General features: G+C 42.1%; 2 protein-coding genes across 2 annotated transcripts; one reads left to right on the top strand and one right to left on the bottom strand.

Annotated features, from left to right (window-relative positions):
* The first annotated feature begins 13,481 nt into the window (after window positions 1-13,481).
* LOC119276808 (ABC transporter G family member 32-like) lies at window positions 13,482-26,178 on the top strand. Its single transcript, XM_037557965.1, has 23 exons — window positions 13,482-13,801; window positions 13,920-14,040; window positions 19,950-20,038; window positions 20,128-20,212; window positions 20,320-20,479; window positions 20,556-20,632; window positions 20,752-20,805; window positions 20,914-21,004; window positions 21,245-21,546; window positions 21,645-21,926; window positions 22,016-22,329; window positions 22,476-22,636; window positions 22,756-22,859; window positions 22,937-23,093; window positions 23,192-23,439; window positions 23,519-23,851; window positions 23,939-24,229; window positions 24,320-24,403; window positions 24,504-24,637; window positions 24,721-24,948; window positions 25,121-25,292; window positions 25,460-25,714; window positions 25,827-26,178. Exons 1-23 carry the CDS (start codon window positions 13,482-13,484, stop codon window positions 26,085-26,087), a joined length of 4,323 nt encoding a protein of 1,440 aa, XP_037413862.1. The 3' UTR covers window positions 26,088-26,178.
* A 2,376-nt stretch (window positions 26,179-28,554) lies between these two features.
* Window positions 28,555-29,561, bottom strand: LOC119281466 (oil body-associated protein 2A-like). The gene is made up of 2 exons (XM_037561979.1): window positions 29,273-29,561; window positions 28,555-29,186 (listed from the first exon to the last, which is right to left on the bottom strand). Exons 1-2 carry the CDS (start codon window positions 29,559-29,561, stop codon window positions 28,729-28,731), a joined length of 747 nt encoding a protein of 248 aa, XP_037417876.1. The 3' UTR covers window positions 28,555-28,728.
* Window positions 29,562-72,089: the final 42,528 nt, after the last annotated feature.

The raw sequence follows: 72,089 nt of genomic DNA, 5'->3' as shown, positions 1-72,089 counted from the left end.
TTTGCAACTTCAGGATCGAGCTAGTGCGCTTGAATTTTTTAGTAGTATGAAAACCACAAATACATGTACCCTCTCCAGGGCTGAGAGGCCATTGTTGAGCTGGTTTAGTTGTTCGTGCATTGTCGAGCCGCGAGTTGTTATTTTCCTTTCTGTATTCTGCCCTTTTGCGGGGAGCATGTAACAAGGATAAATTTCTTTGAACGCCGATAAATGCCACACGTGTGGGTGTTAGGAAGTCCGTTCATACATTTTGTGTGGTGTATAAAAGAAACAGCCAACACATCTACGTGTGGGCAAAACAAGTAATGCTCACACACCTCTTTTTTCCCCTCTCAATCCCTCTCACATGCGTGCGTGTGGACGAAGTTGATAACGCACACACGCACATATGTCAGGCCTCGTACCTCCTGATCCCGCACGTCACGCGTGACAGTCACCGCGCGCCCATAGTTGCCATGGTCCAGACCCTCGTCCATGTTCGTTTAACTGTAGTTGTCATGTCGCTAAACTATGGTTGCCATGTCGGACAACTGCAGTTGCCATGGTTGCTCAACTGCAGTTGCCATGTATTGTCTGGTCTAATATAGTTGCTATGATTTTAAAACTTTAGGAGTTGCCACATACTAACACTAGGCAGTTGAGAGAGTTGCCATGTGCTCACAAGCATGTTAGGACAGTTGCCATGTAAAAAAGAAGAGTTGCCATCTGCTTACGTGCACGTTAGGACAGTTACCATGTACGTGCACGTTAGGGTAGTTGTCATGTACCATGCAAAAACAGATGGCAACTCGGTAAAAGAGAGTTGTCATCTGCTTACGTGCATACTAGGCAGTTGCCGTGTACCCTGCAAAACACATGGCAACTCGGATAAAAAAAAGAGTTGCCACCTTCTTATAAAGCACACTAGGGGCAGTTGCCATGTGCACTGCAAAACACATGGCAACTGGCAGGTTGGATGTGGGAGAGGAGATGGACGTGTGGGCGAGATGGTAAATGCCCACACACTAGCCCTTATGCGTGCGTGCAAAGTGGCGTGTGGGCGAACTGCATCTCGCCCACACACCAGCCCCTCCCGTGTGATGAAACGAACGTGTGGGCGATCGGGTGAACGCCCACACACCAGATCAGTCCTACGTGGCACTAAAAACATGCCAAGATTCGTGCGCATACGAATGGACGCGGATCCACGCGTATGGGCGAGATGCAAACGTCCGCACATATGAGCGTTAACATTTCCAATTTCTTCTCTCTGAAAAGTAACCAGGATAATTAAACAAGCAGAATTCGCCTACCAACCGATGTACCATACGGTTGCCTCGCCGACATGTCTCCAGTCTCCACGTCATCCCAGCTGCCTCCTTCAAGGTTATGGCTTGTCAATGTGTAGTATGTTGGCTTTTAGTCGGGGAGCTCTTATACAGCGCTTTATGCGCCGGTTCAGGCAACTTGCGCTCACTGCCGCGCCTGGTGGTCCGGCACACAAACACGCAGCAGAGAGAAAATGTATTTATAGTGCGAAAACCCCCCAAAAAATGGCTCCCCTGAAGAATGGAGCTCACGCCGTTTAGCTCCACTTCAGGTTGCCTAACCACTAGATCTACTAGGCAGTAGGCACTACAGAATGATTGCAGGGCGATCTGTTTAAGAAACAACTGTAGCCGTGCTTAGATTTTTGAATTATTCAAAAATATTTTAGAAAACGTGATTTTTTTCAGAAATGTGAACAAAATTTGAATGTTCACAGATTTTTTTAAATCATGAATTAGATAAAAGTTCAAGTATTCATAAAAGTTCACTAATTTGAAAAGGTTCATTGATTTTCAAAAAAGTTCATAAATTTGAAAAGGTTCATTGATTTTGGAAAAAGTAAAAAGTTTGAATTTTTTAATTGATTTTGAGAAAAGAAATCGATTTTGGAAACTAGTTCTTCTATTTGAAAAAAAAACTCATTGCTTTTCAAAAAAGTTCATCAATTTTGTACAAAAGTTCACAAATTTGAGAAAAGTCCATTGATTTTGAAAAAAAAATCGTCTGTTTTGAGAAATGGTCATTGATTTTTTTAAAATCATAAATCTGAAAAAAGTTCTTCAATTTTGGAAAAAAATCTTCAATTTTCAAAAACAGTTCATCACTATTGAAAAATTTCACAAATTTTAAAAAAGTTAAATGACTTTGAAAAAAAGTTTATCGACTTTAAAAAGGTTGACGAATTAAGAAAAAATAGAAAAGAAAAATAAAAAGGGAAAAAAGAAAAGAAAAGAAAAGAAATTAAAGAAAAAGGAAAGAAAGAAGAAAATGGAGAAGTATTCACAACACGCGTCATGCCCCGGGTGGGTTACTGCAGTATATTACAAGGATATCCCTGGCTTGACTCACCACACGCGCACGTTTTTCGGTTTGCGATTAAAACCTTAACGGGTGCAACGCGTGCGAAATAGGAAATGCATTTTAGTTGAGCATGTTGGCTGGGAAGGAAACAACTCGTTGGCTGATAGGATCTAGCAATTTAGGCCCATTAGCTTGGATTACACAATAATAATATAAATATCATGTTATCTAAAAAAAGTAATATCATCTCTACATTAAAGGGGAGTTGTTAGGTTTGTCTGAACTCCTCCATCGGTTATTTCCTCCCCACACCCCTCCCCTTTGGTTTCTTTGTTGACTTTTTTGATAATATCAACCGATGCCGCATACAGTAAAAAACCAACATAAATAAAGTAACTTTCAATAATCTAAACTAGATTGTGTTTTCCCAAAACCATGTTGTGCATCAAATCAATCAAATCCTAACTAAATCAAAAAATTATTGTCTTCCCGTACCCATATCCAAATCATCATGGCAAAACAAAGAACACCAGAAGTAAAAAAATACAATCAAGTCTATGGACCATCAAATTATGACTACTAGCACTGCAGGAGCAAAGGCGCACCTCCATCATCCTCCCTCCCTCACTGAAGTCGGGCAAACCTTGTTGTAGTAGACAGTTAAAAAGTCATCGTGCTAAGATCCCATAGGACCAGTGCACCAGAGTAGCAACCATATCGGTAATACAAGCGCCCCATAGAACTAAGAAATATAGAAAACAAAAGAGTAAAGCGAAGGAGTGTCACTCCTTTACTTTACATCACATTCTATCTCAAAACTATTGTAGAGAGTCCTATCTTCAAACCAGTGATTCTAGATTTTAACCAAAGCCAACTACCAATTACTATTCAACTCTCCAACCAAATACTCCCTTCATCCCAAAATAAGTGTCTCAAATTTAGTACGAAATATAAGTGAAGCAAGATGGTTCTTGTTGTTTCTAACATGATTAATGTCATGCTCTAATAAGTATAAGTGAAGGAATACAAAAAATATATAAAGGCAAGGACTATGGATTACTCCCCATGCATATATATCAAGAAAACATGATGATTAATTATGATAAAAAAAAGGAAAAATAAAATAAAAAAGAAAACAAAAAGACGCTCCAAGCATAGCACATATCATGTGAACACATGAAAACATAGGTCCAACCGAGACTAATCGATAATTGTTAATGAAGAAAGGTGGGATGCCTACGGGGTTGCCTTTGGCATTTCCAAGCTCAGATGCATGAGAATTTTTGAAATATTACCTTGCGGTGCGTTGGGCATCCCCAAGCTTAAGCTCTTGTATCTCCTTTATTCTTCACATATCACAGTCTCCCCTAGATCTTAAAAACTTCATTTACATAAAACTTTGCAAGAACTTGTGAGATAGTTTAATGAAAATAAATTCAAACCTGTGGCAAATTAAAAATATATAATCCAAATTTTAATACTAAATGTCTACACATGTCGAACATCTCTATTCCCTAGGAAACATTAAAGGAGCAAACATAAGCAAACAATGCAACTAGAACATCAGTCTGCCAAAGCAGGACAGTGTGTAAAGGGGCAATTTGTTAAAATACTTTGATAAATCCAAAAAAATTATGAAACATTACCATGTAACAGGGAGTATAAATTATTATTTTGTCAAAGTTCATATTTTTACCATGTTCTAATTATCTGTTAATATTCAGGACATAATGGAAAACTTTATGTTTTCAGCACAACAACTCATAAGTTTGCAAACTAAGCATGGTAAAGGCTAAGCTTGACACTTTATTGAAAGCAAAGATATAAAACTTGATTACTATAGTAGCACTAATCATGTATACACACAAAAGGTAAAAATATAAATATTGGGTTGCCTCTCAACAAGCGTGTTTCTTTAATCTCCTTTAACTAGACATGAAGGTTGATTACGTTTTCTCATCTTCACTTTCAGAAATTTCCCCCAGTCAGCAAATTAGCATTTTCTCTTATAAAGCTCTTCTAATCATAACACTTCGAGGTATGAAGTCAAGAACGTTGGTGCTATAACTAGGAACTTCCTTTTTTAGTTCACTAATGATAGGGTGCTCACTAATCATCGTAAGTTCCACTTTTCCGTTGGAGGAAGATGAACTAGATTGAGGAACTTTGGGAACATAAATAAAATTTGGATTTTTATCTTTTATATAACTCTTATTATTTTTTATTGAAGCAAAAGTTGTTCCTAGAGTATCCATCACTTCTTCCAACTTATCTATTCTTGAGGGTTGATGATCTATTTTTGTAGCCTGAAGCTCTTGTTCTAAATTTTTTATTTTCTTTAAAGCCTCACCTTCCAAGGATCCAAGCTTGGTAACAATATTGTGTAACCTTTTGTCAATCTCTTCTAATTTTTGTTTAAATGATGTACTATTTTCTGTGATATCTAATCTCCTCATGAGGCATTCAAGAGTAACTTCGAATTCATCAGTGTTCATTGGTGGAGATCCTACTACACTTTTTATAGCATTAGAGTCATCAAGAGTATTACTACTAACAAATCTACCTCCCATTATATTGCCTAGAAAGTATATATTCCATAGAGTCACACCTATGTAAAAATTCCTAATGAGCACCATAGTAGATTGTTTACGAATAGACCTATTCTGAGAATCACAAATTCTATACTAAGAATCTTTTAAAAAAATTGCCCGGTTTGTTCAATGTGAAGCACTTCCAATTCAGCAGACGTGGTAGCAAGTGAAGAACTAGTCATGGTAACATGCTAAAACAAAAGGTACTACTTGCTGGAATTTAGATGTTTCTGTGTTTTTGAGTATTTTGAAAAGCAAGAAATCAAAATAACTAGCAACAAAAAGTATTTAAGCAATATAGAACACAAAGAAGGAAAGTATATGAGTGTAGGACTTATGATTGTGATCTAAGCTTCCCGGCAACAGCGCCAAAAAAAGGCTTGCTTCCTCTTAACTAGGAAGGTATCCCCCCCCCCTCTCTCCCCTAGTGCAAGGGTTCGTAGCAAGCAGCAATTTCCTGAAGTGACCTCAAGGCTTATCGGACCAACATCAACTTAGTAACACAACCAATGATCAGCACCTGCACACAAGTATACAAAATTGCCTTGCCCCCCAACAGGACTAGTGAGATTGTCAGTCTGACTATCTTGCTAGTTGCAAGGAATTAAAGCACATATGTATGGAAGATTTAATTGCAATGAAAAGTAAAAGCAAGGATTGAAACAAGAGTGTTGATTGAGATTGAAATTTTACGGGAAGAAGATGGACCAGGATTCCGTAGGTTCACTAGTGGTTTTCCCTAAAAGAAAGCATGGTGTGGTAAACAAATTACAATTGAGCGTCAATGAAATTACAATATTTATAACTATGACTGTACATGACATAATCAACATATGAGCATCTGATCCAAATACCTATAGACCATTATACAACTGCATCTATAGCTAATAGTCCACCCAAGACCGCTATCAAACATGCATCTTCTAGTATTAAGTAAAAATAGAGTATTGCAATAAGCATGATGACATGAAGTAGATGGTATGTTGTCTTCACCCTGATTTCAAAGGACAACTACACAACTATCCTTTATCCCTATTGGCAACACAAGACAAGCCTTTTCCACTATATCATTGTGGTAACTTACCTGCAAGGTGGAACCCAACTATCATACACAACTCCCTCTTGGGGACCAAACCTCAAACTTGGGCAAAGATATAAGAATATATCAGAGAGCATATGTGAAAAAGAATTATGCAGCAAAGAAACCAAACAAATCTAAAAAAAGCCTCATGGATAATCTGATTATAAAGTAATATTTCTTCATATCCCAAACAAACCAACAGATTACATCAGATGGATCACAATCATGTAGGGCAGCTCATGTGATCTCTGTATTGAGAAACATGGGAGATAAAACCATCTAGCTATTGTTATGGACCCATAGTCCAAAGGAAACTACTCACACGTGATCATGGTGGCCTTCAAGTTGATCTAGATGGCCATCGTGAAGAATTCCCACTCCGACAGAGCTCCGGAAAAGACCTCGAGATTGGATCGTCATGGAACAGAGGTGTGCGATGGCAGAAAAATTAGGCTTGAAAATTCCCGAAGTTTCAGGTATATGTAGAGGCAAGGGCGTCAAGAAGCAGTATATCAGATAACCAGGGGGCCCACATGGCCCACCACCACATACCCTTGGCTACGTGGAGAGTGCGAGTGGGGATTGTGGGTGCCCCCCTCGCCTATGTGAGTTTCCACCGAAAGCTTCCCGATGCAAAACTTCGTCTGATTTTTTTCTAGATTTTTTTAGCTCGATAAAATTGGTTTTCCTGAAAATCCAAAAACATGCAGAAAACTACAACTCACAATGGGCATTGAATTAATAGTTTAGTCCATAAAAATAATACAAATTGGTGCCAAAACTATGCCAAATGTTTTTTGACCGGTCTGCGTTAACTGTCTCAGTTGGCTAGCGGATGCTCTTCATTTATGTGCCTTTTCTAGCTCATTTTGTATAACCTCGACAACGATGCCTGGCCAATGATGTGCCAGTGATGATGGGTTAGTGCTATGTGGATCTGCAGTACGGAATCCCTTTGATCCAGAACATTTAGCTCCATAAATGCCCAAAAATATTTTGCTGCCACCCATGAAGCATTTTTTTATCCTCGGAAGTCTTCTGGATAGTCTTCAATCAGAATGTGCAAAATTTTGAGATAAGATTTAGAAGCCCAGTTCATCTTCATATCATTGTGGAAGAGTTTGTTATTCTCAGATATAAAATCTTCTTCTGGTTGCTTTTGCATGCGAGGATCAACACAACGAATTTCCTGCACCGGAAGAATTTCCATATACCATCTTATAATTGTGTTATTGGCACCCTAAATTCTGAAAAATCAGCCCTCCGTCTTTTGTGGGACCGTCCTTTTGCATGGATTGCTGGGAATCTATTGTGCCCACTAGAAACAGAGGCATATCAGTTCTTAATGAAATTCTTTTGAGCTTGACATCTTTGTGTAATCTTTTTTGCCCTGGACATCATCATCATGGGTTTGTTGGCATATTTGGATGTAGAGCAATTCTTGGATATTCAATCTTGAACTACCCAGTGTCACCTCCTGGAGATTTCTGCTCAAGAATGACCTCGTGCTCACATCCCACAGAATTAAGAACAAGTATGAAATAGACTTCAAGAACTGGATTGTTGAGCACCTCAGTTAAATATTACATCTAACTTTATGATGTTTCCTAGAACTGGTGTTGGATGAGCCCAAGGGCCCTTTTTGCCTTTTGTTTTTGTATATATTTATTTTAGCGTGTTCTACGGTTCATACATCAGAAAGAAAGAAAACCTCTGATAAGCGGGTAATTAACTCGCATGCATGGCATTGCATGTATGCGTGTGGGAGTTCTAGATGTGGATGAGGTTCCGTGTTTCTTAGGTTGGGTGTATGAGGGTATGAGCTATGATCTGAGGATTGAGATTGAGGGAGTTCCGATGATCCAGGATGCAGACAAAGGCATGGGTACTGATGGTGGGACTGATGGTGGGGATGGCAGGCAAGATGATCTCATGGACCATGATCAGCCTACTAACCAGTATGCTGCTTCTGGAGGGCAGGGTCAGGTGTCTGAGGCCCCAGTGGGCAAGACCTCCACTTCGGCACCCATGGCGGGGCTTCTACGTGATGCACTTGATGTGATTGTGACACCATCTCGGCTTCACAGAGTTGATTTTGAGGATGATGACCTTACTCCTACGACTCCGGGGAGCACGACTCCCGCCCCCGCATCGATGCCCATGGCAGGACTTCACTTTGGGTCCTTTGGTGCTGTCTCAGCACCTGGGCGCCTGTGGGGGGATCGGATGGAGAGAGATGACCCCGTTGAGCAGGAATTACCTCTGTTATCTCCAGTTCGGTTCTCTTTCTCTGAGGGTGATGATGTTTTGGCGGCGCCGGTGTTACCTAGGGGGAGCGACTCGAGGCAGACGGCCTCGGTCCTTCCCTCTTCGGCAGAGTTCATGGAGTCATCAATCGTTGCGTCGGCCTCTCCGGGCATCACACATCGGTGTGCTACTCCTTCACCTCAACGATCGCAGGAGGCGAATGTTGTGGTGGAGGGGTCTGGGCTTTCTTCTTCTCCGACTCCATAGGGGGACACGGCTCCTCCACAGTTGTCGCGGGAGGTGACGACTGTGGAGGCGCCTTCTGTGGGAGCGGCTCAGGATAAGGTGCCGGAGGTGGGCGTTCCGGTGTCACACTCTGGACAGGGGATGGACATCTCTATCCCAGAGGTGGTGGCCTTTGGGGGTATCCCTGATCCGGCGTTGGGAGGGAGGTGGTCCAGCCGGCGTATTCAGGAGCAGTCGGATGCGGATGAGTTTCAGCTCGGGCGCGCCATGAGGATGGCCAAGATCCGCGACACAGAGTCTTCTACAGGTCTGTCTTTAAATACCAATATTTCCGTTTTACATTTTTCTAAAAATGATATTATGCACAGGGCGGATAATTTGGGTATTTTCTTTAGGTGATAACAATCGCGAAGTAGTTACTTCTATCAATGAGCTTCTTGATTTAGAGACAGATAGAGCAATGGTTATGCTTAAAAATTTAGCGGTTGTCAAACCGATGCAAGAAAGTGAGATTAATGAGTTGTGTATGTGTGAGTTGGAGGGTTTATGTGAGGATCTAGTTCCTGCGAACCTTCTACATGAGGAGACCATGGAAGAGGAGGGGCATGCGGCCACTCTGTTATCACCTATAGGTCTCGGCGAGGACACTAGTCATGCGGACTATATGATCCTCCGTCAGGCACCAATGCGTAAACAACAAAAAAGTTGTATGGCCTTTCTGCGGTGCGTCGAAGTGCTAGGCATAAGTTTAAGAAGAAATTTCACGATGATTCATGAGAGGCATTTTTTGGAATAGCAGAGGTCTAAGGGACTTGGCTAAGCGTAGGTTTTTGGCGGATGCCTCTCGGGATTACAAACTTGATTTTATTGTGTTGCTAGAGACTAGTAGGGATAATTTTACTTGGCAATTTCTTGGAACGATCTCAGGTGGTCTTGACTTTGATTGGCATTGTTTGCCACCTCGGGGAAGATCTGGCGGGATCCTCCTCGGTGTCAACTGCGAGTCTCTGGAAGTGCTAGATGTATTCTGCGGGGAATTTGAAGTTAAGTTCCATGTGCGGTCGAAAGCTGACGGGTTCAGGTGGGCTTTAGTGGCTGTGTATGGGGCAGCACAGCCTGAGCTAAAACCGGACTTCCTCGCAGATTTAGTTAGGCTTTGTGGGGATGACAACCTACCTATTCTCGTTGGTGGTGACTTTAACATTATTAGAAGACGAGAAGAGAAAAATAATGACAATTTTGATGGCAGATGGTCCTTCATGTTTAATGCGATTATTGAAAGCCTGGACCTGCGAGAGATTGACCTCACAGGGAGGCAATTTACTTGGGCAAATACTCTTCCAAATCCGACGCATGAAAAACTTGATAGAGTCCTCACAAGTATAGAGTGGGAACAAAAATTCCCTCTAGTGACGGTGCATGCGTTACAGAGGGGAATATCTGATCATACACCCCTTCTTGTGGACTCTGGTGAGGCGGCTCACCAAGGAAACAATAATGTTTTCTCTTTTGAAACTGCGTGGTTCGAGAGAGAGGATTTCCTTGAGTTGATCACAAGGGAATGGGCGGCGGAACATAGGGGAGAGTCAAATATTGATCGGTGGCAGTATAAGATTAGACATCTTAGACAGTTCTTGAGAGTCTGGGCTAAGAATAATAGTGGTGTTTATAGAAAAGAGAAAGAAAGATTGTTAAAGGTTATCAATGACCTTGACATAAAAGCTGAAAGCACTGCGCTGGATATGGATGAGCGAGTGTCTAAAAGAGAAGCTAAGGTTAGTCTGGCAAAGCTTCTTAGAGAAGAGGAATTGAAATGGGCACTTAGAGCGAGAGTGCGCCAGGTTGTTCAAGGTGATAACAACACACAATTTTTCCATATGATTGCCAATGGAAAACATAGGAAAAAGAGAATCATTCAACTTGAACAAGATGAGGGTACGATTGTTAGTCATGAAAATCTAAAAATGTATATTACCAACTATTATAAAAATCTTTTTGGGGCCCCAGCTGAGAATTATGTCGCCCTTGATGGGAGCATGGTGGACGACATTCCTCAACTGAGGGATGAAGAGAACGAAGTGCTCACTGCACCTTTTTCTGAGAAGGAGGTATTTGACGTGATATCCCAAATGGAAAATAACAAGGCACCTGGTCCGGATGGATTCCCAACTGAGTTTTATAAGAAATGTTGGGGTATTATTAAAGGGGACTTGATGCCCATGTTCCAGGATCTGTTTAATGGCCACCTTTAGCTTTTTAAGCTTAACTTTGGTACTATCACGTTGTTACCAAAAAGGCGGAAGTGATTCGCATTGAGCAATTCAGGCCGATATGTTTGCTCAATGTGAGCTTCAAGATTTTCACAAAGGTTGGCACAAACCGTCTGACTCAGATTGCCCATTCTATGGTACAGCCAACCCAGACTGCCTTCATGCCAGGTCGACACATTCTCGAGGGAGTGGTCGTTCTTCATGAGACCTTGCACGAAATTCACTCGAAGAAGCTCGATGGAGTGATCTTCAAAGTGGATTTTGAAAAGGCATACGATAAAGTGAAATGGCCATTCTTACAGCAGGCCTGGCGTATGAAAGGATTCAATGAGGCTTGGAGGAAGCAGGTCGAATCATTTGTACAAGGAGGCAACGTCGGCATCAAAGCAAATGACGATATTGATCAGTACTTCCAGACGCTAAAAGGATAGAGACAGGGAGATCTGATGTCTCCGATCCTCTTTAATGTTGTGGTTGATATGTTGGTTGTTCTTGTTAATAGAGCAAAATAGGACGACCAAGTAGGTGGTCTTATCCCACATCTGGTTGAGGGTGGGGTGTCCATTCTTCAATATGCAGATGATACTATCATTTTCATGGAACATGACCTTGTTAAGGCCAGAAACATGAAGTTAGTGCTTTGCCTTTTCGAACAGCTATCAGGGTTGAAGATTAATTTTAATAAGAGTGAGTTGTTTTGCTTTGGACGCGCCAAAGAAGAACAAGAAGCTTAAGCAGTTGTTTGGGTGTGAACTAGGCACGTTACCCTTCACGTATTTAGGGATTCCGATTCATCACCGCAAGCTCACTAATAAAGAATGGAAATGTATCGAGGATCGGTTTGAAAAGAGGCTGAGTTGCTGGAAGGGCAAACTTTTGTCTTATGGAGAAAGATTGGTGCTTATTTATTCTGTACTCACAAGTATGCCCATGTTCCTCCTCTCTTTCTTTGAAGTCTCGGTTGGGGTACGAAAAAGATTGGATTTTTATCGATCTAGATTCTTTTGGCAAATTGATGAGAACAAAAATAAGAATCGTTTGGCAAAATGGGATGTAATTTATAGACCAAAGGACCAGGGAGGCTTGGGAATTGAAAATTTGGAGGTGAAAAATAGGTGTTTACTTAGCAAATGGCTGTACCGTTTATCGATAGAAAGAGATGGAGTTTGGGCTCAGCTATTGCGTAACAAATATCTCTATGCCAAAACACTAGCCTAGGTTACGGCAAAACCGTCCGACTCACCATTCTGGAAAGGGATTATGAGGACGAAAGTAGCCTTCTTCAGCAGGACTAAATTTATCGCCGGGAATGGACGTGATACTAGATTTTGGGAGGATACTTGGTTAGGAGATTCACCGCTGCCTTGCAGTATACATCCTTATACAACATTGCACAACGGAAAGAGGTTTCCGTTGCTACAGTGTTGGATTCCATTCCTCTTAACATACAGTTTAGGCGGTCTGTTATTGGTGAGCGTTGGGATAGATGATTACATCTTGTGCGTAGGTTAATGGAGGTTAATCTTTCGAATGTACCAAACACTCTGCAATGGAAGCTTTTCAGGTCAGGAGTCTTCTCGGTTAAATCCATGTACACGGATTTCTGCAATGGAAGCTTTCCAGGTCAGGAGTCTTCTCGGTTAAATCCATGTACACGGACTTGATTAACACCGGGACCTGGAAATCCGTGTACATGGATTTAACCGAGAAGACTCCTGACCTGGAAAGCTTCCATTGCAGAGTGTTTGGTACATTCGAAAGATTAACCTCCATTAACCTACGCACAAGATGTAATCATCTATCCCAACGCTCACCAATAACAAACCGCCTAAACTGTACTTTTATCTTCAAGGGCACCTTAACTTTTCAAATATGTATCTTCAATGGAAGCTTTCCTGTGGCATTTCTTTGTTTAGTAAGACCTTTGTTTCTTTTTAAGACTTCTTGTTGGAACCTTCGAAAATTTTATTTTTAATAAATGGCTGTGTGCATCAAGAGATGCAGAGGCCGGGGTACGCCTCCTTTTTGGAAAAAAAAAAGCGGGTAATTAACTTTCGGCTAAGGAGAGGCTCGAGAAGTTGATCTGGCAAGTCTCCTCCGACTTAAAAGTGTTTGTAGCTATGGTATTGGTCTGACCCGACCAGTGGTTTGTAAACTTCCTCGGAAGGAACTCGTGGAAGACATATATCAACTCCCTGCGAGCGACGTCATGCATGGTCGTCCATATATAATTCTGTTTTGGAAGATTCACACATCGTCGATTTTACGGCGGTCGGGCGGTCAGCAGGAAGATGGTAAATGGTTCTCACTCTGGTGCCCTTGCGCGCGTTGTTGTGGCTTCGGACTTGGTAAAATGGAAGGAAAATGATCCTCGAGAAAACAGAGCAGACGGAGTCAGCGGCCAAGTGCGCATCAACTAGCAGCCAGAAATGGATGCATGCATTAGAGGTTAGACGACGGACGCCCGTCCCCATACGTTCTTATGGCGTATGCGCACGGAACCTTCCTCTTGCGCACGCGTCCATGTAAAAATTGAACGCATGCGGAGAACATATACACTTCCGTCGCCTGCGTCCGCGTGTATATATAGCAGCTTCTAAACCCGGTGCAAGATTTAACAAATGCAGCGGCAGATATATATCTCCAGAAAGCTAGCTCAGACAGAAACAGGAGCAGAGTGTGTATCTGTAGTAGAAAAGCAAGAACGGGATAGCCAGTATGTCGAGGGAGATCCATAAGATCGCGAGCCTGCGCCGGGACAGTTGGCGAAGCAGCGATGACGTGTTCTCGCGGTCGTCGTCGCGCTTCCAGGACGAGGAGGACGACGAGGAGGCTCTGCGGTGGGCGGCGCTGGAGCGGCTGCCGACGTACGACCGCGTGCGGCGTGGCATCCTGCAGGCGGAGACAGGCGAGAAGATCGACGTGGACGTCGGCAGGCTCGGCGCCCGCGAGAGCCGCGCGCTCATCGACCGCCTCGTCCGCGCCGCCGACGACGATCACGAGCGCTTCCTCCTCAAGCTCAAGGACCGCATGGACAGGTTCGATCGTTACGCTAATGAGGCTAGTGTTACCATGTCACGAGCTCACACGCGCGGGCATTGTGTCGCGCGCACTACCTATACCTACTTACGTAGTAGCGCGTGTCTGTGTGTGCAGGGTAGGGATAGATTACCCGACCATCGAGGTGCGGTTCGAGAAGCTGGAGGTGGAGGCGGAGGTGCTCGTCGGCAACCGGGCCCTGCCCACGCTCGTCAACTCCGTCAGGAACACGCTGGAGGTAAAAGTCCAACAACTTACACAGTCTCCCTCTCGATCTCGCGCTTGGTGGGTTCCATATACACTGTACTTCTTTCCATGCATCAGCATTTCACTAGAAAAGTCATGGCAAATTTTGAAAAGAAATTGACCATATTGGTACGTGATACGTTCAACATCGCAAGTCCAAACTAAATATTTATATATAGCTAAAAAGAAGCATAAAAGCAAAAGAAAAATACTGAATTTAAATCGTGATCAGTCAACGTTAGATTATGGTACAGCAAATGGCAGGATATTCTGTGTTTTGTTTCTTGATTCATATTAACTGTGGTAGCCTTAGTACAACTTTAGTACAAGTTGTACTAGAGCTGCGACAATTAACATGGATCGAAGGGGTACTAAATTTTGAATTGTGACCAGTTAACTTAGATTATGGTACAACAATCTGGTTCGGTATGGAATGAATTTATAATCTGATGATCGAGTCGATTCCATAATTATAAGTTCATAACCCTAGCGCCCATTCCCATTTTGGGCGGAACAGATCTGTGGCAGGATATTCTGTATTTTGTTTCTTGAGTCGTGGATCGAATCAAGTTCCTGTTGCAAGAATTTGTAGCAATCCATCTATTGATAATAAAATTATAATATATGAGAACAGTAAATCATCCACATCCCTGCCGTATATGAAGATGTAACAGTAAATGTAGAGCGGCTGCAAGTTATAGTTATTGTGACCTTCTTGCTTCAGTGGGTGATATGTTGCTAAAATCACTAAAAGAAAAAAAATTGTGACAATGATGTGGCAATCTTGTGTGTACTGCCTACCAGTGAATGGAAGGTGGTTGCACACTATAGTGCCTTGTGACCATTTGGATTTGGTGGAATGTTTTGTTGCTTAAAAAGTTTAAAAAATATAATTGATGAAGATGATTGTGTACCAGTCTTGCATTTGTTGAAAAAAAAGGGATGACTTACTAGTTATATAGGATTTTCACGATAGTCCAAGTAAAAAAGGTCACAATGCTGGGAGTAAGACGTTTTAGAGCTCGAGCTCCATGAAGCTCTTTCTATGGAATAATAATAATATTTAAAAGTTTTACAAAGTTCTAAAAAAAGTCACACATGCACATGGATATATTCAACATGTGTGTAAAGTTTTGTGGTGAGTCTATTCCACATGTGTTGTGAGCACTAGTGCAGACACACACGCTAAAAAGAGCCCATCACACATGATATTACAAACCGAATGGTAAAACAAATATCCAGCTAAATTCCTATAAATCAAATTAATGACTTAAATATAGCAAATAAACCCTAAAACGGATAAATTTGAGCATGGAGTATGTTAGGGTGTATGTCAAGTGTAGAAAAAGTTTCCAGATCAAATGATAAAACAAATGCCAATTCACCTTCAAACCAAACACATTTCCTCTATAAACCACGATTCTTCTAGGAAGATGGTTCGGTTTCTAAGTAGCATACCTACCAACTTATGTGAAATTATCTCAACTTTTCACCACAACCTATCCAGGTCATATCATCACACCATGCCAAGTTTCATGTTATTTATACTTCATTTACATTATTTAAAATTAAAAACCCAATAAACTCAATGTTTGTCGTCGACTCTTCGCACATAGTAGTTTGAAATTTCTTTACATTTCTTATATATTAAATACAATTATAATTAATACCCTAAATATGATTTTTGAACCATTTTGTGCACTATTGCATGTACTCGTAGTTAAAATTTGAATTATATCCATTAAAGCCTAGAAATCGACTTAATGACTAAAATATAGCAAACAAAGCCTGAAAAATGTCAACTTTTTAACATGGAAAATGATATGGTATATGTTGAGTGTATGAAAAGTTTCAACGTCAGGCAACAAAGCACATGTAAATTCACCTTCAAACCTGACGCATTCGCTATCGAAACCGCGATTCTTCATCCCAAATGGTTCGGTTTCTAAGCAATGTACACACCAACTTTTGTGAAATATTATCAATTTTCTACCACATCCTATTGAGGTCATATCGCGACTCCTTGCCAACTTTCATGTTTTTCAGACTTCGTTTACATGTTTTAGAATTAAAAAACAATAAACTCGGTGTTTCTGGTTGACTCTTGACACAAAAATGTTTGAAATTTCTTTTCATTTATTTTATATGGCATACACAAGTATAATCACTACCTTAAATATTATTTTTCAAACTATTCTATGCACTATTGCATGTACTCATAGTTGAGATTTGGATTTTATCCATTGAATGCCTATAAATCAACTTGATGACTTAAATAAAACAAATGAACCCTGAAAAATACCAAATTTTAACATGGAGGATGCTATGGTGTATGTTGAGTATAAACAAAGTTTCAAGGTCAAGAAATGAAGTAAATGTCAATTCTCCTTCAAAGCTGACTCATTTCCTCTCGAAACCAAAATTCTTCCTCTCATATGGTTCGACTTCTAAGAAGCGTACATCACAACTTTCGTTAAACCTTCTCAATTTTTCCCATGACCTACTGAGGTTATATCAGGACACCATGTCAAGTTTCATGTTTTCAGACTTCATCTGAATTTTTTATAATTAAAAAATCAATAAAACTCAATGTTTATGATTGACTCTTGCCACAAAGATGTTTAAACTTTCTTTTTCATTTCTTGTATATGGCATACAAGTATACTAAATACCCTAAATATGATTTTTCAAACCATTTCTATCCATTTTTGCATGTACTCGTGGTTCAAATTTGAATTATATTCATTAATGCCCAGGAATCAACCTAATGAGTTAAATATAGCAAATGAATCCTGCAAAATGCTAAATTTTCACATGAACGTTGCTATGATGTATGTTGAGTATAGAAAAAAAATCAAGATAAAACGAAGAAGCAAATGTCAATTTGCCTACAAACCTAACAAAATTTCTCTTGAAGCCATGATTCTTCCTCGCAATGGTCTGATTTCTAAGCGGTCTACATGTAAAATTTTGTGACAACTTTCTCAATGTCTACCACCACCTATTGAGGTCATATCATGACACCATTCAAAGTTTCATAGTTTTCATGCTTCATTTACATTTTTTAGAATTAATACCTTGTTCCTCGATAAACTCAATGTTTGTGGTTGACTCTTGCCACTTAGATGTTTGATTTAAAAAAATATTTATAAGGTATAGAAATACTCAATACCCTAATTATGTTTTTCAATTCATTTTTGTGCACTATTTCATGTACTTGTAGTTCATATTTGAATTATATCTATTAAATGCCTAGAAATCGACTTAATGACTTAAATAATAAATGGACCTGAAAAAATAACAAATTTTAATATGGAGGATGCCATAGTGCATGTTGAGCGTAGAAAGGTATCAAAGTCATACAATGAAGCAAATGTCAATTCGCCTTAAAACTCAAAAAGTGGGGTTGTACATTGCTTGAAAAAGAAATATGTGCAAAGCATCATACACGGTTTGCGTTTTTTCTAACTGAGCACGATAGTAGGCTACATCAACACATGTCTTGCTTGTAAAAAGCATGTATAAGACATCACACATGGTTGCGTTTTTACCATGTGCAATGATGGGTTACATCTCATATATTTTAAGACATCACACACGATTGTGTTTTTATGACCATATGTGATGTTGGCTGCATCACACACGTTTCTTTAAAAAATGATGTGCAAGGCATCACACATGGGTGTGTTTTTAAAACCATGTGAAATGATAGGCTACATATCACATATTATTATTTTTTCACAAAAATTGTGTGCAAGGCATCGCACACGGTTGTATTATTATAACCGTGTATGATGTTGGCTACATCACACATCATCTTTTAAATGCGTGTGATATTTCGATACGGCACACGCTTTATTAAAGATGTGTGCGACATGTACATCATAGTTTTGCCTATTGTGTGTGATAGGAGGGCTTACTAGCATCATTGTGTAGGTTTGTTTTCAGTATTTTCAAAAACTTGAAAATAATGTCTAATTACATGAAACCTCGAGCTCCAAAAGAAATTTCCATCTCTATATTTTTAGTATAGTTCTCCACACAATATTTATTTGGCGAGTAAGTGCATATATCTATAGCCCTCGACCAAATGATTCACAAATCTTGCAAACACAAGGTTCCGCTCAAAATAGACCACAAAACTCTTACACCTCAAAAATCAAAGTAAGACAATGTGAACGGACACCCCCCTCCCTCTCGCCTCATCCAGTAGCCTCTACGCACTCACTATAACGACCGACAACTGCCACTGCGCCCTCTATGGCATCATGGCATCATTGAAATCACCATTCCTGGCAACAGCCATCACATTGCCACCACGAGGCTCTATGGCATTTAATAGAGCATATGTTGGACATTTTTTCGACAAAGGGTGAATTTTATTAAGTCAAAATGAAGCATCAAGGGGATACAAACACAATGAGCAACACATCCGGCCTCTGCATAGTTAGGATACACACAGCCAACACCAACGCACGCACACGAAAATCACACGTGCAACTAGCAAAGTCATATAAGACCGAAACTATGCCTTGGTGGAGTAAAAAAGTAAATCCCGAAGCGATCAGAACAATGATCAACAATCTACAGCATCAACCATATCCGCACCAACAATCACTTGACAACACCAGTAGCACGAGATGGATTCTTCAACAACAACGCCTTCAGAAAGGGAACAACGCTCAAGCGTCACCGTTGCCGGATCCAACCACAGATGGGTAGATCATTGGTTTTCACCCTAAAGAACAAGTCTGAGCAAATCCAAGCAATGCCTTTAACAAGATAACGACATAGTAAATATCGCCATTGCCAGATATAACCAATGAGGCCAAACCTCGATTTTTCACCCCGGAGCTTGAGATGCACCACCAAATTAAAGTGAACTAGTGTTGCCGCCACCATTTTTCGCGATCTCAGCAACTACATTACAAGTGAAGCATGCTTGCAAAAGCAGGCAATCGAGCTGCGACAAGAGTCGGTCGCCGTCGCACATTGCAACGGAGAATTAAAGAGAAAGATCACTCACAAGTTCACAACGCCAAATCCCGCGATGGGACGCTTCGACGGTCCCACATCATCCTCATGCTCCGCCGTCCTCGTCCGTGGTGACATAATCAATCGGCAAAACATATTTGTCATTGTCGTTAGATCTGAAGATCCAAGATCCCCACTCCTGTCTCGGCGATCACTTGCAGATGGGGTCATGCCACTGACGTCTCTTCACCCGAGACTGGCTCGACCAGCAAGTCCTTTGCGTCAAGCCGCCGTATAAAAGCCGGCAAACGCCGGATCAGGCCCGAACCGCGCGGCCCCAAAGGTGCAGCCGCAACGGCCTCGAGAACGGCCGGCGAGAGGCGCCACACGCCCACCGTATCCCCCGCAGCAGCAGGCAGGTCGCCGCTCCGCCGAGGACGCGGACGAGCAGATCCGTCATGGCTGTCCACCACGACTGCTCCGCCCCCTGGCCGACTTCCCCCGTTGCAGAGAAAGGCCGCCACCACCAGGCCCATGGCCGCCGACTGAAGACAAACGCTGATGTAGGCCGTCCGCTCGGCGCACCATGGAAAGCAGGGGAGGGCAAATCCCCGCCGCCGCCGTCACCAGGCCGGGCTTTGCCGGAGGTGACCACTGGCGGCGGCGAGGGAGAGAGAGCTGGGAGAGGAGGCCGAGGCCGACGAGATCTGATCGCCGCCTGAACCTCCCTACGAGAGAGAGAGAGAGAGACATACACCACCGGGCATATGTTGGACATGGCCAACTTGATGTATAATGTTCTTCGTTTGCCTATGTGATTGCATGATATGCAAAGATTTATACTCCCTCTAAATGCTCTTATATTTGTTTACGGAGGGATTACCTTCGTATGTGCTAAGGTATTCTCTTGGTGGTGATTTGCTCTAGGCTATCGGGCATGCTCTCCACATCTTTCCCCGAAGGAAGCATTCGATGACCATACTCCATGATGTTAGTGGGATCATCAAGCCACGAAGGTGAAACCATTAACACTATGTTTTGAATAATGCCAAACTTCCTGTCTCGGTTCTGCGCTAACAATCCATGGTGTTGTTTTTTTCTGTAGGATGAGTTTGCTATTAGGACCTCCCGGATCGGGCAAGACCACATTGCTCTTGGCATTGGCCGGGAAGCTTGACAAGGAGCTCAAGGTTCGCAAACCGCGTGTTACGTTGTTGTGTTTATTTCTTGAGCTATGGATGACCTAGTAGACTTAACATGGATAAATCCATTTTGGGTGTTTTTCGCTATCGGACAGGTTTCAGGTAAGGTTTCCTACAACGGCTATGAGATGAATGAATTTGTCCCCGAAAGAACAGCTGCGTACATCAGCCAGCATGATCTCCACACTGGGGAGATGACTGTAAGGGAGACCTTGGCCTTTTCAGCACGCTGCCAAGGTGTTGGCTCTCGATATGGTATGAACTTGAATGAATAATAGTATAACTGAGACCAAGTAATTGGTTGTTGAATTTGTTGTTCTGCTTCTTCTAGAAATGTTGACTGAGTTGGCAAGAAGGGAAAATACAGAGAACATCAAGCCAGATAATGATATCGATGTTTATATGAAGGTGAGGTTGTTTTCACATAAGAGCTCTGACAACGAACATTTGGAGATGATTACTCATATTTTATTGTGTTTTTTATTAGCGGAGTAACTACCACTTAAGTATTTAATCTACTCATGTAGGCCTCAGCAATGGGAGGACAAGAATACAACGTTGTTACAGAGTATATACTGAAGGTACAGCATGCAGTTGTAGATTTAATGCTAGAAATAGAAGGATCGTTTTTATTGGGATATTTTCTTCTTAATCAGCTCACTGTCTGCTACTATGTTACAAACCCGCAGGTGCTAGGATTGGATATCTGTGCTGACACAGTGGTAGGAAATGACATGTTAAGGGGTATATCCGGTGGACAAAGGAAGCGTGTGACAACAGGTATGCTTAATGGTAGAATGAAATTCTACTCCCTCCGTCCCAAAAATAAGTGTCTTAACTTTGTACTAACTCTAGTACAAAGTAGACACTTATTTTGGGACGGAGGGAGTATATAATAAGATTTTTGTGTTGTTGATATACACAAACCTTTGAGATTTTTAGTGACATGATAAAACGGCTTTAAGTCATATGTATCATCTTCTTCAAGAATTAAGCTTCTTATAAATCTCTAATTGCTAGGTGAAATGCTTGTTGGTCCAGCAAGAGCTCTGTTCATGGATGAGATATCTACTGGGCTGGACAGTTCAACCACATACCAGATTGTGAACTCCATTAGGCAGACAATCCATGTCCTTGGTGGGACTGCTGTCATCTCCTTGCTCCAGCCGGCACCAGAAACATACAACTTATTTGACGATATTATACTCCTCTCTGATGGGTATGTTGTGTACCAAGGAGCCCGTGAACACGTTCTCGAGTTCTTTGAGTCAATGGGCTTCAGATGCCCGCAGAGAAAGGGTGTTGCGGACTTCTTGCAGGAAGTATGTGCATCATCTATAAATTGCTATGGCGTTTGATCGTTCTAATTTTTAAAGATGAAAGGTACTAATATATATCTTCATATGGATGCATTGAAAAGGTGACATCAAGGAAAGATCAAGAGCAATATTGGTATAGGAGTGACATGCCATATCATTTCGTGCCCGTGAAGCAATTTGCTGATTCATTCCATTCCTTCCACATAGGACAATTTGTTCATAATGAGCTTTTAGAGCCATTTGACAGGACCAAGAGCCACCCTGCTGCTCTTGCTACCTCAAAGTTTGGTGTCAGTAGGATAGAGCTTCTCAAGGCAACCATGGATAGAGAGTTTCTACTTATGAAGAGGAACTCATTTTATTTTATTTTTAAAGCTGCTCAAGTAAGTTTGTATTTTCTAGTTATTTTTACATTGCAAGGAATTATGGTGAAGATTCGCTAACATCTTTCTGCACGTTTTCATCACTACAGCTATCTCTTATGGCATTCCTCGCGATGAGTACATTTTTCCGTACCAACATGCACCGTGACCCCACTTACGGAACAATATATATGGGGGCACTATACTTCGCCATTGACGCAATCATGTTTAATGGTTTCTCAGAGCTTGGCATGACTGCCACGAAACTTCCTGTTTTCTTCAAGCAGAGGGACCTTCTGTTTTTCCCTGCATGGGCCTACACCCTACCAGCGTGGATTCTCCAGATTCCTATAACTCTTTTTGAGGTCGGAGTTTATGTTTTCACAACATACTATGTCATCGGATTTGATCCCAGCGTAAGCAGGTAAGGTGCACCGGAACACATGCCTTCATTTCAGGGTAACCTAGAAGAGAGACAGTCATTCAAAATATAAACTCTAGATAGAAATTTGATTTGCGTGGATTTAATTGAATTGATTGTTTCACTGATATTATATATATTGTTCTCAGATTGTTTAAGCAGTATATACTGCTCCTTGCACTCAATCAGATGTCATCCTCACTGTTCCGCTTCATTGCTGGACTTGGAAGAGACATGGTTGTGTCTAGCACCTTTGGGCCCTTAGCATTGGCGTCTTTTACAATATTGGGTGGCTTTATTCTTGCAAGACGTGAGTTAATAAATTTGTTCTGGTCACTTAAAATATGTTGCTATCACTACTTGCATAGATGATGTTAGGTGGTAACTGTTTTAACATATTTTGATCCAATCTTTCTTCATATGCTCTAGCTGATGTGAAGAAATGGTGGATTTGGGGTTACTGGGTATCTCCATTGTCGTACGCACAGAATGCTATTTCAACAAATGAATTTCTGGGCCATAGCTGGAACAAGGTAAGAACCCAACTAACCAGCAATAAAATTAGCCACTAGGAAATAGCAAGTTTCACATGGTGCCCAAACTGTTATAGATTCTTCCTGGACAAAATGATACAATGGGAATTATGGTCCTGAAATCTCGTGGAATTTTTACTGAGGCCAAGTGGTATTGGATTGGATTTGGTGCCATGATTGGATACACACTCCTCTTCAACCTGCTATACACCCTAGCTCTTTCAGTTTTGAATCGTAAGTATTTTTTAGTAGACTGCTTTTATATCTTAAATTCAACAATTTGGTAATAAATATAGGTGACCTAAAAAGGTTAATCCGCTTTATTTTGACAGCATTAGGTGACACTCACCCAACAATGCCTGAAAATGCAATAAAGGAAAAGCACGCCAACGTAACTGGAGAAATTTTGGAAAATCCCGAGAAAAAGAAATGTAGAAATCTAGAATTGTCTGGCAGCACCAACCAAAACTGTGCGACCAGCAACGTGGATTCTAGTTCAAGAAGGAAGGGCATGGTGCTCCCATTTGCGCAACTGTCACTAAGCTTTAACGCTGTAAAATACTCAGTGGACATGCCACAGGTATATTTCTTCATCAAAATAACTAATACATGGATTATAAATATATCTTTTTAAAAATTGTGTTGTCTGACACTGGCAGGCAATGTCGGCACAAGGAGTGACAGATGACCGCTTGGTGCTTCTAAAGGGAGTTAGTGGTTCTTTCAGGCCAGGAGTACTTACCGCATTGATGGGTGTGAGTGGCGCCGGAAAGACTACTCTTATGGATGTATTAGCGGGAAGAAAAACTGGAGGTTACATAGAGGGGGATATCACCATCTCAGGCTATCCAAAGAAGCAAGAGACTTTTGCACGTATATCAGGATACTGTGAGCAAAATGATATTCATTCTCCGCACGTAACCGTTTATGAGTCACTCGCGTTTTCCGCATGGCTGCGGCTTCCATCGGAAGTTGATTTAGTCACAAGAAAGGTCAGCTATCTAGATTGAAGCAATATCTAGTCTTGTTTTTTTTACTTTAAATTATTTGAGAACTTTGGAACTGAACTCTGACAACAGATGTTTATCGAGGAGGTCATGGAGCTTGTCGAGCTCACCTCATTGCGGGGTGCACTTGTTGGTCTTCCAGGAGTTAATGGCCTATCAACTGAGCAACGCAAGAGACTAACTATTGCTGTGGAGCTTGTTGCTAACCCTTCAATCATTTTTATGGATGAACCAACATCTGGTCTTGATGCTCGGGCAGCTGCAATTGTCATGAGGGCAGTAAGGAATACTGTAAATACTGGTAGGACAGTTGTCTGCACTATTCACCAGCCAAGTATTGACATATTCGAAGCATTTGACGAGGTTGATAATTCTTGATCCCTATTTTGGATTCTTTATTAAATTATTAAGCATAGTTCATGCATTTACTATTGTCTGAATATATGGTTACAGCTTTTCCTAATGAAGAGAGGAGGAGAAGAGATATATGTCGGCCCACTAGGCCATAATTCCTCAAAATTGATCGAGTACTTCGAGGTAAAAAGAGAAGTAAAGTGAACTGTTATTACTGAGAAATTTACAATTATTACCAGCTAAATGATATCAAAAGTAAAATCCCTTTTTTTGACTCGTACAGGGAATTGAAGGCGTTAGTAAGATAAAAGATGGATATAACCCAGCAACATGGATGCTGGAAGTGACATCTATTGTCCAAGAGGAGATGCTTAGTGTTGACTTCTGTGAAATCTACAGGAGATCAGAACTCTACCAGTTAGTTATCCTACTATGAAGTTCAATTGATGATGTCTATTTTAGTTCCAATTTAATCGGTTTTATTTTTTCTTGAATGTCAGAAGGAACAAGGAACTCATAGAAGAGCTAAGCACACCACATCCTGATTCCAGTGATCTCGACTTCCCTTCACTGTACTCGAGATCATTCTTCACACAATGCCTAGCTTGCTTATGGAAGCAGAAGTTATCATATTGGAGGAACCCATCTTATACAGCAATGAGATTTATCTTCACTGTCATCATTGCACTACTGTTTGGGACAATGTTTTGGGGCCTGGGACAAAAAACGTACATCTTCTAACATTTATAACCTAACTTCTACTCCCTCCGTCCCATAATGTAAGACATTTTTCAACACTAGTATAGTCTCAAAAAGCGTCTTATATTATGGGACGGAGGGAGTATCTAATTAACAAACATGAGATACTTATCTAAAATGTATACTCTTATCTTGGTACAGTAAAAGAGAACAAGATCTGTTCAATGCAGTGGGATCAATGTATGCTGCAGTTCTTTACCTCGGAATCCAAAACTCTGGTACTGTTCAGCCGGTGGTGGCAGTGGAGCGCACAGTTTTTTACAGAGAAAGAGCAGCCGGCATGTATTCAGCTTTCCCATATGCATTTGGACAGGTATTTTGTCAAATACTCCAGATCTACTTGCACGTTATATATATGACCATAATTAAAGGATTTTTCTTTCGAATATGCCTCATTTGAGTACAATTATCCATAACACTACAGCACTATTTTGTCTGTTCCAGCTCAAAATCTAATGATGCTAGTTTATCCTTCTGTAGGTTGCGATTGAGTTTCCATACATCCTCGTGCAGACCGTGATATATGGTGTACTAGTCTATTCGATGATTGGATTTGAGTGGAGTGTTGCCAAGTTTTTTTGGTACTTGTACTTCATGTACTTCACGCTTCTATATTTCACCTTCTACGGGATGACGGCGGTAGGACTGACACCAAACGAGAGCGTAGCAGCAATCATCTCAGGAGCAGTCTACACTGCTTGGAACCTCTTCTCAGGATATCTTATTCCTCGACCTGTAAGTATTACATCATTGCATATTACTTGCTTTGGTGTCTGATTACTTGTTTTAGATTGATCAACATATTATTCTGAAATACATGGGTCACATATTTAACCGTTTTCTTCAGAAAATTCCTGTTTGGTGGAGATGGTATAGCTGGATTTGCCCAGTTGCATGGACACTATACGGATTGGTTGCCTCGCAGTTTGGCGATATTCAAACGAAACTCGTCACTAAAGATCAAACTGTGGCCCAGTTCATCGCAGAGTTCTATGGGTTCGACCGTGACTTGTTGTGGGTTGTTGCACTAGTTCATGTAGCTTTCACCGTGGGTTTCGCTTTCATGTTCAATTTTGCGATTATGAGGTTCAACTTCCAGAGGAGATGAAGGAGATGTCATTTTTCTGTATTCGGTTGTATTTGCACTGGGTACACCCGATGTTAATGGAGATCAATGTAACCATTTGAGATTTTTGTTCCATTCTGCGCAAAAGATCCTTCCGAAGGTCAGGAGAGGGCAAAGCTCTACCGGTGTCATTAAAATTAAACCATCAAGTTCAGTAGCTATGACTACATGCCAAGCAATTTAAAAGAATCAGCAACAAAAATTTAGGACTACAGACATAGTTGATCATTCCATACATCCCAGACAACCGGCAGTCAGCACATAACAGAAGGATCCTCTTATTCATATTATCATCAGACAGCATCCACACTATCGAAGCTTTTTTGGATCTCTGTCTCAGCCGGGGATGGTGTAGACGCTGACGCCGTTTTGGTCTTCTTCATCAGCTCAAACAGTGTTATGGGGCGGAGCATGCACTAAATATGGATAGATGGGAGAACAGTGTTATGGGGCGGAGCATGCACCCAAATTCTGTCACCGCATCAGCAATGGGTGAGAAAGATCTATTTGATGGTAGATCATCTGGAAAAGCTCTTCCTTGAGTAGAATCTGCCATTTCTTCTTTAGACTAAAAAAAATTCTGTCACCCCATCAGCCAGTTGTTGAGGACCAGGATTTATCAGCTGGCATTTTATTTTGGGAAAAGTATATTTTCCGTCCCTCAATTTTTTCGATAGTCTAGAAATGGTCCCTCAACTCTAATACCAGCAAAATCTAGTCTTTCAATTGTTAAAACCGGATATTTTTCGTCCTTGGGTTGCTTCGGGTGGTTTTGTGCTGACATGGCAACGTTTTGACCATTGACTTCGCCACCTCATTGTCCACCTCAGCTTCGTCTTCTTCCCCCTCTCGCACTGCCCACCGGAGCACCTCACTGCCTGCGTTTGCTCCTACCGCCGCCTCCGTGTGCTTCGTGTGGTGGGATGCACATGCACTTCTCCATCGCATTCGCTGACAGGGGCATGGACTGGGACAAGAGGTTGCTCGCGTGCAGCGACTCCGACATGGAGAATGATGGGGGCTACGGCGGAACTATGGACGTCTTCACCGAGGACGCACAACACGAGTATGACAACCGGTGCGCCGGCCTCGTGGACGGCCAATGCCGCCATGGCGGAGTCCGTGCAAGCCCAGATCCCCTCCACCTCCGGCAAGTGCGTTTGCGTCATGCACCGGGACCGCAGCAGGCCACCGGGCGGAGCTCGGTGTTGGCGCATGGCAACTGTTCGACGGAATGCCCACTAGATGGAAAAAAGGAAGACGAGGAGAAAGAAGAAGGTGAGGTGCCACAGCTTCCTTCGTCATCGTCATCTCGCCCTTCCCTCTCTCGTCGAAGTAGGCACAGTTGCCACGCCCTGGAAGCCAGTGTCCGCACATCCACGACGCACACATCCCGGACGCCATTGCACATGCTACCTCGAGCTCCGGCGTGTGCAGCAGCAGCGGGCTGAGCACATCTGCATGGCTCGCGGGACCGTCGAATGTCGTCGTGGTGCCGACAACCAGTCTGTAAGACGAGCCTTTGGCATTCATAGCCAGCCTTCGTGTGCGTGTTGTGTTTCCAGTTGGTAGACTTTTTTGACTCTAGTGTAGTGTCAGAAAAATATTTTACATTATGGGATGGAACGAAGGAACTACGTTTGTGCAAGATGGGCGTGAGTGGAGGGCACTGAGGCGAGGCCACTGCTGTTAGAGGCAGCGGCCGGAGCAGACGCACTTGGGCCGTGGCGAGGTGCTCGCGTGGAGAGAGAGGAGAAGAAGACGAAGGTGAGGTGGACAATGAGGTGACAAAATCAACGGTCAAAACCATGTCATTTCAACACAAAACCATCCGGAACAACTTTGACAAAACCATCCAAAGCAGCTTGACGGACAAAAATATCCGGTTTCAACAATTGAGTAGCTCGAGGGACAAAAATATCCGGTTGAGGGACTAGATTTTACTGGGTTTAGAGTTGAGGACTATTTCTAGACTATCGCAATAGTTGAGGACAAAAAAAAATCTTTTTTATTCTTTTTGCATTTTTCAGATAAGATCTTTCATGAGTAGGATCTGCCAGAGTAACTAGTATCAGTCGCCAGATGCTTAGGCTGGTTGTAATGGGGAGTATCATATAATAGTATCATGCATATCATACTAATGTATGATACTACCTCCATAATGCTTAGGCTGGTTGTAATGGGGAGTATCATATACTAGTATCATGCATATGATACTAATGTATGATACTACCTCCATAATGCATAGTATCATATTTTAGTATCATGTAGTACTTTATTTATTGTCATGCATGAGACAAAGTAGCATAGCATTTATTGCCTAATTGACATGCATGATACTAGCTACGACACTACCATTAGGACCAGCCTTAGTATCAGACCAAAGTGCACTATTAAAAATTGAGCATTTCTACTCAGTCTTTCAAATGCGGCACATAGCACAAACACAGGCAGCAGAAGTGAGAATCACATGCGTTTATTTTCAGACCAGTAGCTATTACACAGTGCTATCTCGACAGCAACTACGAAACAAAGTGCACAGTTTCACACACACAACACGAAAGCGCTGTAACGCACTTCTGCCGACACGTCTGGCGCGCCAAGAAACTGGGTCTGGGGTCGCTCACGGAAACGGAGCGTGGCGCTTCATCTCGTGCGGCACGACGTCGACGGCGAAGCCCTTGTGGTGGCGGACCCAGTAGTCGGCCTGGCCCGGGCGCGGCTCCGCCGGCACCTCCACGTCGGCCCTGGCGGCCTTGAGCTCCTCCGTGGAGAAGCTGTACTTCTGGTCGCGCTTCCGCACCAGGTCCGGGCGCACGGCGCCGTCGCGCTCCCCCTGCGGCGACACCATGAGCGCGGGCGCGCCGAGCGGCAGGCGGTCGCCGCGGTCCACCTGCCAGGTGCACCAGAACTTGCCGAATGTGCCGGCCATGTGGTCCAGCTCCGCCTTCCCCAGCATGCTGGGCACCCACGGGTTCGCCCACAGCCCCGTCTTGATCTCGTGCGCGTGCGAGTGCCACAGCTTCTGCTCCTCCGCCGGCAGCGACTCGAAGATCTTCCTCGACACGATGTACTCCACGCCTGCATGCACAAAGGAAACACGCAGCACGTTCTTATGGCCGAACGAGGCATGGCAAAGGACTAGAGCGTGTGGTGCGGGCGCGCACCGATGAGGCGGGCGTGCTTGTCGTCGGAGTCGTAGACGGGGCACTGGAGGACGTCCTGGTTGAGGCGGGAGACGTAGTGGTGGGTCTCCACCTGCCGGTGCGGGTCGTGCGCGTACAGGGCGAACGTGCAAACGTGCTGCTTGATCTGCTTCACGGGGCGCAGCGACTGCAGCGCCGCCGCGCCCTTGTCCAGCAGCATCGTCGACGTGGTCGTCGGCTTCCCCGGCGGCCCGCCGTCGCCTCCGGTTGAGGCCGGCGTCGGAACAGGCTTCTCGTCGCTTGACGCCATCGATGGATCGGGAGTCGGCTCGTTGGCCTGTACTGCTGGGTGAGGAGCGTGCGCTTCGGGTGAGCTTTTAAGTCCTGGCGGCATTGGGACTTGGATGGGCTGCCGGCTGACACGTACGTGGTGACGAGGCTGGACGTGGCAGACGGCATGCAACTTAGGTGGCAGATGTGTTGTGCGGCTGCGGCGACAAGTGTTGGCGCATGGGCTTTGAGCATTCAAGGCTCTCAGCCACACCGCTCGCCTGGTGCAAGGAACGAGGCTAGGGACGGGAAACTTATCGCCGATCCACATGAAATAGGAGATTCTGTTGCTCGGTTCAAAGGCAGAATGGGATTCCGTGCAGCAGCAAAAATGCTACACCTACGTAATGAACATTACGTCCCTTCAAAAAAAAAAAAGAACATTACGAAGCCTTACGTGAATTCTTTGATCGCTAATAAAACTGTCCCCCTGATTTTCAGGGTGGGCATGCGCCCCAGAGTAATGCTACATCCACGTAAAGAATTTTACGTGTTTTACGTAACCTGCCACATGGACAATTGTGATTGGAGAAGGGGGAGGAAGGGGCCCCCGCCCACTTGAAAATCAGGGGGGGCGAGAGAGTTATTGGGAAGGTTACGTAGAACGTTTCGTAAAGCTATGTAGGTGTAGGATTATCGTGCGCCCTAACTAAGACCCGATATAAAACAGCCCCTTAGATCGTACCTAAGTTACGTAGAAGTCGTTACATAGGTGTAGCTTTACTCGAGCAGCAGGCACAAGTCAAAGTGCCCTCTCCGGAACCGGCTGAGTGCTGGATACCGCCAACGAGGGATGGATGAAAGCCAATACTGACGGTGCAACGTCGAAGTTCGGTCAGAAGGGGGATGGTGGGGTGGTTTTGCGTGAACAAAATGATGCGTTCTGAGTAGTGGCTTGCCTTTTTTCTTTCCACACTCTCATGCCCTGAGATAGTGGAGATCTTGGTGTGCATAAGGCCAGTGCAACTTTCTGTTGAAATGGACGTGCAAAAGCTTAGACCAACTCTAACGCACGATCCAAAAAGACATCCGTTTTATCCGGATTGTCTGTTTCGGTCGGGCAATGGGGCGACGTCCGGCCGTTTTTCTAGATGCGCTGGCCATGCGTCTAAAGCACGGTTGCATCTCGTTTGGCTACATGCAAACTTTTGCAAATGTAATTTTATCAGCGGACGTAGTTCTCATACCAGCGACCATAGTCATGCCGGCAATAAAGCCGGTGGTCGGCAAACATACACAAGCCTACAGAATGATCAAGCCTCAAATTTCACGCTGGCAACAAAGCCAACGGCCTGGCCACGGCCCTCGTAGATGACGTTCTCCATGAACGCAGAGTAGCCAGGGTCGTCGACGTCAGGATTGGCATTTCGTCAAACAGCTTGCGGGCGCCGGGAAGGTTGGCCGTAGGAATCGACCGCGTCCGTTTCCTTTGCATCCCGTCGGACAACTAGCCATCACAACTGAACCCAGGCGTGACGTTGAGGTCGATGACGACCGGGATGGCGGGGGTGCGCGACCACGCTGTCGTCCGGTGACGTGAAGAACTGGGTCTGGCCATGCAGCCGTGGCGGATGAAACTCGGGCTTCTTCGGTGTTATGGAGGAGCTCAATGACTGGTACTGTGGAGGGCGAATGGCCGACGAGCCTGTGCTCGCCGCGGCCGTGGTGGCGACGAAGAGAATGGTCGGCCCGGGTCGGCACAACCCTAGCATGACGTGGGCCGGCGGCATTGCTGCCTGCGTGGCCTTGACGAGGATGGCCTCATTCTGGTCGACGGCGGCCTTGTGCTGCGCGGCCCGTTGCATGGTCGTGTCCTCGGCGGCAAATTCAGCAACGACTTTCTTCCCCTCCCTTGTCCGTCGGCCCCTCCTCTTGGCCAATTCCTGGTCGAGCCGTGCGATCTCCGTGGGCGTGAGCTCCGACCGCGGATTCTTCCGGTCGTTCTTCTTCCTCGCGGGGCGCTGGGAGGCGGCCAGGGCGCCGGCCATGGAAGAGGGAGAGGAAGGGGAGCGCGGGAGGGGGGTGATTGGGAATGGGAGGGGAAATGGGCGCAATGTTGCTCCTGACGGGCGGGTCAGGAGAGGACAAGGGTGTGCGTCTCGCCCATCCGTGTGCTGCCCGTTTCAATGCAAACGCGGCCCAAATTTGGGCCAAGAATGAGTCGAAAGCGGATAAAAAACGAACATTTGTCCGTTTGCTTTCTCATGTTGGGTTGTGTTTTTTGTTCGTTTACCTTCAGATAGATGCAGGCGAACCATCTGGGGTCGTGCATTGGAGTTGGCCTTAGCGTCGAGCTCGATTGCAAAGCTGTGGTGTGCATGCTTAACGACGAGAAGAACCTATCTGCACTTGGGCTGATCAAGTGAAAGAGCTCTTGAAGTCTCGTCTTGAGTAAATAGGGTAGAGTTTGATCCTAAAATCCATACTGGCGATGTAAATTTTCTGGGCACCCATTGAACAGTTCCTCGAATTTTTATTGGGTTCTCTATTTTTCCAATGATCTCAATAAATTTCTAAGCCGTCAACTCTACATAGTTATACATGCAAATGTTCCGAATTTCAAAAGGAGATTCCGTAGAGTAATGTTAGTTTCTAGTGGCCGGTGGTGGAGTTTCGAGTTGGTGATGAAGAACAAACTAGGGAGACACTAATTTGTGTAGATGGCCCGATCTTTCACGGCGATGCTCGGTCAATAATTCATTCTCGCAACCTTCAAAAATAATTCTCATCCGTGTACGAAAGTATACGAACAAAAATAATGATCCCCTCGGATCAGCACGTAGGCATCGATTTGATGATCAACCCTCTGTCGCTAGTAAATTTTCTCGATGGAAAAATCACAGCTAATAAACACGATATGGTTTCTGTATTTCATAACTTCAACAAAAACTAAAAAACTCCCCTTTACACGGCGGAAGCCTTTGCCTTTTATATGGCACAAACACACGCCACGGCCTGGTCTATAGATAAGAAATGAAAACTAAATCTTACCTACTAAAACAAACGCACAAGGTCTACGCTGTTTCTCTTTCCTATATGATGAAAAGACGTGCCCTCCAAGACTTCTTGTAACACACGTACCAACTAAGGCTAATAATCAAGTACTAATTACGAGTGGAATTGAACCTACAAAAACTATACATGGAGGAGTACGAAAGTTGGGAACTATTTTAGCCTGTTGTGGCTCCTCTTGGCTAAACAATTGATTGTTGAACGCATGCATGTTCATACTCCTCTCTTTACACGTTAAACCAATTAAAACTTTTGATTTAACCTTGCACCACATTTTGGTCTGGGCACATGTATTTTCTTTCTAATCTTGACGTCTAGCAGGCACAACCCATTTGTTTCTATTTGACGCGATAATCTCCAGCCCACAAATCATGTGTATTCTTTCATCCTTAACTCTATGTAATTTATCCGAGTCGACAGCCTGTTTTTGTTGTCGAGCCAAAACACAATTCTGAACATGACTAACCATGCCCGTAATTAAATTATCTCCCACCTTCTTAATTGATTCAGTCTGAATACGAAAAATGTTTGACAACATACTGGATGTCATAGTGGTTGTGTCATCCTCCCTTCCTTCAAGAGAAACCGTCCTCGGTTTCGAGTCAATATCCAACATGACCTTCTTCTCCGGAACTTGCTGCTCTCTAGTGATTGCATTGTCTATCATTGGCTTTAGCACATGCTTTCTTCCGTCATGCATGAACGTGTATGTGTTCGATCTTCCGGCATGCACTGCATCATGATCGAACTGCCACGGTCTTCCCAGGAGCAACTGACAAGCATTCATCGGTAAGATGTCACAGTCCACCTAGTCAATGTAATCTCCAATAGCAAATGGCACACGTACCTTATGTGTAATCTTTAATTTTTCAGAATTGTATAGCCACTCACGTGGTGTGGTTGCTGGTGCCTCCACATGGACAAACCCAATGCCCGCACGAGATCTTTGCTAACGGCATTAGTAAAACTGCCACCATCAATTGTCATCTTACATGCACGACCCTTGATCATGCACTGTGTTTTAAGAACACTCCAACGTTGCCCTTTAGGATCACCATCCTCCTGCACCTTCTTCACTATGAGATTTAGACCCTTCATTGGTGCATCAATTTCTTGTTTGATTTCTTCCAACTCTTCTCTTCTTTTTCGCAAACGATCTTGCCAATCAGCAGCGAACACATCCATTGGCATGGGAATAAAACAAATTTGTTTGCTCTTTCATGAAAAAGAATAATTATTTTTCTTGACATCATGAACAGCCCCAATACGCTTGCACCATGGGTCCCCAAATAGAAGATGGCATGACACCATGGACACAGGACAAACATGAAAAAATTCCGCACAACAATATTTTCCCAAATAAAAAATTAGAAAATTTCGATGAGTAATTTTGATGTCACCTTTGAACCACTTCAACGTGTAAGGTCTTTTAAGAGGTGCCATCTTCAGCCCCAATTTTTCCACCACCTCAATGCTCACCATGTTGACTGCAGTACTCTCATAGATCGCCAGGTTGACACGTCGTTCGTTCACGACGCAACGGGTGTGAAAAAGAGTGACCTCGCCAATGCCTTCCTCCTCCATCAATACGTTCCTGCTCAACATGTTGATGCTCGACTCCATAGACGATATTGCAAATTGTGTCGCCGTGACTAACCTTTGCTCTGAATACCACTTGATGAAGCACAAACTAGCGAGACACTAATTTGTGCGTGTAGATGGCCCGATCTTTCATGGTGATGCTCGATCAATAATTCCTTCTCGCAACCTCCAAGAATAATTCTCACTCGCGTATGAAAGCTTAAGTGCTCCCTGGGTGATTTTGGTAATTAATGTCAACATATCTCTTGTTGGACTAATACATTTACCTAGTACATTTCAGATAAGTTCAAAAATGGAGTGGCATGGACTAAAGGATGTGGAACCCCTTCAAGACGCTAAGGAGAAAAGGATTGGCTCAAGCTCAAAGCACAAGACTCTACATTTCTATTTTAGTGATCCAAGATCACATTGAGTCTATAGGCAAAGCCAATACTATCAAGGAGGGATGAGGTGTTGCTTAATGAGGTTCTTGCTCAAAATGCTTAGTGAGATGCTCCAAAGCCCTCAACTACTTTCTCACATCCACATATGACCCAAACCAAAAGTCAAATTCGGCCCCACCGATTCTTTCTATCCGACGCCACCGAGTTTAGATGTCATAGCCACTGCCACAAACCCTAGTTTTTCGGTCTCACTGATAGCGATCTCGGTCTCACCGAGATGAGATTGTAATCTCTCTGTTTCCCTTCGTAACGTTTCGGTCCAATAGAGATGAGCGATCGGTCCCACCGAGATTGCAATGCAAACTCTCTGTTTCCCTTTCGTAACGTTTCGGTCTAACCAAGATGAGCGAATCGGTCCCACCGAGTTTGCCTGACCAACTCTCTGGTTAGCTTATTATCAAAATCGGTCCTACCGAGTTTGTGTAATCGGCCTAACCGAGATTACGTTATGCCCTAACACTAATCACATCGGTCCCACTGAGTTGACATGTCGGTCTCATCGAAAATACTAACGGTCACATTATTTGCTAAATCGGTCTGACCGAGTTTCAGGATTCGGCCCCACCGAGATTGGTAAGTTCTGTGTAACGGTTAGATTTTGTGTGGAGGCTATATATATCCCTCCACCCACTCTTCATTCATGGAGAGAGCCATCAGAACATGCCTACACTTCCAACATACATTTTCTGAGAGAGAACCACCTACACTTGTGTTGAGGTCAAGATATTCCATTCCTACCATATGAATCTTGATCTCTAGCCTTCCCCAAGTTGCTTTCCACTCAAATCTTCTTTCCACCAAATCCAAATCCTGTGAGAGAGAGAGAGTTGAGTGTTGGGGAGACTATCATTTGAAGCACAAGAGCAAGGAGTTCATCATCAACACACCATTTGTTACTTCTTGGAGAGTGGTGTCTCCTAGATTGGCTAGGTGTCACTTGGGAGCCTCCGACAAGATTGTGGAGTTGAACCAAGGAGTTTGTAAGGGCAAGGAGATCGCCTAATTCGTGAAGATCTACCCCTAGTGAGGCAAGTCCTTCGTGGGCGACGGCCATGGTGGGATAGACAAGGTTGCTTCTTTGTGGACCCTTCGTGGGTGGAGCCCTCCGTGGACTCGCGCAGTCGTTACCCTTTGTGGGTTGAAGTCTCCATCAACGTGGATGTACGATAGCACCATCTATCGGAACCACGGCTCAAAAATCTCCGTGTCTCCAAATTGCTTTTGCACACTCCAATCCCATCCCTTTACATTCTTGCAAGTTGCATGCTTTACTTTCCGCTGCTCATATACTCTTTGCATACTTGCTTGTTATGTATTGTGATTGTTAAACCTATGCCAAAACTCCACTTCAACTTAAAGAAATTAAAAAGTGCAACTTCTCTTGCTTAGTGTCTAATCACCCCCCTCTAGACACCTCTTCTCGATCCTCTCAATTGGTATCAGAGCTTTGGTCTCCATTGCTTTGGTTTAATCACCATTGGAGGAAGATGTATGAGTCTACTTTTGGGAGGCTAGACATAGAGTGCCCATACTTGATGGAGAGTACTTTCATGAGTGGAAAAATGAGATGCTTGTGATTTTCAATGAATATCATTTGAACAAGTACATTGATAGTCCTTGTGCACCTCATGTTGATCCTATGCATCCTACTCTTGATGGGTCAATTAACATGATTCACAATCTTAGAACTATTGATCTTATCACTAGAGGTTTGCCTAGAAACTTGATAGGTTGCTTGCCTACTCTTAAATGTGCCTACACCATATGGAAATTTCTTGAGGAACGATTTGCAAATTATTCCTTGAAAAATCTAGATGAAATTCTCCATAAGTCTATTGCCTTGAGTAAGATGAATTCCAATGATCTTATGTTTGGTGATTGTCTATTTGAGCTTACAAATCCCATGCGTGCCAAAGGAAATGTTGGAATCATTAGCGATATTATTTCCGAAGCTACTAGATTTCATAGAAAAGATCATTGTCAAACTCACTCTAACGAATCACCCTCTCTAGGAATTGATCCACCACATGACGATGTTGAACATGGATAGTATGATGAGGATGATGATAGTGACTTTGATCTTGATGATGCAATGAGACACTTTGGTCTTATGGCAAATCTTCAGGGATATATGGCAGGAGGAAAGGAATGGGTTCTTGATAGTGGATGTACCGATCACATGACCGGAGATAAAGATATGTTTCGTGAGCTTGCTAAAAACGATGGCCCTCAAAAGTATGCCACTTTCGGTGATAACTCAAAGGGTCAAGTGGTTGGCATCGGTAAGGTGGCCATCTCACATGATAGCTCCATACAAAATGTCATGCTTGTTGAATCTCTTGGATATAATTTACTTTCAGTATCTAGACTTGCTGATTTTGGTTTCAATGTACTATTTACTAAAGTAGATTGCCAAGTGTTTCGGAGTGATAATCATAAAATGGTCTTTACCGACATTCGTAGAGGTGATCTTTACATTGTTGATTTCACTAAAAAGGCTCAACCTAGAACTTGCTTCATTGTTAAATCCTCTAAAGGTTGGTTATGGCATAGACGATTAGGTCATGTGGGCATGCAAAACCTTGACAAGCTTATTAAAGGAAATCATATCCTTGGCGTTAACGATGTCATATTTGATAAGGATAGACTTTGCAGCGCTTGTCAAGCAGGTAAACAGGTTGGTGGAAGGCATCCCGTGAAGAACATCATGACCACAAGGAGGCCACTCGAGCTACTTCATATGGATCTCTTTGGTCCCAACGCCTACAAAAGTCTCAGTGGAAATTCTTTTGGTCTAGTTATAGTTGATGATTTTTCAAGATTTACGTGGGTGTTCTTTCTCGATGATAAATCGCAGGTCCAAAAGATCTTCAAAAACTTCGCTAGGAAGGCCCAAAATCAATTTGAAGTGAAGATCAAAAAGGTTCGCAGCGATAACGGAACGGAGTCAAGAACGCAAATGTGGACACCTTTCTTGACGAATAAGGGATTTCACATGAGTTCTCGGCTACGTACACACCTCAACAAAATGGAGTTGTTGAGAGGAAGAACCGGACACTCATCGAAATGGCGAGAATGATGCTTGATGAGTACAAGACGCCGAAGCACTTTTGGGCAGAAGCGGTTGAGACAGCTTGTCATGCAACAAATCGCTTGTATCTTCACAAGCTACTCGGCAAGACGGCCTCACCGGTAACAAACCCCAAGTTGGATACTTTCGAGTATTCAGCTCAAAGTGCTACATTCTTGATAAGCATCGTCGTTCTAAATTTGCTCCTAAGTCTCATGAAGATTTCCTACTTGGTTATGGCTCAAACTCTCACACTTACCGTGTCTACAATAATTTCACCCGAAAGGTTGAAGAGACGGTAGATGTGAAGTTTGATGAATCTAACGGCTCGCAAGTAGAGCAATTGCCAATTGATGTAGGAGACAAAGACCCTTCAGAAGTAATTCAAGACTTGTCTATTGGCAAGATTCGTCCAACGGAGGTGAAGGAGAGTACCTCGTCCGTCCAAGTGGAAGCTTCTACCTCACGACAAGGAGAACCAAGAGTTGATATGGAAGCATCCACAAGTAGGACACACCAAGACGAAGAAAATGAGGAAGCACACCAAGATGAACATCAACAACCTCCTTCTCCACCACGACAAGAGAACGACAACGTCAACGACAACGAAGAAGGCCAAGAAGAAGAACAAGATTAAGAAGATGTTCCACCAAGATCCAAGCAAAAGCTTTCACGAGTTCGAGCAAGAGTTGACAGAGACCATCTCGTCGAGCAAATCTACAATGATATCCAAACCGGAAGAATCACTCGCTCTAAAACTCGTTTAGCTAACTTTTGTGAATACTATTCATTCAACTCTAGCATTGAACCTATGAAGGTTGAAGAAGCTTTGGAAGATCCAGATTGGATAAACGCCATGCATGAAGAGCTACACAACTTTGAGAGAAACCAAGTTTGGACATTGGTTCAGAAGCCCGACAACAACCACAACATCATCGGTACCAAATGGGTGTTTCACAACAAGCAAGATGAATATGGACAAGTAGTTCGCAACAAAGCACGTCTCGTCGCCCAAGGCTACACTCAAGTCGAAGGTATGGACTATGGTGAGACATACGCCCCCGTTGCTAGACTTGAGTCCATTCACATCTTACTTGCCTATGCTAATCACCATGATATCACCTTGTACCAAATGGATATTAAAAGTGCTTTTCTAAATGGTGAAATAGAGGAGGAAGTTTATGTTAAGCAACCTCCCGGCTTTGTCAATCCTAAGAAACCTAATCATGTTTACAAACTTCACAAAGCTCTTTATGGTCTTAAACAATCTCCTAGAGCTTGGTATAAATGCTTAACCAAGTTCCTTATTGAAAAAGGCTTTGAGATTGGAAAGATTGATTCTACTCTTTTCACAAAAAGGGTTAATGGAGAATTATTTGTGTGCCAAATTTATGTCGATGATATTATATTTGGATCAACTAACCCTCATTTTAGTGAGAAGTTTGGGAAGTTAATGTCGAAGAAGTTTGAGATGTCTATGATGAGTGAACTCAAGTTCTTTCTTGGTTTGCAAATCAAGCAAACCAAGGAAGGCACCTTTGTCTCTCAAAGAAGTACACCAAGGACTTATTCAAGAAGTTCAATATGCAAGAATGCAAAGGTATGAGTACACCCATACCTACTAGTGGACATCTTGATTTGACCAAAGATGGTGAACCAGTTGATCAAAAGGTTTATCGCTCTATGATTGGTTCATTGTTATATCTATGTGCCTCACGTCACGATATTATGCTAAGTGTGTGCATGTGTGCCCGATATCAAGCAGCTCCTAAAGAATGTCATCTTAAGGCCGTGAAAAGGATAGTGAGATAATTAATTCATACACCAAATTTTGGCATTTGGTATCCAAAAAGGGCATCTTTCAATCTTGTTGGCTACTCCGACTCGGACTATGTCGGTGACAAGGTTGATAGAAATTCCACTTCGGGTACTTGTCAATTTCTTGGTAGATCTCTTGTGTCTTGGTCATCCAAGAAACAAAACTCGCTATCCTTATCCACCGACGAAGCGGAATACATTGCCGCAGGATCATGTTGTGCTCAATTACTTTGGATGACGCAAACTCTTAAGGATTATGGGATATATGTGAAACATGTTCCATTACTTTGTGACAATGAAAGTTCTATCAAGATTGCTCACAATCCCGTGCAACACTCTTGAACTAAGCATATTGAAGTTTGTCATCATTTTATTCGAGATCACGTTCCTAACGGCGACATTAATCTTAAGCATATTCGCATCGATAAACAATTAGAAGATATATTCACTAAACCGCTTGATGAGAAAGTGTTTTGCAGGTTGAGAGGTGAACTGAACATCATTGATGCTTCAAACTTGGAGTAGGAACTCCATTTGGATACATGTAAGACACGAGCCAATGACAAATCCTTTATATTTCTCTTATGATGATAATTTTATGTCTTGGATATATTTGCACCTTGCATGTCATCTAACCCTTGTAGATACTTGGATGAATCTAAATCTATGAGATTGCAACACACTCACATCTTGAGCAAATCTCTACATCACCAAGTCTCTACACAACGGTGGTTGAAGACAAGGAAGCGCAAAACCCTTCTAACATATCCTTTGACAAATTCTATATTGAGCTTTATGATTGTCATTTTGGATACACAAGTGCTCTTCCTCGCAAAGCTAACACATGTAGGTAGATGAACTCACACTCCATGTGGTGCTCCCAACTCTTTATGAGCTACATCAACTTTGAGCAATCGACACAAGTTCAACTACATGATCATGATCAACACCACCACCCAAGGTATGTTATTCCATCTTAGAGAAGCTTCACTCCAAGTCATGAGTCTAAGCAACTCAACAAGATGTGAATACATCAAAATGCTTAAACGAAAAATGGTAACCCCATTTTGAGCTTAAACGATGAGTATGACCCATGATCAAGTGATCTCACTTGACTCCTATGTCAATATACTCTAACATAGGTGACTTTGTCGCCAACCAATTCTAGATGAAGTTCTCTCATGTTCTTTTCTATGCTCTTGCATTTGTCTCATGCATATTTGTTTCCCCTTTAAAAAAACTTCATCTAGATTTCTTTTCTGTTTCTTTTTGTTCTGCATTCCCTGCTTCCAATTCTTTGCAAATCTTTCAGTTAATTCCTTGCAAATCTTTGTGAGATCTTACATGTCTAGTGATCCGAGGTGACAAGTGTATTCTCTGTGATGAACTCGGTCACACCGGCTTGTTGTTTTCGGTCCAACCGAATCCTTTTGGCGTAACCAAAGCTTACAACTCGGTGTCACCAATTTCACAATTCCTGAATTCTTTAGTTCCAGCTCCACTCAATGAATCTTGTCCTCTACCAGCATCACTTTAGCCTTATTGCTTCGTTTTGTGACTCAAGGACCAAACCTATTCGTGACAAAATTCCAGAAGGACCCTTCTTGGAAATTGATGTCAAAGGGGGGAGAGAGATCACATCAAAGCTTAATCATATCTATAGTGGGAGAAATACTCAAGGGGAGAGAGAGTAATATTCAAGGACCCTAGATGCTTGGTGTTCAAGAGGAGAGAAGTCACATGTCTTTAAGAGGGGAAAGACATGTTCATATTTGTTTGTTTGCATTAGCTCTATTTCTTTTCTTTGAGCTCTGATTTTATATTCCCTATCTTCTCACATGCTAGATTCAGGGGGAGCAAGACATCTAAGGGAAGGAAATCTTTGAATTCATTGCACATCTTTACCTTTGGGGACATGTCTATATCAAATGGAGTACTCAGTACTCACTCTCTACATGTCATCCTGGTCTTGGTACTCTTGTGGTTTCTTTTGTTTGCTCTGGCTAGAAGGTGCATCTGTGTTATCTAACCTTGTGTACGCAGGTTCATTCCATCCTAAGCCAACTCAAGACCACAAGGTAAGTATATGCATCACATTCATGTGTATGAGGATTTCTTGCTGATGTACATACTGTTTGCAAGAAGGACTCATGAGCATGAAGGTACATTTCCCATATTCACATCTTTTGCTCTGATACATATAGCCAAGATACATGTAACACACATTGCTTTCTCTGTCATGCTTATGCATTAACATGCCCCTATAATCCATATTTACATGATTGCATACATGTAGGGGGAGCATATGTATGCTACATGTCTTTCCAAAGCTTTACTTGTTATTCTCTATATCTTTATCTAAAGCTTTGATGCATGTTGTCATCAAGTACCAAAAAGGGGGAGATTGAAAGCACAAGTGCTCCCTGGGTGATTTTGGTAATTAATGTCAACATATCTCTTGTTGGACTAATACCTTTACCTAGTACATTTCAGATAAGTTCAAAAATGGAGTGGCATGGACTAGAAGATGTGGAACCCCTTCAAGACGCTAAGGAGAAAAGGATTGGCTCAAGCTCAAAGCACAAGACTCTACATTTCTATTTTAGTGATCCAAGATCACATTGAGTCTATAGGAAAAGCCAATACTATCTAGGAGGGATGAAGTGTTGCTTAATGAGGTTCTTGCTCAAAATGCTTAGTGTGATGCTCCAAAACCCTCAACTACTTTCTCACATCCACATATGACCCAAACCAAAAGTCAAACTCAGCCCCACCGATTCTTTCTATCCGGCGCCACCGAGTTCATATGCCATAGCCACTGCCACAAACCCTAGACTTTTTGGTCTCACTGATAGGGATCTCGGTCTCACCGAGATGGGATTGTAATCTCTCTGTTTCCCTTCGTAACATTTAGGTCCAACCGAGATGAGTGATCGATCCCACCGAGATTGCAATGTAAACTCTATGTTTCCCTTTCGTAACGTTTCGGTCTAATCAAGATGAGCGAATCGGTCCCACCGAGTTTGCTTGACCAACTCTCTGGTTAGCTTATTACCAAAATTGGTCCTACCGAGTTTGTGTAATCGGTCTCACCGAGATTACGTTATGCCGTAACGCTAATCACATTGGTCCCACCGAGTTGACATGTCGGTCCCACCGAAAATCCTAACGGTCACATTATTTGCTAAATCGGTCCGACCGAGTTTTAGGATTCGGTCCCACCGAGATTGGTAAGTTGTGTGTAACGGTTAGATTTTGTGTGGAGGCTATATATACCCCTCCACCCACTCTTCATTCATGGAGAGAGCCATCAGAATATGCCTACACTTCCAACATACATTTTCTGAGAGAGAACCACCTACACTTGTGTTGAGGTCAAGATATTCCATTCCTACCATATGAATCTTGATCTCTAGCCTTCCCCAAGTTGCTTTCCACTCAAATCTTCTTTCCACCAAATCCAAATCCTGTGAGAGAGAGTTGAGTGTTGGGGAGACTATCATTTGAAGCACAAGAGCAAGGAGTTCATCATCAACTCACCATTTGTTACTTCTTGGAGAGTGGTGTCAACTAGATTGGCTAGGTGTCACTTGGGAGCCTCCGACAATATTGTGGAGTTGAACCAAGGAGTTTGTAAGGGCAAGGAGATCGCCTACTTCGTGAAGATCTACCCCTAGTGAGGCAAGTCCTTCGTGGGCGACGACCATGGTGGGATAGACAAGGTTGCTTCTTCGTGGACCCTTCGTGGGTGGAGCCCTCCGTGGACTCGCGCAGCCGTTACCCTTCGTGGGTTGAAGTCTCCATCAACATCTATGTACGATAGCACCACCTATCGGAACCACGGCTCAAAAATCTCCGTGTCTCCAAACTGCGTTTGTACACTCCAATCCCATCCGTTTACATTCTTGCAAGTTGCATGCTTTATTTTCCGTTGCTCATATACTCTTCGCGCACTTGTTTGTTATGTATTGTGATTGTTAAACCTGTGCCAAAACTCCACTTCAACTTAGAGAAATTAAAAACTGCAACTTCTCTTGCTTAGTGTCTAATCACCCTCCCCCCTCTAGACACCTCTTCTCGATCCTCTCAGCGTATAAAAGTACACAAACAAAAATAATGATCCCCTTGGATCAGCACGTAGGCGTCGATGTGATGATCAACCCTCGGACGCTAGTACATTTTCTCGATGGGAAAATCACAGCTAATACACACGATATGGTCGCCCGGGACTCGGATGTTTTTCTGTATATTTCATAACTCCAATAAAACTAAGAAAAACTCCCCTTTACACGGTCGAAGCCTTTGCCTTTTATATGGCACAAACACACGCCACAGCCTGGTCTATCGATAAGAAGAAAGGAAAACTAAATCTTTCCTACTAAAACAAACGCACAAGATCTACGTTGTTTCTCTTTCCTATATGATGAAAAGACGTGCCCCCCAAGACTTCTTGTAACACACTTACCAACTTAGGCTAATAATCAAGTACTAATTGCGATTTGAATTGAACCTACAAAACCTATACATGGAGGAATACGAAAGTTGGGAATTATTTTAGCCGGCCATGGCTCCTTGATGACCCACAAGTGTAGGAGATCTATCGTAGTCCTTTCGATAAGTAAGAGTGTCGAACCCAACGAGGAGCAGAAGGAAATGATAAACGGTTTTCAGTAAGGTTTTCTCTGCAAGCACTGAAATAGTAGGTGATGATTTCACCCTCCCGGAGGGAAGTGTCCCCGGCAGAACAGCTCCGCCAGAGCCCTAGATTGATTCCGCCAAGGTTCCGCCTTGTGGCGGCGGAGTTTCATCTCGTAAGCTTGCCCACGAATTTTTTCACGACAAAACCCTTCATATAGCAAAAGATGGGTACCGGAGGCCCACCAGGGGGCCCAGGAGATAGGGGGTGCGCCCCCTATCTCCTGGACAGGGTGTGGGCCCCCTGGCCTATTTCTTTTGCTCATAATTCCTTAATAAATCCAAAAGGTTGTTTCGTGGAGTCTCATGTCTTTTGGAGTTGTGCAGAATAGATTTCCAACGTTTGCTCCTTTTCCAGCCAGAATTCCAGCTGCTCGCATCCCTCCTCTTCATAGTAAACCTTGTAAAATAAGAGAGAATAGCCATAAGTATTGAGATATAATGTGTAATAACAGCCCATAATGCAATAAATATTGATATAAAAGCATGATGCAAAATGGACGTATCAACTCCCCCAAGCTTAGACCTCGCTTGTCCTCAAGCGGAAACCGAAATCAAAAAATATGTCCACATGTTTAGAGATAGAGGTGTCGATAAAAATAAAATACGGACATGAGGGCATCATGATTATTCTAATAACAGCAACATATATGGATTTTGTCATATGATTTCCTATGTTCAAGTAATAAGCAATTCCCAGTGTCAAGTATGGTTCAAAAACTTCATTGGGAACTAACAAACTATAATCTCAGTCATTGAAGCAATTGCAATTTATTGTAACATCAGAAAGAGTCACTAATAGAGCTTCTCAGCAAGCTCACATACTCAACTATCTCGTAGTCTCCCATAATTGTTAACACTCACGCAATACTTGTGGTTATAGAGTTTCAGCCGGACACTAAGAAAGATAGGGGCTTATTGTGTTGCCTCCCAACGTATTCACCTTTAGGTGATGTCAACAATAATAGCCTATGCCAACTTACATCCAATCGGATATATATATATCATGATCTTTCAAACACGAAGAGTTTGCCAAAGGATAAAATGAAAAAGGGAAAGGTGAGGATCACCTTGACTCAAGTATAAAGTAAATCATAAAGTAAAAGATAGGCCCTTCGCAGAGGGAAGCAGAGGTTGTCATGCGCTTTTAGGGTTGGATACACAAAATCTTAATGCAAAAGAACGTCACTTTATATTGCCCCTTGTATGTGGACCTTTATTATGCACTCCGTCGCTTTTATTACTTCCACAACAAGTTCATACAAAGCTTATTTTCTCTGCACTAATAAATCATGCATATTTAGAGAGCAATTTTTATTGCTTGCACCGATGAAAACTTACTTGAAGGATCTTACTCAATCCATAGGTACGTATGGTGGACTCTCATGGCAAAACTGGGTTTAAGGATATTTGGAAGCACAAGTAGTATCTCTACTTGGTTCAAGGAGTTTTGGCTAGCATGAGGGGGAAAGGCAAGCTCAACGTGTTTAGAAGGTCACTGACAATATACTTTAACTGAGATGTCGGAAAACATAAACCATTACGTTGTCTTCCTTGTCCAACGTCAACTCTTTTAGCTTGTCATACTTAATGAGTGCTTCACAATCATAAAAGATGTCCAAGATAATATATTTATATGTGAACCCCTCTTTCCTTATCACTTCCTATTAATTGCAACGATGACCAAGGCTACGTTCATCAACTCTCAACAATTTTTATGCCTCATACTTTCTATGTGTGAAGTTATCACTATCCATAAGATCAATATGAACTCTTTTGTTCTTTCTACTTTCTCAAGATCATAGCAACATAGCAAAGCCCTTGAATCAACACTAATCTTTATTATAGATAGCACACGGACTCGCTTACAAAAAGAGATCACAACGAAAAACTCAAAACTACTTGATATCAAAACTTTGAACTAATAGATCAAGATATTACTAAAAGGATCGAACTAAATAAAGCGGTAAAGATAGGAGTGTGATGGTGATACGATACCGGGGCACCTCCCCCAAGCTTGGCAGTTTCCAAGGGGAGTGCCCATACCCGTGTGATTATTTCTTCGAAGGTGATGGAGGTGGTGATGATGACGGTGGATAATCACACATCAAGCGTAAAAGCTCCTCCAACTTGCGGATAATGCCCTTGAGCCCAGCAATATGATCCTTCAACAAAATATTCTCCTGTGTTAGATACTTGTTTTGTGTGCGGGCTAACTCAATCATCTTGAAAGCTTCAATCTCTGTTGGAGTGAAAAGGTTAGGTAAAGGGTGAGGGATGTCTTCTTTTTTCACCACCGGGGCTTGAACCTCCATAGCCTTCTTGATCCCTTCACCCTTGTTACTCTCTTCCGGTTCTTCTCTTTTCAACTCTATATTCAATAGCCAGGCATCCTTGTCTTCGTTGTTGTAGGAGGGAGAAGTCATGGTGCTCTAAATCTGCAATAGGAACAACTCGAAATGAAAACAGAGGATATTTGCGTGATACGGTGGTCAAAACCTTCGGGAGTATATATAATGAATTTTTACCGACCAAAATACGTAACATACAAGAAAACGGAGTCCGGGAGGCACACGAGGTGCCCACGAGACAGGGGGACGCGCCCTATAAGAGGGGGCGCGCCCTCCTCTCTCGTAGGAGCCTCGTGTCCCTTTCAGACTACTTCTTTCTTCCTAAAATCCTTAAATAATCCAGAACTGATGAAAATTGCTATTAGAGTTGTTTTGGAGTCGGTTTACTTACCATACCACATACCTATGCCTTTTCGGAGTCTGGAACGTTCTGGAAAGTGTCTCTTATGTACTCCTCTGGGGTTATGGTTTCAATATATTAGTTTCAACATTGATAGGATTACCTGAAATATAATGCTTGATTCTTTGACCATTAACCACCCTCGGATTTGTGCCTTCAAAGTTGTTGATTTTTATAGCACCAGAACGATAGACCTCCTCGATAACGTAGGGACCCTCCCATTTTGAGAGAAGTTTTCCTGCAAAAAATCTTAAACGAGAGTTGAATAATAACACATAATCTCCTGCGTTAAACTCACGCTTTTGTATCCTCTTATCATGCCAGCGTTTGACCTTTTCTTTTAAGAGCTTGGCATTCTCATATGCTTGGATTCTTCATTCATCAAGTGAGCTAATATCAAATAACCTTTTCTCACCAGCAAGTTTGAAGTCATAATTAAGTTCTTTAATAGCCCAATATGCTTTATGTTCAAGTTCAAGAGGTAAATGACATGCTTTTCCATAAACCATCTTATATGGAGACATACCCATAGGATTTTTGTATGCAGTTCTATAGGCCCATAATGCATCATTAAGTTTTTTGGACCAATTCTTTCTAGATCTATTCACAGTCTTTTGCAAAATTAATTTGAGCTCTCTATTGCTCAACTCTACTTGACCACTAGACTGCGGGTGATAAGGAGATGCAATTCTATGATTGACATCATACTTAGCAAGCATCTTACGGAAAGCACCATGAATAAAGTGTGAACCACCATCAGTCATAAGATATCTAGGGACTCCAAACCTCGGAAAAATAACTTCTTTAAGCATTTTAATAGAAGTGTTATGATCAGCACTACTAGTTGGAGTAGCTTCTACCCACTTAGTAACGTAATCAACAGCAACTAAAATATGTGTATAACCATTGGAGGCAGGAAAAGGTCCCATATAAGCAAAGCCCCAAACATCAAACGGTTCAATAACAAGAGAATAATTCATAGGCATTTCTTGACGTCTACTGATGTTACCTATTCTTTGACATTCATCACAAGATACGACAAACTTACGAGCATCTTTGAAAAGAGTAGGCCAATAAAAACCAGATTGTAGTACCTTGTGTGCAGTTCTATCTCCAGCGTGGTGTCCTCCATAGGATTCAGAGTGACACTTGCGTAGGATTTGTTCCTGTTCATGCTCAGGCACACAACGTCTAATAATACCATCTACTCCTTCTTTATAAAGGTGTGGATCATCCCAGAAGTAATGTCTTAAATCATAAAAGAACTTTTTATTTTGCTGGTATGTGAAACTAGGCGGTATATATTTAGTAACAATGTAATTAGCATAGTCAGCATACCAAGGAGCAGTACGAGAAGCATTGACAACCGCTAATTGTTCATCAGGAAAACTATCATTAATAGGCAGTGGGTCATCAAGAACATTCTCTAACCTAGACAAGTTGTCTGCAACGGGGTTCTCATCTCCCTTTCTATCAATAATATGGAAGTCAAATTCTTGGAGCAAGAGAACCCATCTAATGAGTCTAGGCCTAGCATCTTTCTTTTCCATAAGATATTTAATAGCAGCATGATCAGTGTGAATAGTGACTTTGGAATCAACAATATAAGGTCTAAACTTATCACATGCAAACACAACTGCTAAGAATTCTTTTTCAGTGGTAGCATAATTTCTCTGGGTTGTATCAAGAGTCTTACTAGCATAATGGATAACATTCAATTTCTTATCGACTCTTTGCCCTAAAACAGCACCTACAACATAATCACTAGCATCACACATAATTTCAAAAGGCAAATTCCAATCAAGTGGCTGAACAATAGGTGTTGTGATCAAAGCTTTCTTAAGTGTTTCAAATGCTTCTACACAATCATCGACAAAGACAAAAGGAATATCTTTTTGCAATAAGTTAGTCAGAGGCCTAGAGATTTTAGAAAAGTCCTTAATGAACCTCCTATGAAAACTGGCATGACCAAGGAAACTTCTTATACCTTTTATGTCCTTGGGACATGGCATTATTTCAATAGCATCAACTTTGGCTTTATCAACTTCAATACCTCTCTCGGAGATCTTGTGCCCCAAGACAATGCCTTCATTAACCATAAAGTGACACTTTTCCCAATTCAGGACGAGACTAGTGTCTTCGCATCTCTGGAAAACTCGATCAAGGTTGCTCAAACAATCATCAAAAGAGGATCATAGACGGAGAAGTCATCCATAAATACCTCACAAATCTTTTCGCAAAAATCAGAAAATATAGCCATCATGCATCTTTGAAAGGTAGAAGGTGCATTACATAAACCAAAAGGCATACGTCTATAAGAGAAAGTACCAAAAGGGCAAGTAAAAGTAGTTTTAAGATTGATCCCCCGCTGATACAGGTATCTGAGAGAAGCCAGAATAACCATCTAGAAAGCAAAAATGTGTGTGTTTGGATAACCTTTCTAGCATTTGATCAATAAAAGGTAAAGGGTAATGATCTTTCTTAGTAGCTTTATTTAACTTGCGGAAATCAATTACCATCCTATAGCCTGTAATAATTCTTTGCGGGATCAATTCATCTTTATCATTAGGGACAACGGTAATACCTCCCTTTTTAGGGACACAATGGACAGGGCTTACCCATTCACTATCAGCAACGGGATAAATAATACCTGCCTCAAGGAGTTTTAGTATCTCCTTTCTCACCACTTCCTTCATTTTGAGATTTAATCGTCTTTGAGGATCTCTAACAGGTTTGGCATCTTTCTCCACTGAAATTTTGTGTTGACATAATGTGGGACTAATGCCCTTGAGATCATCCAGGGTATATCCAATAGCAGCTCGGTGCTTCTTCAGAGTTTTCAATAATCTTTCTTCTTCTTTCTCTGAAAGGTTAGCACTAATAATAACAGGATATATTTCTTTTTCATCAAGATAAGCATACTTAAGATTATCAGGTAATGGTTTGAGTTCAAACACGGGATCACCCTTGGGTGGAGGGGGATCCCCAAGAATTTCAACGGGAAGATTATGTTTTAGCATAGGTTCTTGTTTAAGGAACACTTCATCTATTTCTTCCCTTTCCTTCATAAACATATCGTTTTCATGGTCTAGCAAATATTGTTCTAACGGATCAGTTGGGGGAACAGCAATGGAAGCAAGACCAATAATCTCATCCTTACTAGATGGTTCCTTTTCACGATGTTGTCCACTAAACTTAGTGAAATTAAACTCATGAGACATACCATCTAAGCCAACAGTGACAATATTCTTTTCACAATCAATCTTAGCACTAGCAGTGTTCAAGAAGGGTTTACCAAAAATAATGGGACAAAAATCATCTTGTGGGGAACCGAGAACAAGAAAATTAGCAGGGTATTTAATCTTCCCACACAAGATCTCAACATATCTAACAATCCCAATAGGTTTAATGGTGTCCCTATTATCAAGCTTAATAGTAACATCAGTATCTTCTAATTCAACTGGTGCAATATCGTGCATAATTTCTTTATAAAGATCATAAGGTATCGCATTAGCACTAGCACCCATATCACATAAGCCATGATAACAATGATCTCCAATTTTAACAGAAATAACAGGCGTGCCTACAACAGGTCTACGTGTCTTAGTATCAGGTCTAGCAATATTAGCAGTTTCACCCAAGAAAGAGATAACATGCCCATCTAAGTCCTCATCCAAGAGATCTTTAATCATAGCAATACCAGGTTCAACATTAATTTGCTCAGGAGGTGTATAGGTCCTAGTATTACTCTTACAAACAACAGTTGAAGCTTTAACATGATCTTTTATCCTAACAGGAAAAGGGTTTTTTTCAACATAAGCAATAGGAATAATAGGATCACTATATGTAGTAGTCTTCTCTTCGAGTGTAATAGGTGCAACTACTTTCACTTCAACAGGAGGATTATATTTAGACCACTTCTCTTTAGGGAGATCAACGTGAGCAGCAAAAGTTTCACAAAAAGTAGCTACTATCTCAGAGTCAAGTCCATACTTAGAGCTAAATCCACGGAAAGCATTAGTATCCATAAAATATTTAACACAATCAAACTTAGGTGTCATACCTGACTCCTTACCATCGTCGGAACCCCAATCTTCAGAGTTGCGTTTAATTCTTTAAAATAAGTCCCATTTGAAATCAATAGTCTTCAGCATATAGGAACCAACACAGGAAGTATCAAGCAAGTTGCGATTATCAAGAGAAAGCCGAGCATACAAATTCTGAATAATCATTTCCCGAGAGAGCTCATGATTGGGGCATGAATATAACATTTACTTAAGCCTCCCCCAAGCTTGAGCGATGCTTTCTCCTTCGCGAGGCCAGAAATTATATATGTAATTACGATCATGATGAACAAGATGCATAGGATAGAACTTCTGGTGAAATTTCAATTTCAATCGCTTATAATTCCAAGATCTCGTATCATCATATAGCCTATACCATGTCATTGCATCTCCCTTTAAAGATAAAGGGAAGACCTTCCTTTTGACAACATCATCAGGAATACCTGCAAGCTTAAATAATCCACAAACTTCATCCACAAAGATAAGGTGTAAGTCGGGATGCAATGTTCCGTCACCTGCAAAAGGATTAGCTAGCAGTTTTTCTATTATACCCGAAGGAATCTCAAAGTGAATATTTTCATAAAGTTCAGTAGGTTGAGGAGCATCTCTTTGCTCTTCTGGTTGGGGTGAAGATACCCCAAACAAGCCACTCAAAGGATTAGTTTCCATAGTGACAAGTAACAGAAAATTTCAGCACACTATATAAATGTTTCCTTACCAAGTTCCACTCACCAAGAGCGCTACGCTCCCCGGCAACGGCGCTATAAAAGAGTCTTGATGACCCACAAGTGTAGGGGATCTATCGTAGTCCTTTCGATAAGTAAGAGTGTCGAACCCAACGAGGAGCAGAAGGAAATGATAAGCGGTTTCAGTAAGGTTTTCTCTGCAAGCACTGAAATAGTAGGTGATGATTTCCCCCTCCCAGAGGGAAGTGTCCCCGGCAGAACAGCTCTGCCAGAGCCCTAGATTGATTCCGCCAAGGTTCCGCCTCGTGGCGGCGGAGTTTCATCTTGTAAGCTTGCCCACGAATTTTTCCAGGATAAAACCCTTCATATAGCAGAAGATGGACGCCGGAGGCCCACCAGGGGGCCCAGGAGATAGGGGGCGCGCCCCCTTGTCTCCTGGACAGGGTGTGGGCCCCCTGGCCTATTTCTTTTGCTCATAATTCCTTAATAAATCCAAAAGGTTGTTTCGTGGAGTCTCGGGTCTTTTGGAGTTGTGCAGAATAGGTTTCCAACGTTTGCTCCTTTTCCAGCCAGAATTCCAGCTGCCGGCATCCCTCCTCTTCATGGTAAACCTTGTAAAATAAGAGAGAATAGCCATAAGTATTGAGATATAATGTGTAATAACAGCCCATAATGCAATAAATATCGATATAAAAGCATGATGCAAAATGGACGTATCACTCCTCCTGGCTAATCAACTGATTGTTGAACGCATGCATGTTCATGCTCCTCTCTTTACACGTTAAACCAATTAGAACTCTTGATTTAACCTTGCACCACATTTTCATCTGGGCATATGTATTTTCCTTCTGATCTTGACGTCTAGCAGGCACAACCCATTTGTTTCTATTTGACTCGATAATCTTCGGCCCACAAATCATGCGTATTCTTCCATCCTTCCCTCTATGTAATTTATCTGAGTCCACACCTGTTTTTGTTGTCGAGCCAAAACAAAATTCTGAACATGACTAACCATGCCCGTAATTAAATTATCTCCCACCTTCTTAATTGATTCAGTCTGAATACAAAAAATGTTTGACGACACACTGGATGTCATAGTGGTTGTGTCATCCTCCCTCCCTTCAAGAGAAACCATCCTCGGTTTTGAGTCAATATCCAACATGATCTTCTTCTCCGGAACTTGCTGATCTCTAGTGATTGCACTATCTACCATTGGCTTTAGCACATGCTTTCTCCCGTCTTGCATGAACGTGTATGTGTTTGATCTTCCGGCATGCACCGCATCATGATCGAACTGCCACGGTCTTCCCAGGAGCAACTACAAGCATTCGTCGGTTAGACGTCACCGTCCACCTTGTCAATGTAATCTCCAATAGAAAATGGCACCCGTACCTTATTTGTAATCTTTAATTTTCTAGAATTGTATAGCTCCACGTGGTGCGGTTGCGGGTGCCTCCACATCAACAAACCCAATGCTTGCACGAGATCTTTGCTAACGACATTAGTAAAACTACCACCATCAATTATCATCTTACATGCACGAACCTTGATCATGCACTGTGTTTTAAGAACACTCCAACGTTGCCCTTTAGTATCACCATCCTCCTGCACCTTCTTCACTATAAGATTTAGACCCTTCATCGGTGCACCAGTTTCTTGTTTGATTTCTTCCAACTCTTTTCTTCTTTTTCGCAAAACGATCTTTCCAATCAGCAGAGAACACATCTGTTGGCATGGGAATGAAACAAATTTATTTGCCCTTCCATGAAAAAGAATAACTATTTTTCTTGACATCCTGAACAGCCCCAACACGCTTGCACCATGGGTCCCCAAATAGAAGATGGCACGACACCATGGACACAGGACAAACATGAAAAAAAAAATTGCACAACAATATTTTCCCAGATAAAAAATTAGCAAAATCCGATGAGTAATTTTGATGTCACCTTTGAACCACTTCAACGTGTAAGATCTTTCAAGAGGTGCCATCTTCAACCCTAATTTTTTCACCACCTCGATGCTCACAATGTTGACTGCAGTACTCTCATAGATTGTCAGGTTGACACGTCGTTCGTTCACGACGCAATGGGTGTGAAAAAGAGTGACCTCGCCAATGCCTTCCTCCTCCATCAGTACGTTCCTGCTCAACATGTTGATGCTCGACTGCATAGACGATATTGCAAACTATGTCGACGTGACTAACCTTTGCTCTTAATACCACTTAATGAAGCACAAACTAGCGAGACACTAATTTGTGCGTGTAGATGGCCCGATCTTTCACGGCGATGCTCGATCAATAATTCCTTCTCGCAACCTCCAAGAATAATTTTCACCCGTGTACGGAAGTATATGAACAAAAATAATGATCCCCTCGGATCAGCACATAGGCGTCGATGAGATGCTCAACCCTTCGTCGCTAGTAAATTTTATCGATGGGAAAATCACAGCTAATACACACGATATGGCCGTCTGAGACTCGTAGGTTTTTCTGTATATTTCATAACTCCTATAAAACTAAGAAAAACTCCCCTTTACACGGTCGACGCCTTTGCCTTTTATATGGCGCAAACACACGCCACAGCCTGGTCTATAGATAAGAAGAAAGGAAAACTAAATCTTACCTACTAAAACAAACACATAAGATCTACACTGTTTCTCTTTCCTATATGATGAAAAGACGTGCCCTCCAAGACTTCTTGTAACACACGTACCAACTAAGGCTAATAATCAAGTACAAATTGCGATTGGAATTGAACCTACAAAAACTATACATGGAGGAGTACGAAACTTGGGAACTATTTTAGCCGGCCGTGGCTCCTCCTGGCTAATCAACTGATTGTTGAACGCATGCATGTTCATACTCCTCTCTTTACATGTTAAACCAATTAGAACTCCTGATTTAACCTTACACCACATTTTCGTCTGGGCACATGTATTTTCCCTCTGATCTTGACGTCTAGCTGGCACAACCCATTTGTTTCTATTTGACTCGATAATTTCCGGCCCACAAATCATGCGTATTCTTCCATCCTTCCCTCTATGTAATTTATCCGAGTCCACAGCCTGTTTTTGTTGTCAAGCCAAAACACAATTCTGAACATGACTAACCATGCCCGTAATTAAAATATCTCCCACCTTCTTAAATGATTCAGTCTGAATACGAAAAATGTTTGACGACACACTCGATGTCATAGTGGTTCTGTCTTCCTCCCTCCGTTCAAGAGAAACCGTCCTCAGTTTCGAGTCAATATCCAACATGACCTTCTTCTCCGGAACTTCCTGCTCTCTAGTGATTGCACTGTCTACCATTGGATTTAGCACATGCTTTCTCCCGTCATGCATGAACGTGTATGTGTTCGATCTTCCGGCATGCACTGCATCATGATCGAACTGCCATGGTCATCCCAGGAGCAACTGACAAGCATCCATCGGTAAGACATCACAGTCCACCTTTTCAATGTAATCTTCAACAGCAAATGGCACACGTACCTTATGTGTAATCTTTAATTTTCCAGAATTGTATAGCCACTCCACGTGGTGCGGTTGCGGGTGCCTCCACATGGACAAACCCAATGCCCGCACGAGATCTTTGCTAACGGCATTAGTAAAATTGCCACCATCAATTATCATCTTACATGCAAGACCCTTGATCATACACTGTGTTTTAACAACACTCCAACGTTGCCCTTTAGGATCACCATCCTCCTGCACCTTCTTCACTATGAGATTTAGACCCTTCATCGGTGCATCAATTTCTTGTTTGATTTCTTCCAACTCTTCTCTTCTTTTTCGCAAACGATTTTTCCAATCAGCAGTGAACACATCCGTTGGCATGGGAATAAAACAAATTTGTTTGCCCTTCCATGAAAAAGAATAACTGTCTTTTTTTGACATCCCGAACAGCCCCAACACGCTTGCACCATGGGTCCCCAAATAGAAGATGGCATGACACCATGGACACAGGACAAACATGAAAAAAAATCCGCACAACAATATTTTCCCAGATCAAAAATTAGCAAAATCTGATGAATAATTTTGATGTCATCTTTGAACCACTTCAACGTGTACGGTCTTTCAAGAGGTGTTATCTTCAGCCCTAATTTTTTCAGCACCTTGATGCTCACCATGTTGACTGCAGTACTCTCACCGATCGTCAAGTTGACACGTCGTTCGTTCATGACGCAACGGGTGTGAAAAGGAGTGACCTCACCAATGCCTTCCTCCTCCATCAATATGTTCCAGCTCAACATGTTGATGCTCGACTCCATAGACGATATTGCAAACTGTGTCCCCGTGACAAACCTTTGCTCTGAATACCACTTGATGAAGCACAAACTAGCGAGACACTAATTTGTGCGTGTAGATGGCCCGGTCATTCACAGCGATGCTCGATCAATAATTCCTTCTCGCAACCTCCAAGAATGATTCTCACTGATGTCTACTACACAACCTTCTTCTTGTAGACATTGTTGGGCCTACAAGTGCACAGTTTTGTAGGACAGTAGCAAATTTCCCTCAAGTGGATGACCTAAGCTTTATCAATCCGTAGGAGGCGTAGGATGAAGATGGTCTCTCTCAAACAACCCTGCAACCAAATAACAAAGAGTCTCTTGTGTCCCCAACACACCCAATATAATGGTAAATTGTATAGGTGCACTAGTTCGGCGAAGAGATGGTGATACAAGTGCAAAATAGATAGTAGATATAGGTTTTTGTAATCTGAAATAATAAAAACAGCAAGGTAACTAATGATAAAAGTGAGCGTAAACGGTATTGCAATGATAGGAAACAAGGCCTAGGGTTCATACTTTCACTAGTGCAAGTTCTCTCAACAATAATAACATAGATAGATCATATAACAAGCCCTCAACATGCAACAAAGAGTCACTCCAAAGCCACTAATAGCGGAGAACAACGTAGAGATTATGGTAGGGTACGAAACCACCTCAAAGTTATTCTTTCGGATCGATCTATAAAAGAGTTCGTACTAGAATAACACCTTAAGATACAAATCAACCAAAACCCTAATGTCACCTAGATACTCCATTGTCACCTCAAGTATCCATGGGCATGATTATACGATATGCATCACACAATCTCAGATTCATCCAACCAACATAAAAGTACTTCAAAGAGTGCCCCAAATCTACTACCGGAGAGTCAAGAACGTGTGCCAGCCCCTATGCATAGGTTCCCAATGTCACGAAACCCGCAAGTTGATCACCAAAATATACATCAAGTGGATCAATAGAATAACCCATTGTCACCATGGTTATCCCACACAAGACAAACATCAAGTGTTCTCATAAAAGACTCAATCCGATAAGATAACTTCAAAGGGGAAACTCAATTCATCACAAGAGATTAGAGGGGGAGAAACATCATAAGATCCAACTACAATAGCAAAGCTCGGGATACATCAAGATCGTGCCATAGAGGGAACACGAGAGAGAACACGAGAGAGAGAGAGAGATCAAACACATAGCTACTGGTACATACCCTCAGCCCCGAGGGTAAACTACTCCCTCCTTGTCATGGAGAGCGCCGGGATGATGAAGATGGCCACCGGTGAAGGATCCCCCTCCAGTAGGGTGCCGGCAAGGGCTCCCGAGAGGTTTTTGGTGGCTACAGAGGCTTGCGGCGGCGAACTCCAGGTCTATCTTCTGTTCTAGAAGTTTTATGATACGTAGGTATATATGGGTGCAAGGGGTACGTCAGTGGAGCTTCGGGGGCCCCACGAGGCAGGGGGCGCGCCCCCACCCTCGTGGCCAGCTCCCGTATCTTCTGACGAAGAGTCCAAGTCTATCCGGTGGCTTTCCTTCCAAAAATAACTTCTCCAGTTGATTTCGTTCCGTTTCGACTCCGTCTGATATTTCTTTTCCTCGAAACACTGAAATAGGCATAAAACAACAAATATGGGCTGGGCCTCCGATTAATAGGTTAGTCACAAAAGTAATATAAAAGTGGAAAATAAAGCCCAATATAGTCCAAAACAGTAGATAAAGTAGCATGGAGCAATCAAAAATTATAGATACGTTGGAGACGTATCAAGCATCGCCAAGCTTAATTCCTGCTCGTCCTCGAGTAGGTAAATGATAAAAAAGAATTTTTGATGCGGAGTCCTACTTTGGCATAATTTCAATGTAAATCTTCTTAATTGTTGTATGAATATTCAGATACGAAAGACTCAAGACAAAATTTCATATTGACATGAAAATAATAATACTTCAAGCATACTAATCAAAGCAATCATGTCTTCTCAAAATAGCATGGCTAAAGAAAGTTCATCCCTACAAAATCATATAGTTAGGCTATGCTTCATTTTCGTCACACAAAGATGTTCCCAACTTCTATACCCCCGATGACAAGCCAAGCAATTGTTTCATACTTAAATAATCTCAAACTTTTTCAACCTTCACGCAATACATGAGCGTGAGCCATGGATATAGCACTATGGGTGGAATAGAATATGATGATGGGGATTGTGTGGAGAAGACAAAAAATGAGAAAGTCTCACATTGACGAGGATAATCAACGGTCTATGGAGATGCTCATTAAATGATGTCAACATGAGGAGTAGGGATTGCCATGCAACGGATGCACTAGAGCTATGAATGCTCAACAAAAGAAAACTAGTGGGTGTGCATCCAACTTGCTTGCTCATGAAGACCTAGGACATTTGAGGAAGCCCATCATAGGAATATACAAGCCAAGTTCTATAATGAAAAATTCCCACTAGTATAAAAAAGACAACTTATGAGACTCACTACATGAAGAACAAGGTGCTACTTTGAAGCACAACTTATGAGACTCACTGTATGAAGAACAAGGTGCTACTTTGAAGCACAAGTGTGGAAAAAGAGATAGTAGCATTGCCCTTTTTATTTATTTTCTTTTTTTGGGCCTTCCTTTTCTTTTCTTTTGTTTTGGCCTTTCTCTCTTTTTGTTTGTTTGGGCAATGCTCTAATAATGATGATCATCACACTTCTATTGATTACAACATAAGGATTACAACTCAAAACTTAGAACAGGATATGACTCTATATGAATGCCTCCGGCGGTGTACCGGGATGTTGCAATGAATCAAGAGTGACATGTATGAAAAATAATGCATGGTGGCTTTGCCACAAATATGATGTCAACTACATGATCATGCAATGGCAATATGACAAAAGTAATGTATGTCATGAATATGATGATGGAAGTTGCATGGCAATATATCTCGGAATGGCTATGGAAATGCCATGATAGGTAGGTATGGTGGCTGTTTTGAGGAAGATATAAGGAGGTTTATGTGTGATAGAGCGTATCATATCACGGGGTTTGGATGCACCAGCGAAGTTTGCACCGACTCTCAAGGTGAGAAAGGGCAATGCACGGTACCGAAGAGGCTAGCAAAGGTGGAAAGGTAAAAGTGCGTATAATGCATGGATTCAACATTAGTCAAAAGAACTCATATTCTTATTGCAAAAATTTAGAAGTCATCAAAACTCAAGTACTACGTGAATGCTCCTAGGGGGATAGATTGGTAGGAAAAGACCATCGCTCGTCCCCGACCGCCACTCATAAGGATGCACAAGCCAGGTACACTTCATGTTTCAAATTTGTTACACAACTTTAACCATACGTGCATGCTACGGGACTTGCAAACTTCAACACAATCATTTCTCAAATTCACAACTACTCAACTAGCACGACTTTTATATTATCACCTCCATATCTCAAAACAATTATCAAGCATCAAACTTATCTTAGTATTCAACACACTCAAAAGAAAGTTTCACATATCTTGAATACCAAGTATATTAATGTTAAGTAAATTACCATGCTATTAAAGACTCTCAAAATAATCTAAGTGAAGCATGAGAGATCAATAATTTCTTTAAAACAAATCCACCACCGTGCTCTAAAAGATATAAGTGAAGTACTAGAGCAAACGACAAACTACTCTGAAAGATATAAGTGAAGATCAATGAGTAGCTAAATAATTATGCAACTATGTGAAGACTCTCTCTCATTTAATAATTTCAGATATTTATACTTTATTCAAACAGCAAGCAAAGCTAAAGAAAACTGCATTGCAAGGATAGCACAACTCATGTGAAGAAGCAAAAACTTAGGCTCAACCAATACTAACCGATAGTTGTTGAAGAAGAAAGGTGGGATGCCTACCGGGGCATCCCCAAGCTTAGATGCTTGAGACTTCTTGAAATATTATCTTGGGATGCCTTGGGCATCCCCAAGCTTGAACTTTTGTGTCTCCTTAATTCATCTCATATCATGGTTTCTCTTTTTATCAAAAGCTTCATCCACAACAAACTCAACAAGAACTCGTGAGATAGGTTAGTATAGACCAATGCAAAACCTTATCATTTTATACTGTAACAAATCACTAAAATTATTATTGAACATTGAATACTAAATGCCTCTGCATATTTAATACTCCTATCCTCAAATAGAATCTTTAAACAAGCAAACATATGCAAACAATGCAACTATAACAGCAATCTGCCAAAACAGTACAGTCTGTAAAGAATGCAAGAGTATCAATACTTCCCTGACTCCAAAAATTATGAACTAAAATTCCCACTATAATAAATTTATCAGATCTTAATATGCAAAAATATTCAACGCTATACCATTCTCTGACTTTTCTAGGGAATTTTTGCAACAGTGGTAAACTTTCTGTTTTCAAACAACAACATGTATACTAGCAAAATAAGCATGGCAATGGCTATCCTTGACTTTTTTATTGAAACTAAAGATGCAAAATATTATTATAACTAACAGCAAGCAAAAACTAGCAAAATAAAATGACGCTCCAAGCAAAACACATATCATGTGGCGAATAAAAATATATCTCCAAGTAAAGTTACCGATGAACGAAGACGAAAGAGGGGATGCCATCCGGGGCATCCCCAAGCTTAGGCTCTTGGTTGTCCTTGAATATTACCTTGGGGTGCCTTGGGCATCCCCAAGATTAGGCTCTTGCCACTCCTTATTCCATAGTCCATCGAATCTTTACCCAAAACTTGAAAACTTCAACCACACAAAACTCAAACAAAACTCGTAAGCTCTGTTAGTATAAGAAAATAAAACCACCACTTAGGTATTGTAATGAACTCATTATTTATTCATATTGGTGTTAAACCTACTGTATTCCAACTTATCTATGGTTCATACCACTTAATGCTAGCCATAGATGCATCAAAATAAGCAAACAACACATAGAAAATAGAATCTGTCAAAAACAGAACAGTCTGTAGTAATCTGTATCAAACGTATACTTCTGGAACTCAAAAAATTCTGAAATAAATGGCTGGACCTGAGGAATTTGTCTATTAATCATCTGCAAAAAGAATCAACCTAAAAGCACTCTTCTGTAAAAATAGCAGCTATTCTCGTGAGCGCAAAAGTTTCTGTTTTTTACAGCAAGATCACATAAACTTCACCCAAGTTTTCCCAAAGGTTCTACTTGGCACTTTATTGAAACAAAAAGCTATAAAACATGATTACTACAGTAGCATAATCATGTGGACACACAAAAACATTAAGGATAAATATTGGGTTGTCTCCCAGCAAGTGCTTTTCTTTAATGCCTTTCTAGCTAGGCATGATGATGACAATGATGCTCACATAAAAGATAAGAATTGAAACATAATGAGAGCATCTTGAAGCATATGACTAGCGCATTTAAGTCTAACCCACTTCCTATGCATAGGGATTTTGTGAGCATACAACTTATGGGAACGATAATCAACTAGCATAGGAAGGTAAAACAAGCATAGCTTCAAAAAATTTAACACATAGAGAGGAAACTTGATATTATTGCAATTCCTACAAGCATATGCTCCTCCCTCATAATAATTTTCAGTAGCATCATGAATGAATTCAACAATATAACCAGAACCTAAAGCATTCTTTTCATGATCTACAAGCATAGAAAATTTACTACTCTCCACATAAGCAAATTTCTTCTCATGAATAGTAGTGGGAGCAAACTCAACAAAATAACTATCATGTGATTGAAAATTAAGATCAAGATGATACGTTTCATGGTTATCATTATTCTTTAAAGCATACGTTTCATCACAATAATCATCATAGATAGGAGGCATGCTTTCATCATAGTAAATTTGCTCATCAAAGCTTGGGGGACAAAAAATATCATCTCCATCAAACATAGCTTCCCCAAGCTTGTGGCTTTGCATATCATTAGCATCATGGGTATTCAGGGAATTCATACTAACAACATTGCAATCATGCTCATCATTCACATATTTTATGCCAAGCATTCTATGTAATTCTTCTTCTAGCACTTGAGCACAATTTTCCTTTCCATCATACTCACGAAAGATATTAAAAAGACGAAGCGTATGAGACAAACTTAACTCCATTTTTTGTAGTTTTATTTTATAAACTAAACTAGTGATAAAACAAGAAACAAAAAGATTCGATTGCAAGATCTAAAGATATACCTTCAAGCGCTAACCTCCCCGGCAACGGCGCTAGAAAAGAGCTTAGTTGACGGGGTGTGAGTGAGTGCGCTTTACCTAGCCTCCCCGGCAACGGCGCCAGAAAAGAGCTTGATGTCTACTACACAACCTTCTTCTTGTAGACGTTGTTGGGCCTACAAGTGCACAGGTTTGTAGGACAGTAGCAAATTTCCCTCAAGTGGATGACCTAAGGTTTATAAATCCGTAGGAGGCGTAGGATGAAGATGGTCTCTCTCAAACAACCCTGCAACCAAATAACAAAGAGTCTCTTGTGTCCCCAACACACCCAATACAATGGTAAATTGTATAGGTGCACTAGTTCGGTGAAGAGATGGTGATACAAGTGCAAAATAGATAGTAGATATAGGTTTTTGTAATCTGAAATAATAAGAACAGCAAGGTAACTAATGATAAAAGTGAGCGTAAATGGTATTGCAATGATAGGAAACAAGGCCTAGGGTTCATACTTTCACTAGTGCAAGTTCTCTCAACAATAATAACATAGATAGATCATATAACAAGCCGTCAACATGCAACAAAGAGTCACTCCAAAGCCACTAATAGCGGAGAACAACATAGAGATTATGGTAGGGTACGAAACCACCTCAAAGTTATTCTTTCGGATCGATCTATAAATGAGTTCATACTAGAATAACACCTTAAGACACAAATCAACCAAAACCCTAATGTCACCTAGATACTCCATTGTCACCTCAAGTATCCGTGGGCATGATTATACGATATGCATCACACAATCTCAGATTCATCCAACCAACATAAAAGTACTTCAAAGAGTGCCCCAAAGCTACTACCGGAGAGTCAAGAACGTGTGCCAACCCCTATGCATAGGTTCCCAATGTCACGAAACCCGCAAGTTGATCACCAAAACATACATCAAGTGGATCAATAGAATAACCCATTGTCACCAGGGTTATCCCACGCAAGACATACATCAAGTGTTTTCATAAAAGACTCAATCCGATAAGATAACTTCAAAGGGGAAACTCAATTCATCACAAGAGAGTAGAGCAGGAGAAACATCATAAGATCCAACTACAATAGCAAAGCTCGGGATACATCAAGATCGTGCCATAGAGGGAACACGAGAGAGAGAGAGAGAGATCAAACACATAGCTACTTGTACATACCCTCAGCCCCGAGGGTGAACTACTCCCTCCTCGTCATGGAGAGCGCCGGGATGATGAAGATGGCCACCGGTGAAGGATCCCCCCTCCGGCAGGGTGCCGGGAAGGGCTCCCGAGAGGTTTTTGGTGGCTACAGAGGCTTGCGGCGGTGGAACTCCCGATCTATCTTCTGTTCTGGAAGTTTTACGATACGTAGGTATATATGGGTGCAAGGGGTACGTCGGTGGAGCTTCGGTGGCCCCACGAGGCAGGGGCGCGCGCCCTAGGGGGTGGGCGCACCCCTCACCCTCGAGGCCAGCTCCCGTATCTTCTTACCTAGAGTCCAAATCTATCCGGTGGCTTTCCTTTCAAAAATAACTTCTCCAGTTGATTTCGTTCTGTTTCGACTCCGTCTGATATTCCGTTTCCTTGAAACACTGAAATAGGCATAAAACAGCAAATATGGTTTGGGCCTCCGGTTAATAGGTTAGTCCCAAAATAGTGGATAAAGCCCAATACAAAGTAGCATGGAGCAATCAAAAATTATAGATACATTGGAGACGTATCACTCACCCGCGTACAAAAGTACACGAACAAAAATAATGATCCCCTCGGATCAGCACGTAGGCGTCGATGTGATGATCAACCCTCCGTTGCTAGTAAATTTTCTCAATGGGAAAATCACAGCTAATACACACGATATGGTCGTCTGGGACTCGGACGTTTTTCTGTATATTTCATAACTCCAATCAAACTAAAAAAACTCCCCTTTACAAGCCCGAAGCCTTTGCCTTTTATATGGCACATACACACGCCATGGCCTGGTCTATAAATAAGAAGAAAGGAAAACTAAATCTTACCTACTAAAACAAACGCACAAGATCTACAATATTTCTCTTTCCTATATGATGAAAAGACATGCCCTCCAAGACTTCTTGTAACACACGTACCAACTAAGGCTAATAATCACGTACTAATTGCAATTGGAATTGAACCTACAGAAACTATACATGGAGGAGTATGAAAGTTGGGAACTATTTTAGCCGGTCGTGGCTCCTCCTGGCTAATCAACTGATTGTTGAACACATGCATGTTCATACTCCTCTCTTTACATGTTAAACCAATTAGAACTCTTGATTTAACCTTGCACCACATTTTCATCTGGGCACATGTATTTTCCTTTTGATCTTGACGTCTAGCTGGCACAACCCATCTGTTTCTATTTGACTAGATAATCTCCGGCCCACCAATCATGTGTATTCTTCCATCCTTCCTTTCATGTAACTTATCCGAGTCCACAGCCTGTTTTTGCTCTTGAGCCAAAACACAATTCTGAACATGACTAACCATGCCCGTAATTAAATTATCTCCCACCTTCTTAATTGATTCAGTCTGAATACGAAAAATGTTTGATGACACACTGGATGTCATAGTGGTTGTGTCATCCTCCCTTCAAGATAAATCGTCCTCGGTTTCGAGTCAATATCCAACAGGACCTTCTTCTCCGGAACTTGCTGCTCTCTAGTGATTGCACTATCTACCATTGGCTTTAGCACATGCTTTCTCCTGTCATGCATGAACGTGTATGTGTTCGGTCTTCCGGCATGCACTGCATCATGATCGAACTGCCATGGTCTTCCTAGGAGCAAGTGACAAGCATCCATCGGTAAGACGTCACAGTCCACCTTGTCAATGTAATCTCCAACAGCAAATGGCACACGTACCTTATGTGTAATCTTTAATTTTCTAGAATTGTATAGCCACTCCATGTGGTGCGGTTGCGGGTGCCTCCAAAATGGACAAACCCAATGCCCCACGAGATCTTTGCTAACGACATTAGTAAAACTGACACCATCAATTATCATCTTACATGCATGACCCTTGATCATGCATTGTGTTTTAAAAACACTCCAACGTTGCCCTTTTGGATCACCATCCTCCTGCACCTTCTTCACTATGAGATTTAGACCCTTCATCGGTGCATCAATTTCTTGTTTGATTTCTTCCAACTCTTCTCTTCTTTTTCGCAAATGATCTTTCCAATCAGCAGTGAACACATCCGTTGGCATGGGAATAAAAAAAATTTGTCTGCCCTTCCATGAAAAAGAATAACTATTTTTCTTGACATTCCAAACAGCCCCAACACGCTTGCACCATGGGTCCCCAAGTAGAAGATGGCACGACACCATGGACACAGGACAAACATGAAATAAATTCCACACAACAATATTTTCCCAAATCAAAAATTAGCAAAATCCGATGAGTAATTTTGATGTCACCTTTGAACCACTTCAACATGTATGGTCTTTCAAGAGGTGCCATCTTCAGCCCCAATTTTTCCACCACCTCGATTCTCACCATGTTGACTGCAGTACTCTCATTGATCGTCAGGTTGACATGTCGTTCGTTCATGATGCAATGGGTGTGTGATACGTCCATTTTGCATCATGCTTTTATATCGATATTTTTTGCATTATGGTCTGTTATTACTCATTATGTCAGAGTACTTATGCCTTTTCTCTCTTATTTTACAAGGTTTACATGAAGAGGGAGAATGACCGGCAGCTGGAATTCTGGGCTGGAAAAGGAGCAAATATTAGAGACCTATTGTGCACAACTCCAAAAGTCCTGAAACTCCACGGAAGTTATTTTTGGAATTAATAAAAAATACTAAGCGAAGAAAATACCAGAGTGGGGCCACCCACCGTCTACAAGGGAGTGGGGCGCGCCCTACCCCCCTAGGCGCACCCCCTGCCTCGTGGGCCCCCTGGCATGCCTCCGGTGCCCATCTTCTGCTATATGAAGTCTTTTACCATGGAAAAAAAATCATAAGCAAGCTTTCGGGACGAGACACCGCCGCCACAAGGCGGAACCAAACTAGGGCTCCGACGGAGCTGTTCTGCCGGGGAAACATCCCTCTGTGAGGGGGAAATCGTCACCATCGTCATCACCATCGATCCTCTCATTGGGAGGGGGTCAATCTCCATCAACATCTTCACCAGCACCATCTCCTCTCAAACCCTAGTTCATCTCTTGTATCCAATCTTTGTCCCAAAACCTTAGATTGGTACCTGTGGGTTGTGAAAGAACATGCGGTGCCCCCATGTTTGGTTTTGGTAATTGATGACAATCTCTATGGACTAATGGTTGTCTTGAGTTGTATTTGAAGGATTTGTCCATAGGTTTTTCTTGAAGTCCATATGTTGGTTTCAAGGAGTTTTTGAGTTGACCAAGGTGCTATTAAGGAATTATCCAAAGATTGGTCATGCGAGTGTTGAGCTTATTGCAAGCATGTCTTGAAGAAGAAGGTTGTGTGATCATTCATGTTTTCCTTCAAGACATCATCCAAATGAAGAGAGTTGCAAAGATTCAAGGTTGATCAAGACTAAGTCAAGAGTGAATCAAGTTGATCAACTCACAAAGCGTAGAAGATGTACCGAGAGGGATCAAGTGATCCCATGGTATGGTAAGCATTGTCCATTACACTTCATGTACTAACCCATGGTCTATGTGAGAGTTGTATGTGGGGTTAGGTACGTATCCATGGGCTTGCGTCAAGAGGAAGATATCATACAACCCATGGAAAGGATGACATCAAGTGGTGATCATCATCAAGATTGCCGTGTGCAAGTTCAAGTGGAGCATCACGAAGAGATCAAGTGCTTGAATCTTGCCATCCATTGTGGTGTCAATGGACTTGTGAAGATGTGCCGAAGAGTGGCTCACCCATAGTGAACTATGGGGGAGCAATCATCTAGTCTTCATCGAGCCAACGCAATCAAGAAAGGTGGTCCAACTTGAGGGAGTCAAGATTGTCTTCATCTAGCTCAAGTGGACCATGTGCAAGGCAAAGGTTTTCCCTTGATAGGTTTTCTATTTTACCGGTCTTGTGGTGGTAGTTGGGAGACCAAGTTATAGGATCATTTGCCGTACTATCAAGGGGGCTCTCAAGTTGGTAGCTTGATCGTATCGTTAGTAGAGATCTCAAACCATTGCATCCTTGCATCATGTTTCTTGGTTCTTGTTTGGTTATCTTTGTGAGTCTTAGATCTTATGGTCATCTTGATGACAAGCTTGAGTTCATCGAAAACGGAGTTCGCATGCGTCTTCTATGATATTTTCGGTGTTGGAGGTTTTACCGGTCTTATCCGATGAAGGGTTCTCACCATTTTCTTATGGGACTTTTCTCATTTGCTTATTATTGATATTTCTATCAATATTGTGTTAGCCCATGTCGTTAGCTTTCCAACAAACTTGGTTTCGTTGAATTCGGAGTCCGTTTGCAAAAGTTGTGGCTATTTTGGTAAAGGCTGCAGCGGTACTACCGCGACTAGAGCGGATGTATTTTTTTACTATCGCTCCAGAGCAGTACTACCGCTCCTCCAGAGCGGTAGTACCGCTCAGAGCAGTACTACCGTGGCTCCTAAGCGGTAGTACCGCCCCGGATCAAAATCTCGTGTTTTCTCTCTCATTTGGGTTGTTTTGGCCGTGCTAAGCGGTAGTACCGCTCCTCCAAGCGGTAGTACCGCTTGTGCACGACCTGAGCACATAACGGTTGGATTCAGGAGGTCCTATAAAAGGGGGTCTTCTTCCCCAATGAACCTAATCCTTTGAGCTTGTGTTCCACCAATCACTTTCTCCTCTAAGTGAGGGGAACCCCTTGGATCTAGATCTTGGAGTTCTTCGTGTTCTTCTTTCGTTCTTCCTCTCATTTTCCTCCCTAGCATTAGTTGCTTTGGTGGGATTTGGGAGAGAAGGACTTGGGCACTCCGTGTGCCCTTGCCATTGCAATTGGTGCATCGGTTTGAGTTCTCCACGGTGATACGTGGAAGTGAAGTTTGAGAAGCTTATTACTCTTGGGTGTTTAGGCACCCTAGAGCTTGTTCCTCTTGGGTGCCTTGGTGCCCTAGACGGTTGGTGGTGTTCGGAGCTCAATCATTGTGGTGTAAAGCTCCGGGCAAGCGTCGGGGTCTCCAATTAGGTTGTGGAGATCGCCCCGAGCAATTTGACGGGTATCGGTGACCGCCCCCAAGGGTTGCCAAAGTGTACGGGTTCGGTGACCACCCCCAAGGGTCGCCATTTGTACGGGTTCGGTGACCGCCCTCAAGGGTCCCTTAGTGGAATTATGGCATCTTGCATTGTGCGAGGGCATGAGGAGATTACGGTGGCCCTAGTGGCTTCTTGGGGAGCATTGTGCCTCCACACCGTTCCAAACGGAGATTAGCATCCGCAAGGGTGTGAACTTCGGGATACATCGTCGTCTCCGCGTGCCTCGGTTATCTCTTACCCAAGCCCCTTTACTTATGCACTTTACTTTGTGATAGCCATATTGTTCTTTGTCATATATCTTGCTATCACATAGTTGCTTATCTTGCTTAGCATAAGTTGTTGGTGCACATAGGTGAGCCTAGTTATTGTAGGGTTTGTGCTTGACAAATTAATCGCTAGGTTTACTCCGCATTTGTTCAAGCCTAAACCGTAATTATTTTAAAGCACCTATTCACCCCCCCCCCCTCTAGGCGACATCCTCAATCTTTCAATTGGTATCAGAGCCAGGTTTCTCTTTATTAGGCTTTACCGCCTAGAGAGTAAAGATGTCGATTAGAGGATTAGGTTTCTCTGACACTCTTAGTTTCGATGGCACATATTTTGATGTTTGGGTAATTCGCATGCTTAATCTCTTTAGGGTCATGGACCCAAATTTAGAGCGAATTGTAGATATGGGTTTTTCTCCTCCAAAGGATCCCCAAAGATTATCTTTAGAGGATGAGAAAAACTCTTATCTCAATGCTCAAGCTTCTAATGTGCTTTTTGATGCTTTGAGCAATGTAGTTATATTTGAACTCATGCCGTTCTGGGATGCTCATGAGTTATGGACAAAGCTTCAAGATAAATATGGTGTGTCTAATATTTGTGGGGATGATTGTTCTCCCTCCACCTCCGGTCGTATAGTCTTCTCAAATTCTTCTACTTCACCTACATGTGGTTTGCCACATGGAAATGATATGGTGAGTAGTGTTGGTCATTGCAATGATGATAGTATGCTTACTGTGGATGATCCTTCATCACTATATTATTGCAATGCTCCTTCTTTGGGCTTTAACACTTCGAGCACTCCAAATGTTTCACATGCTTGTGTTGATAGTCCTTGCATATCATGTAGAAATTGCTTGACTAAATCGCATGATGATATGCTTGCTATGTCTTGTTGCCGTGATAAAAATGCATCTATTTCCTCGAATTATTGTGCTAACAATGTAGAGGAAACCGAACACTCCATGGAACAAGATGTGGTGTTTAATGGTGCCTCAAGGGATCCTACATCATCATCTATTGATTTTTGCCTTGTGGCTAAGGCATCAAAGGTATCTCCTACTTTGTACCCCAATATGTCTCTTGATGATGATGTTGATGCTAATGATGATGAGGATAATGATGAAGAGAATGATAATGTTGCCTCCTTAAAAACTAAGGGGGAGATGATTTTTAAAGCTCTTCATAAAAATAAAATTGCTCGTTCCAACTTCATGGAAATTATGTCCATTGCCATTGAGGGCAAGAAATATATTGAGGAGTTGGAATCTCATCTCGAGGAGCATGAGGTCATCATTGAGAAAATGGAAGCTCATGGGCGTGATTACGCAAATGAGATCGCGGAGCTAACTCAAGCTCTTGAACATGAACAAACCACCAAGGAATCTCTTGAGGAGACTTTTGCTCTAGAATTGTCTAGAGTGAAGGAATCTACTGATAGAGCTCTTGAGGTGGCCAATGTTTTTGAAATTAAAAATGCTAAGCTTGAAGTTGCTCATGCTAGACTCCTTGAGGATTTTGAGCACCTCGAAAATGGCTCAAGGGTCATCAAGGGTGAGCTCATCAAACTCACCGAGTCTCATGCTCAACTTGAAGCTTCTTATTTAAATGAGCTTGCCAAGTTGCCTTCTCCTCTTGTTGTTAATTATGATGCTTGTGCTACTAATTCTATTACTTGTGAAGCATCCATTTTGAAGGAGAATGTTGAGCTACGGGCTCAACTTGAGGTGCTATCTTGCAATTATGGGAAATTGGAAGAAAGTCATGAAAATCTCTCAAGCTCTCATGATGATCTTCTAGTATCCCATAGTGTGCTAAAGATAGCTCATGAGGCCATGATTGCTAAGGTAACATCTAGTGAGCCTCATGTGGATACTAGCACTACTTCTAGTCAAAATAGTATATTGCCATGTGCTAGTCCTTGTAATTCATCTACTCACAATGTTGGTACGTCTTGTGATGAATTGCTTTCCTTGCCTTATTGCTCTAACGATGAAGCTTATACTTCCTCTAGTACTTGTGTTGAGACTAACCATGTAGAGGAAATCAAAGAGCTCAAGGCCCAAGTCACTTCTTTGAAGAAAGACTTGGAAAAGTGTCATGAAGGGAAGACCACACTCAACAATATCTTGAGTGTGCAAAAATCCCCCAATGACAAAGGTGGACTTGGATTCAACTCCAACAAGAAGAAGAAGTCCAAGTTGAACAAGAAGAAGGGCCAAGAACAAGTCAAGAATTCGGCCAAGATTGTTTGCTTCAAGTGCAAAGTCGAAGGGCATCATGTTAGATCTTGCCCATTGAAGAAGAAGGCCATTAGTGTCAAGCAACAAGGGAAGAGGGCACAAGTTCAATCTCATGCTCAACATCAAGTTGAAGAAAGGCTTCTTCCCAAGAAGACTCAAGTTAATGCTTCTCAAATTGAGAAATCGAGTGAGAAGAAAGTGAAGAGTAGACGTTGCTACTTATGCCGTGAGAAAGGTCATGTCGCTTCTTCATGCACTAGTGGTAACTTATCCAACCCAATTATTATTGATGATATCTATTCTCTTGGTAAGGATAAGGTTGGCAATGTGTTTGCCAAGTTTGTTGGTACTCAAAGTGGTGTCAAGCAAAGAACCATTTGGGTAGCCAAACCTATTGTGACTAACCTCTTAGGACCCAACTTGGTTGGGGACCAACAAGCCCAAACTTGATCAATAGGTGTTGTTGGAGGTCATTGGAGACTTGGCTACATTATGAAGAATTAAGGGGACTTCATCTTTCTTGTTGACTCAAGCCAAGTCAATTGGGTTGTCAAGTTTCTATCTTATATCCAATGTGCCTCCTTGCGGTAACTTGTACTTAAATTGTTTACATTGAAAGTTACTTGCCCCTTTGCATGTTTTGGTTTTGTTCCTTGCATATGTTTGTATATGATGTGTCTCCAAATTGCCTTTGTGTATGTTGGTTTGCACATCATGTACTTGTGTGTCGTTCATTGAGCCTTAGTGCATCTTGTTTATTTCTTAGTTGGCTCTTGTGAGAGATTAATGGAATATCCATTATGGGGGAGTGGTGTGCTTTGTGCACCTCACAATCCTATAAATGTGTGCACATGAGTAATACCATCTAGTATTGATATTTCAAGATTATCTAGTCGCTAGGTGGTATATCTCTCATGAGAAATTCAAATTCTAAAAATTCCATTGATTATCTCGTGTTGGATCCTCTTATTGCCTCTTGTTAAGTTTTCTTCATTGGTATCACATTATGGGGGAGTAATATGCTATGTGCATATTACAAGCCTAGTAAATGTGTACATTTGAGATATTGTCACCTATAATTGATATTGTAAATTATCTTGTTCCTAGGTGGCATGTTAGCTCTACAAGTTGCAATTTGCTTTTTGTTTGGAGTGAAGATGATGTCGGATATCCTTGCTATCTACCACCGGG

This window comes from Triticum dicoccoides, chromosome 3B (assembly GCF_002162155.2).
Source record: "Triticum dicoccoides isolate Atlit2015 ecotype Zavitan chromosome 3B, WEW_v2.0, whole genome shotgun sequence".
In the NCBI taxonomy this organism is placed as follows: domain Eukaryota; kingdom Viridiplantae; phylum Streptophyta; class Magnoliopsida; order Poales; family Poaceae; genus Triticum; species Triticum dicoccoides.
This window is presented reverse-complemented; position numbering and strand designations above follow the sequence as displayed.

Excerpts from the sequence above, each read along its gene's own strand:
- LOC119276808 (XM_037557965.1), top strand. The coding sequence starts at position 13,482 with ATGTCGAGGGAGATCCATAAGATCGCGAGCCTGCGCCGGGACAGTTGG. Across the intron at positions 22,637-22,755 it reads TGGCTTTATTCTTGCAAGAC|CTGATGTGAAGAAATGGTGG; the intron begins GTGAGTTAATAA and ends CATATGCTCTAG. Across the intron at positions 23,094-23,191 it reads AGCTCTTTCAGTTTTGAATC|CATTAGGTGACACTCACCCA; the intron begins GTAAGTATTTTT and ends TTATTTTGACAG.
- LOC119281466 (XM_037561979.1), bottom strand. The coding sequence starts at position 29,561 with ATGGCGTCAAGCGACGAGAAGCCTGTTCCGACGCCGGCCTCAACCGGA. Across the intron at positions 29,187-29,272 it reads CAAGCACGCCCGCCTCATCG|GCGTGGAGTACATCGTGTCG; the intron begins GTGCGCGCCCGC and ends TTGTGCATGCAG.